Here is a 72,089-nt window from a genome sequence, read left to right on the forward strand (position 1 = left end):
CTCCGGATAGGTGGCGACATACACCGGTCATCTAGATGATACAACTTTCATGTACTTCATATGCAATAAGCGAATGAGAAAAGCACACATCAGTATATAACGTTTATTCTCATGTTCACATAGAGTTCATGGTTTCATATCATCACTTACACACTTGTAACACAATGCAAATATTCCTAACTCTTTTCTAGACTTCCTATAGCTCAATTGGACACGTGTGTAGGTAAATTAACTTGTGCTCTGATACCATTTTGTCACGCCCCAAATTCACCCCTATAGGTTTAGCATCGTAACCGGCCAGTAATCCGAGATTACCAAAGGCCTTCATGTACAAATCAAAATAATTGGGGCGAGCGGAAGCTTATAACATAAAGACAACAAATAGTCCATTGAGCTGTGTTTGATGAGAAATTGTATGTGAATTAGAAGGATTTGACTTTATATCTGTTGATTGTAGACCTGTTGAAATTACAACTTCAAACAAGAAATTTAAGGTCATAGAGACACCAGGATCCAAAATCGATTAAATAATTGTGATCAGTATGATTTTTATTGGAGCCTAATATGAAGTTTATAAAAATTCGATTCAGAATGAATTAATGGGATTTAATTTATATTTATTATATATATACATACAAATGAGCTTTAGTTAAGTCATAGGCTCAACAAAATATCTTCTGAGAGAGAGATAATGAATTAAGGTGAACCATCCAACCCAGCACTATGAGTAGCATTACTGTAAAGATATGTTCTTATGAATTATATTTGAAATCCTATTTGATAAGTTATGTTTTCCTGAAATGGTATTTTGTGAATGTGCATTAATATCTTGTTTTGAATTTATTATGGCATCCAAAGATTGGTCCCAAGTCATGGGGGACAACATATTAATGCGGGTCCATGACATATATGTGATTACAAGATCTCGTTAACCACGTGATAATGTGGTGATGTGTTTAATCTGAATCCGGAATCAATTACTCTAGTCGAAAGAAAATATGTTTTGGTCTGTTGGATGTACCACTATTATGTTTTGATATGAGAACGATTCTAATATGATTTATGTTATGTTTAAGAAATGTTTGGAATTCGTTCACTAACCCCTTTACTTTAATGTTATTCACGTGGCTATGGCTCACTGTTTGTATCTATATATGTATAGGTGAGTGTCCTGGAGATCAAGCCTAAAAGGGTTCTGTTAGCTGAGCCACCTGTGAAAGCCCTACCGAGTTTTGGTGCCTCTATTAGTTGAGGCTAGGTCAAGAAGACCGTTGTATAGTTTGTGATCATATTGTCAGCTTTTGCTATACGTGTATGTATACATATTATTTATGTATTGCTCAGTGGGTACATTAAAGTTTATATACGTCTGAATCTGTGCATATAGATACACAGCTCAATGGACTATTTGTTGTCTTTATGTTATAAGCTTCCACTAGCCCCAGTTATTTTGATTTGTACAGGAAGGCCTTTGGTAATCTCGAATTACTGGCCAGTTACGACGCTAAACCTATACGAGTGGGTTTGGGTTGTGACAACCTTACATTAATTGTCATTTTTTAGGGGCTACAATTTTCCTCATTACTATTGAATATATATGCTGCACAACCTTACATTGATTGTCATTTTTTAGATGCCAATGGACATTTACTCTTGTACACTTTGTGTTATTTAGGTTCCTAACATTTCAATAATGTTAATTTCATTTTCAAAATATTATGATTGAGGGATGAAACTACACCTCAACCAAAAAATAAAAGTAAAAAACGAAAAAAAAATCCTTTTACAGATCTAATAACTTTTTTTTGAGTAGTCTTATTTTCAAATGCTATATAGAGCTAATAGGTGTAATTTTTGTTTTGTATATGACTTTTGGCATAGACATGTGGATCTTCCATTTTTGTGCACGGAGGATAATTTACACTTTTGAACAGCCCCGTTTTTTTGTCGTCCTCTACTTTTTGAGTGGAATTTGGATAAATAGTACATATGACTTTTGGCGGGGTATAGAATACTTTTGACATGGAACTTGTATTTCTTGCCATGGTATATAGATTACCTTTTGTCATGGTACAAATTACCGTAATTTGTACTTGCCAAATGGTCATTTCGCATAGTAGTAAATATATTTTTGTGTACGGCGGGCATTGTTCTAGTACGCTTATTTGTTATGTATGAAGTTATTATTTCCAATTGGAATATATACTTGGTTTGTATAGAAGTTGACATTATAAGTTATTCTTTTTTGTTTGATGGTTGTAAGTGAAATATGCGTTATGGAATGGGTGATAATATATACATATTGTTTTGTTTTTATATGTGTTACAGGTTGCGATGGGTACATAGAGGTTGTGGACAAATTAATTAAAATTAAAAAAAAAACATAAAATGATATTTTTGGCGACTAAACAATTGGTAGCCAAAAATGGAGTTAAATATTTTTAGCGACTAAATAGTTAGTAGCTAAAAAAGAATTAAATCTTTTGCCGACTAAATATTTAGTAGCCATTTAAAAACACTTTATGTGACTAATTATTTAGTAGCCAAAAAAAGTAAAAACACTTTTGGCGACTAAATATTTAGTTGCCAAAACATAAAAATTATAGTATAGGCGACTAAAACTTTAGTAGCTAAAAAATATTAGACTTCAGGCGACTAAACTTTTTAGTAGCTAAACAACAAATGAGACTTTAGGCGACTAAACATTTTAGTATCTAAAAAAAGTTAGATGAACAAAAAAATATATATATATAGATATATTCGCGACTAAAACTTTGGTCGCCCTAGATACTTCAAGTTTTGGCGACAAAAATTCTAGTAGCTGAAAATGAGATTTAAATTAAATTAGTAGATTTTGGCGACTAACAGATTAGTTGTCAATGTAGCCTCATCAGCGACTAAAGATTATTTTTCTTGCCAATACCTTTACTTTTGGCAACTAAAAAATTAGTCGCCATTTATAGGACTTCTAGTGACTAAATATTTTTTAGTCGCCAATACCTTTCCCGACAATCTTCCCATGACAAATCTGGCAACCAAAATATTTAGTTGAAAAATGTTTCGACGACTAAAATCTTACTTTTGGCGACTAAAACTTTAGTCACCGAACGTGCAATTTCTTGTAATGCATGTACTATGCGCTTGTTCAAACAAATAGATTGTCCCTAGAAGCCCTACTCCCGGTAGACTCACCACTCTATGGTTTCCATTCAAGCCTAATTTTTCCCTTGGGAAAAATCCTTTTACCGGTGAAAGCCGAAGCAACAGTTGAACACGTTGAATTTCAAGTGGTAAACATGCCCTTCCTCTATAATGCCACAATGGGACGAACATGGCTTTACCAAATAGGGGCAGTTCCATTCACATTCCATCAGATTGTACACTTCCCCGAGGGAAATGGTATAAGGGAAATAAGGGGAGATCAGATGATGGCAAAACAATGCATGGTTGTGTCTATTGCGAAACAAGTAATCCAAGAAGTTTGAACACGAGGATCCGAGGCCGAAGAAGAGAAGGACGGTGCCCAACTCAGAGATAAACGTGTCGAAGAACTTGAGAAGATACTAATTGATCCCACTGATGAAGAGAGGTTCTTCCTCATAGTAAAGGGTCTCTCCTTAGAAGAAAAAGAACAACTAGTTCACTTCTTGCTTTGTTACAATGACATTTTTGCATGGACCATATATGAAATGAAGGGAAAAGACCCATGTGTGGCATGCCACATGCTCAATGTAAGTCAAGACTCGATGCTAGTGGTGCAGCGAAGTAGAAGGTCAACACCACAACATGCAGAGGCCTTAAAGGAGGAAGTTGCGAGGTTACTCGAAGCTTTCGCGAAGTACAATACCCGGAGTGGTTGTCCAACACTGTTGTTGTTAGGAAGAAAAATGGAAAATGGAGAGTCTGTGTAGACTTCACTAATTTGAACAAGGCCTGGCCCCAAAGACAACTTTCTGTTACCCAACATCGAAAAGCTGGTACATGCAACATTCAAGCATGAGAGGATGACTTTCCTAGATGCATATAGGGGTTACCATTAGATAGTTATGCATCCAGACGATCAGGAAAAACCATCCTTCAACACTTCCCTAGGACTGTTATGCTACAAGGTAATGTCATTCAAATTGAAAAATGCAAGGGCTAAATATCAATGGTTGGTTACAAGGATGTTCGACAAGCAGATCAGATGCAACCTCAAAGTCTATATCGATGATATGGTGATCAAGTCGTAGGATGCCAAAGATCACCCAGCCGATCTCCAAGAAGCATTTGGGGTGCTTTGAAAACACAAAATGAAGCTCATTGCAGCAAAATGTGCCTTTGGGGTTTGATATAGGAAATTTCTCGGGCATATTGTTACTCATCGAGGAATTGAAGCCAACCCCGACCAAATCCAAGCACTATTTGATTTATCTCCCCCCACATCCGTAAAAGAGATCTAGGCACTCACCGGGATGGTAACAACACTTAATAGATTCATCAGCTAACCATCAGATAGGTGCCAACCATGCTTCTAATTAATAAGGCAAAAATCTCGGTTTGAAAGGACTACAGAATGCAATCTCGCACTATAAGAGTTAAAAGTCTATCTAGCCAAATCACCTCTGCTCACAAGCCACGAGGTTGGAGAAATGCTATGTGTATACCTAGCTGTATCCGACCATGCTATAAGTTCAGCACTCGTCAAGGAATCAACAAATAGGCAATTACCAATCTTTTACATAAGCAACACATTGCTCGATGCAGAAACCAAGTATTTGCCTTTAGAAAAACTCCTTGTAGCGCTTGTTGTGACATCCAAGAAACTGATACATTACTTAATCCCATCGTCATTTATTCCGAACATCTACTTAAACGAATCCTTTACAAGCCAAATTCATCGGGAAGAATTTCCAAATGGGTTGTCGAACTCAGGCAATACGACATCCACTTCAAACCATGAACTGCAATCAAGGGATAAGTTCTTGTAGATCTCATGGCATAACTCTCCTTAAAATAAGGAGCCAGAAAGGGAAACGGGGACTCGCTGGGTAAAACATGGACCATGCACTGCAATGGGGCCTCCAACAACAAAAGGGAAGGAATAGGGTTTGTGCTAACCACACTCGACAAAGAGGCAATAGAATTCTCTGGTTGGCTAGACTTCTCGGCCACCAACAATGAATGTGAATATCAGGCCCTCATTAATAGGCTCACAACCGCCAAATTGCTTGGAGCAGATTCTATTAGCGTTCAATGCAATTCACAGTTGGTCACAAAGCAGATGAACGGGGAATATGCAGCATGCCACGAAAGAATGACTAAATATCAGGCTATGACCAAGAGTACAGCAGAGCAGTTTTCTTCCCTTGAGATTCAGTAAATAGGACGAGATCAAAATAGCCATACAGATGTATTGACTAGCCTAGCCACGACAATTGACCAAACGAATACCCGAACAATTGAGGTTGGAACCATTATTTCTTCTAGCATTGCAGAAGTAGGATCTGTGTGGCACATCCAGTAGGTTGAAAGTTGGATGACTCCGCTCATCTGGTATTTGTCTGAAAGAATATTACCAACCGATAAAAAGGAGGCACATCGAATTAGGCTCCAGGCTACGTGCTTTTGGATGAATGGCTCGAGCCAGCTGTTCAAAAAATCATATCCAGTCCCTTACCTAAGGTGCATTAGCCCAAGTGAAGTAGCAAGCATTCTGGAGGATGCTCGTAGAGGGTCGTGTAGAGCTCACACCGGAGGTAGATCTCTAGCACATTGGGCCCTTACCCAGGGGTATTGGTGGCCCTATTTACAGAAAGATCCCCAACAATTCATGTAGCGATGCTCAACGTCCCAAAGGTATGCACCGATTGTTTGGCAACCATCTGAGGAGCCCAATCCAGTTGCCAGTCCTCGACCATTTGCTTAATGGAGACTAGATCTGGTCGAATCGATGCCATGAGCCCCAGGAAATCTAAAATGGTTAGTTGTGGCCACAGATTACTTCACGAAATGGATAGAGGCCGAGTCGCTGGCCAATATCAGAGATGTGGATACTAGGCGATTCCTTTGGCACAACATAATCGCCAAGTTTGGAATTCCAAGGGAACTCATATCTAACAATGGCACGCAATTTGACTATAGATTATACAATGAATTGTGTGACCAATATGGGATTAAAGCTTACTACTCAACACCAGCTTATCTTTAGAGTGATGGGCAAGCAGAGGTTTTGAACAAAACCATCTTAAATAGGATCAAGAAACGATTAGAAACATCCAAGGGAAGATGGACTGAACAACTCCCGATGGTCATCGAGGCATACCGAACTACTCCTCGATGCACAACTGGAGAAACACCGTTCTCACTCATATTTGGAATGGAGGTTGTCATTCCATTGGAAATTAATTTTTCGACAGGAAGAGCTAACTTGGTAGAAAACTACACAAATGAAAATCTGATTTTAATGGACCTTGATATGACTGAGGAGAAATGCAAAAGGGCGTCACTTCGGCTTACAAGATATCAACAAGAAATAGCTTAAGCATACAACAAGAGCGTAAAACATCGATGGTATAAAATTGGCGAACTAGTCCTAAAGAAAGTCCTCCTGAGCGACCGCAAGGCGGCCAAAGGCAAATTAGGGCCGAATTGGGATGAACCAAACCAAGTCACGGATTTGGCAGGAGAAGGGCATATGTGTAGCACGCGCCCGCGAGGGACCCTCGCTATAGTTTGGACTCGATTGTCACGGTTCTTAATCTGAACCAAAGAGTCCAAATCTGGCAAATTGTTTTGAGAAAACAGATTTTTAGAAAAAGAAGTGCCAAACATGGACTGCTTTGCCAGATACAGAGTCGCCACCTAAATATTTTATTTTGGGGAATTTAGGAAACCCTGACTCGATGCCAAAGGCCACGTGTCCGTCATCACCAAAGTTGCCTCGGCTCGGGAACTTGGGTACGATTGGGGAAGGTCAGCTATAAGCACCCCCTCTCGCCCGATCCGAAGATCGGCCTCTACTAACCATGATATCCGATTTTGAAAACGTTATGTGTTCTTAACCCGGTTATTAGCCTAGAATTACTATGTTATGCGCACAGCACAAAAGTATAGACTAGATATCCTAATTTGGGAATAAGCATTGCATATCCGTTTGTTTTGAAAAAATATTTTGGAATTTGCTACTCGCAAGTAGGCTAAAACACGGATTTCAATGAGCTATTCCAACTCAGACAATCCGACCTTCACCCACAGGCATTCAAGCAGTAATATCATGTAAGCAGCTAGCCTCATGGTAATCATGCTGTCATGTTAACATTCACACTCATGCGAGATGCTAAAGCATAAACACTTACATCGTACTCCGTGCCAAAACAAAGAACTTGTTAGCAATCAATGCATGATCCAAGTCCATGTTTAAATGCCTAATGCAACGCATACGGAATGTTACTAGAGTAGGCTCGGCTAGTCTATGAATTACATGTGAAAATGCACAAGTAGCATCTATTCAAGTTGGATTTGAAGTACTAATGCAGTTAGCATGATGCGCCGAGCCCGGTGCATGCAATACTGATGAATGATGCACGCATGCATAGCATAAGGTATGCTAAATTAAACATGACCTATTACTAACCATCAAAGCAGGTAAGTAAAAGGAAGAAAGAAGTGGGGGTTGGAAGACATGCACACACTCACCCACACTTATTACAAATTCGCCCTCGCTCGGAGGGATTGAAAGAATAATACAAATTAACTAACTCGCAAGCTAATTAATTATTACAAATCACCTAATTAATTAACAAATTAACTAAGCTTAGAAAAGCAAGAAAATGGGGCCTCGGGAAGAGGGTCCGATGCGCGCGTGCTCGGGTCTTGCTTGGAAGTGCACTGCCATGCATAGGCCGCCTCTATTTTCCCTGCTCTGCCTCTTTGAAGACTGCCAAAGTCTCAGAATTGCTTCCTTGGACATTGGGAGACACCACCGGCTGAGTAGAATAGCCACCGACAATGGTATGTGATCATCGGCTGTTGGTGAAGCTATCGGCCACCAATGGACTTCCGGTCGGCACTAAACACTACCGGTCGGCAAAGAATGTCTGCAGAACCTGCAAATGACAGCAGTAGAGGGCAAGGCATAGCATGGCGATACAATTCAAGCAATGTATGCACCAATCCTATCCCTTATCATGTGTTTGACTCAAAGGGACATGATCCTTGGTTCTCGGACCATCAAGCACGCATTTTAATGCGTGATGGCCCAAGAGACCAAGTTGTGCACTTTCATGTCAAATGAAATGCAAACCAAACAAGCACATAAAGGCCCAACCTCTATCACTTGATTTCAAGAGGCAAGGCATACATGTTCAATGCGATGCAACTTAAGCATGTTAGCTAATATGCAACATGGCATAAAAGAGAGCATACAAACATGCAATGCACATTAGGTACACAACCTAAGCAACAAAGCAAACAAGCATGCCACAATTATGCAAACCACTAGAGCATGCAAGATGTAATCCAATCACGCAACATGCTAGCAACTTGACCAATGGAATGCAAGGCGAATGCAAGTGATTTCAAGCATGTAACATGTGCAACCAAAGCATGCAAACATGGGATGATGTAACAACACTTGAATGACATGCAAGGGATGGACTTACACTAATTGGACATCTCTAAGTTAGGTCCAAAACAGTGGCCAAAAGCTTAAGAAAATGGGACCAAACACACATACACACATGCACATGTTAAGGCCTAACGCTTAAGCATCAAAGGACAACTTTTAACCACACTTAAAAGGGAATAATCATGGACATATGGCATGCATTATAAGCCTTGAAAATCATGCTATAAGAGGTGCCAAACCAACTTAAACAAGACAAACATTAGCATGCAAATGGTCCAAGCATTTAAAGCAAGTCAAAGGGGACTTAAACCATGGCTAAGCCAACCAAGCCTCACAAGGCCAAGAAGGCTTAAAACAGGTCCAAGGCAGACCTAGACCATGCAAAGGGACCCCCTAGATGGCATCTAAGTGGCTCAAATTCAAAAGTATGCACAAAGGCCAAAACATGGAGCATACAACATAAGCTTTCAAAGCATTAAAGAGGTGTCCAAGGCAAGCATACAAGCATATCAAAGGGACTGAAATATCATGAAAAATGATCCCAACCCACTAAATCGAAGCAAGTGATGCATGCAACACACTCATACACTTAAGGCCAACAAACCAAAAATGCAAAGGGGCTATATAATGCATGCCATGGTCGACAAAAATGGCTAAGGACAGACCTTAAACATGGCAAAATAAGCATGAAAGCTTCACAAAGCTAAGCCTAAAACATGCTAGAATAATGGTTTACAACCCAAGGCATGTTAAGGCAACAAAATGGCATTACAAGGCATGTATGCTAAGCAAGCATGGTGTACCAAAACTGACTAAAAATAGAGGCATATTATGATATAATAAGCACAAAAATCAGCTAAGGCATGGTCAACAAGAGCCTAAGCTAGATGCTCCCTCAAGAGGCAAAAATGGTCCTTTTCAAGGACAACAAGGAGAGGGGGTGGCCCTCTCCTTCTTGGGACCTCAAGGCACCATCCTCACCTCTGAAATCCCTCAAGATTTCAGTGGTGAGGAGGCCCAAACACCAAGGTCTCGGAGCTTACACAAAATCTCACAAAATGGAGCCTTACAAGGCTTAAGAGGGGTCAAACAACCTCAAACCACAAAACACTCTAAACAAACTATTTAGAGGGCCTAAAAACAGAACTTTTTTATGTTATATAATAAACACAAAAACAATTGTAAGGTAGGCAAAAATACAATGCAAGAAAGGGGTAAAAAGGAGCAAAAAGGAGCAAGCTTCTTACCCTTGAAGACCTTCTTCAACAATGGAGCTCCAGCAGCTTCTTTAGGTTGAAACCAGCTCCAAAACCTCCAAAAAAACCCTCAAGAGGCCTCAGCTCCAAAGGATGGTGTAATGGTGGGTGCTTGTGAGCAAAAGTAAGACAAAACGCACACACTAAGCTCAAGAGAGAGAGAGAGATATATATAGGATAGATACAAATTCCTAACCCTAATATCAAAACTCTCTAAAATGTTGTCTAACCCCAATGCCAAGAGAGGAGGCTCTCTCTTATAGAGCTCTCTCTTGTAAAGCTTGTCAAATAAGCTTGTCAAGAGAGAAATCCCTCCATACACGTGTATGGAGGGGAGCAGAGTGGGTGCCAGCTATCACAGCTGGCACGAAATATCTACCAAAAGTAGATGAACAGTGATCGGCCATTCAAAATTGCCATTTTGGCAAAATAAATGGCCAACCGGCAACAAAGAGTGCCGACCGGCAATATACATTGCCGATGGAACAAAATCACTGGCCGGTGGCCTCAAGCCATGGCCGGTGATGTGTGGGGATGCCTCACAAGGCATTCCCTGCCCCTCCAAGGCAAAACACAAGTGTTTGGTGCAAAACCAGACACAACACGGTCGAGTCGAGAGATACTGAGGCAAGGCGCGCAACCGAGACCTCCGGGAACTCAAGACGAACACAAACAAGGGTAATCACCAAGTGTTCCAATGGTGACGTCCAAGTCTTGAGGACGGTCAAAAATGGGGTGTCTACAATATGAAATAGCTGATCAACGAGGAAACATTCTCCCTAGGCCTTGGAATCCAATGCATTTGAAAAAGTACTATCATTAACCTTGTAGCTGTTATGTAATAATGCTTGGACATAAAGCATAATGATTAAATACAAGGTACTTTACATATTTATAAAGATGGTGACTGTTTCATTTATTAAAAAACAAAAACATTACAATTGAGTACAGACGACATTTTACAATAAGTCTAGTCACCGATCAAAAAATAAATAAAAAAAAAATAATGAAAGAAAACAAACAAACAACGAAGGCTTAACTACAACTTCACAAACTGTCCAATTTGGCAGGAATTAGGATGTCGGAATCCAGGAGGGGTATTTGGGAGTACGATGCAGATGATTCAGCTACCCCCATTTTCTTTATTGTCGCCCTCTATCCTTCTCTAAAGAAAAAGTTCTTCGGTTTCTTCATTTGATCCATATATGCGGCGTTTGCTTCATTCCATGTTGCTTCGGTGTTTGCCTTTAGCTCGACCTCCCGTTCACTTTTCATCGCTTCCATGGCCACTTTTAGTGCCACATGATCCGAACTTAGTTTGTCAAGCTAACAAGTTGTAGCCTCAAAATTCTCTTCGGCCAACAACTAACCAGATTCAGTTACAACCACCCTACTATTGGCCATTGCCAAATCTTCTTGAAAGTGCTCTCTTTCGGCCGCCATTTGTTTTCTCTCTTCAGTAATTAGCCTAACTCCTGCTTTCATAAACTAATGAACCGCCTGCATTACAAAAAATTGGTTATCAAATTACCATTACAACTATGGCTAAAAATCAATAGGAAACCAACTTACCATTACTAGGTTTTAGTTTCCATGACCCAAGATTTGCTGGTTAAACTGCCCTTCCAGCTGACGGATGTCTTCGGGAATCCGCATACCCCGGGCCATGACTAAGGCCACCCCAGCATCTACAAAAATAGAATCTCTGGTGTTGAACGATCAGTCCCCTATCATTGGTTAGAAAATATACTCGATCGGGCCCTCCCCAGCATGTTTCGTTTGCTATTTGCTTGATCATCTACGTCGACAACTTGACGATGGAGTTTCCTCAACTGGACGCTCTGCCGATCAACATCGGCTTTGCATACCCGCTTCCCGATAGGATACTTGCGCAGCTTCTAATAGCCTTGTTAGACAATGCCTTCCAGCCATTTCTAGTGTTGACGAATCTGATGACTCCATTGGCACAAGGATCACTTCTGGTTGCCGATCATTTTTGTTCACGACTTCCAAAAGGAGGGGTAGCAACAGTCCTTCCTCTTAAGGCTCTTCGGACACCTCAACTGCAAGGCTGGGGGTAGGAGGGGGTAGTGGGACAACAGACACTCGAGGTAAGAATTGATCTATCAAGACTTTGGCCGATCGGGAAACCACGACAGTGCACCTCCAAACCGTTTGCAGTGCTAGTAAATTCACCCCCATGACTCATTGTGTCGATCTGTATTTATAGAGCGATGATCTGCAGGCACATTGGTTTTTGGTTAGTACAATATACCTAAGTTTAATTCAGTAAATTGTAAGATTCCTCGATATGATGCTCACTTGTGCCCAATACTCGGGGCACAATAGCAGCCCCGTCGACAAAACAGGGGGGATAAAAATTCCCATCCCCCCGACACCATGAAGACATCTTTCGCTTCCACATCAAAGGTTCTAGGAAGTAGCCGAAGAAGTGACCTATTTAGATCTCAATGCTTCGATGCAAAAAAGAACGCCTCCGAAGGGGCTTGGTAGAGACTATAACAATACTGCAGCTCCTTCAGGCCTAAATATAGGTTTAACATGTTGTTTAGGTGAGCATTCCATTCACAATTTTGAAAAAATTTGTGTTCAATAGAAAAAGGGGAACTCCATAATGTGATAAGATTTCGCAAAGACGGGGATAAAAAGGAAACCTAACCCCATTGTCTACTATGGCCAAAACTAACCATAGAACCTTATCATCACTAGGAAATAAGAAATTATCAGTTGGGCAATAAGGTTCTTTGTTTACACTATTAGGAATATCACAAGTTGTTCGAAAATGAGCCATACCGTCTGGACTACTAAGCAGATACGCATATTTCCCCATCTCTACTCGACTCCATGGAAACCAAACAAGCTAGAGAAAAGAACGAGAACACTTAAGATGACATAGACGATGACCCAATGAAGGTATTTTGGTTGAACGATGGGACTAGAACATGTGTTAACACTAGATGATGTAAGAGGCAAAAATAATGTCGACACAAATATCCCAAATATCAATGCTAATGATTTGTATCTCTATTTGTATAAAGGAAATGTATGAAGGAAGAAGAAATGGCACACCCTTTCGACGAGTATGTCGTTTCGTTCAAATAACGTGCCCTTACATTTAATATCGAGTACTCATGGACGTTTCAAATCACTAACACATTCCTAGGTAACGTAAGCGTATAGGAAACCAGAGCCTCCAAAATCCTAGGAAACCCTAAGAAAATCTATCCTAGGGATAATACATCAACTCAAACGATGCCGATCTCTTGCTTGAAGACAAGGAATGGACCTACAAGGTTTCCTTTCAGAAAACCTATCCTAAGGATAGTACATCGGCTCAAACAATACCAATCACTTGCTTGAGGACAAGAATGGACCTACGAAGGTTCTCCTAAGAAAACCTATCCTAGGGACAGTACATTGGCTCAAATCATGCCGATCTCTTGCTTGGGGACAAGGAATGGACCTATGAAGGTTCTCCTAAGAAAACCTATTCTAGGGATAGTACATCGGCTCAAACGATGCTGATCTCTTGTTTGGGGGCAGGAAATGGACCTATGAGGGTTCCTCTCAGAAAACATATCCTAAGGATAGTACATCGGATCAAACGATGCGAACCTCTTGCTTGGGGGCAAGGAATGGACCCACGATGGTTCTCCTAAAGAAAACATATCCTACATGATAGTACATTGGCTCAAACGACACCAATTTCTTACTTGGAGATAAGGAATGGACCTACAAAGGTTCCTTTCAAAAAACATATCTTACGAGATAGTACATCAGCTCAAACGACGCCAATCTCTTTCTTGGGGGAAGGAATCGACCTATGAAGGTTCTCCTAAGAAGACCTATCACAGGGATAGTACATTGGCTCAAACAATGCCGATCTCTTGCTTAGGGACAAGGAATGGACCCACGATGGTTCTCCTAAAGAAAACCAATCCTATGGGATAGTACATTAGCTCAAACGACGCCGATCACTTGCTTGGGGGCAAGGAATGGACCTATGAAGGTTCTCGTAAGAAGACCTATCTTAAGGATAGTAGATCAGCTAAAAACAGCACCGATCTCTTGTTTAGGAGAAAACGCTAGGCCTTTGAAAATTATGATAAAAAGAACAGATAAACCCTAAAAAAATTCACAAATAACATGAGTAATAATCAAAGCAACAAAAACTCATTAGAATTAACACCCATTCATATAAATCGAAAGTAGTTCGAACAAAAAAAAAAAAAGAAAAAAAAAAGAATGTTGCTTGGTTACATCACTCTGCTCCTGCTCCTTCAGCAGTCTCTCTACTTAGCTTATCCAACGTATCTGGGCAAGGGAGGGGAATGTTCTTCCCAAGCTCGAAATCCTTTGGCACATTAGCAGCTTGAAGTGCAGATGTCTACCTGTCTTCGAATAGCATGTTCTTCAACTTGGGAAACTGCTCTTCATAAACAGCCGTGGCCTCATTGCATCCCTCATCCTTGGCCGCGTTAACAGCGTCTGAAAGACTTGCCTTAGAGGCAGCAAGAGCAGACGCAATTTTCTTTCTCTTCTTTTAGATCATTAATCTCCTACGCCAAAGACTTTAGCACGGAGTCCATCATCTGCAACTTCTGCTTGGCCTCCACCACTTTTCCCTCCGAGGCCACTAACCGTAGCTCCAGTTTCTTCACCTGTTTGCCTTGCCTTTCATTTATCATTTTCAACTTGTCCGCAACCCTAATAATTTTGTCATGGTAAACCATGGCCTCATAAGTGGAGAACAGACCCTGTAACCAAGAAAAAAGAAAGGCAATAAAATAATGTATAAGTGGACATTCCTATAAACACCTCACAAAAAGGGTAATAAAACACTTACCACCAAAGAAAAGTGCAAGGCTTGTGAAAAGATGGCCATGTCTGCCTATTCGGCCAGACGAGCAGCATCGGTAGGGAGAACGGAGCTTCAAACGATCGTAGACGCCACTTCAACATTACCCATGGTGATGTCAGTGTTTGTTACCTGCCGATCCTTTATGGTAGGTATGAGGATGATCGGGGAGCCAGGGGCTTCTGCCTCGGAGGCAGAGGTCGGAGAAGAATAAGCAACAGTAGCCAAAACAAAGCTATCCGACCGTATCTTCTTCCAGACCTTTGTTGACTAGTTGGTGGGATGTTTGCCCGACCTTTGACTTGGTGGTTCAGGGAATGCTCTTAGTAGCACCCACAACATAAAGAGGAGAAGAGTCGTCCACCACTACGATCGGGGATCGTTTGGGCCGATCAAAAGAACCTTGTGAAGCGAAGGCTGACTCACCATCCTTCTGGGACTTTTTGGCAGCTGTTATCTCCAGAAAGTTCTTCGGGGGCATGATGTCTAAAATTGTAGCCTTTGAACTAGAAGATTCTTCTTGTGGCTACTCCTCTTTGGGAGTTACTTTCTTGTTATTCTCCTAAAGATGTGAGAAAATATAAAAATCAAAACCTCCGTCGGCACCAAAATCAATACTATCTATCGGAATCATGGTGTTGTAATAAGGGACGTATGAAAGTAACACATGAGCTACCCGACCTTGGCGTTGTTGTTCTAGTGGCCCTTTGTATGACCAAACTCGTTGCAGAAGAGGAAGGTTCACTTGATCCTCTCACTTGCTGGGATGAGAAACAACTTCAAGCACTGCACAAAGTAATGAAAAAACATTAATAGACAGATAGTGAATACAAAAACGACGTCATAGGAAAATAAAAGAACAGAATATAACCTAGTCGACCAGTGACCTTTGGAATAAGTTGGATCCGATCAGCTCCAGAAGGAAACTCCCAATTTTCCTCTATTATGACAAACATTATTGACACCTTTGCCAGAATCGAGAAGCATCTGAACGAGTTGATGCTTCGCCGATCTGGGCTTGAAGTAAAATTTTGACTTTTCCTTCGTGGTATGAATGAAATTATAGCAATACCTTATCTCAAGGAGTCCTAGGTTAATCCCTAACAGGTCGTTCAAGGCAATTACACCCATAACAATCCTAAAGAAGTTGGAGGGAAAGGAGTACCCCGTAAAAGTAAAATACCTCCCTAAGAAGAAGATGTAGGGGGAAACGAACTCCCCTCCCCCTACCCCCAAACTATGGTTATTAAAGAGAGAGGAATTTGATCCTTTGACCCCTTTGAGATGTTATCATCAGAAGAAGGTAGACGAACGATAACATCATCAAGACTGCTATACAGAGTTCTAAACTTTGCAATGCTTTCCTCAGACTCAAAGAAACTTCTTAAACAATTCATAGTAAAAGTAAATGAAGAACAGTAAAAGGTGAAGAGAAAGGAAATTCAAAATCGAAAGAATCAAACAAAAGGAGAAAACTTACGAGGATTACAGAGTGAGACCTCAAGCAAAGGACTGAATGGAGCGCATATGGGATTCTAAGACTGAAAGGACGATGAGTGAAATGATAAAGGGCAAGAGACAACCCCTCAATTAATGTGTCAGGAGCAAAACGGTGCATTGAAAGATGAAATGGCGGGCATCATCATTAAATTTAAAAGGATAGAAGGGACGCGTGTCACATACAAGGGCAACGATCTAGATTCCAATTAGGTCGGCTATGAATTCTTCGATAGTCTGCCATAAAAGGATTATCGAAAAGGGGCAATTGTGGAGAAATAAAAAATATTGGCCCAAGGGCCAAACATGTTAAGGCCAAGACCTAAAGGTCTAGTCCAGCCCAACAGCCTGAAATCAAAGAAGGCCCAAACCATTAATAGGTCCAACGGAGGAGGGGAAAATATCACGTGACTAAAGCCTGAACAATATTGCCTTCTAGAAGAAGATTTGCAAAATGCAAGATGGCAATTCGATTAATTCACAGCGAATAGTGAAGATCAGAATCGCCAGAGATAGGTGTATAGGCCTAGCCTGTACAAACGAAATGGCCGTCTGATGAGCCTGATTGGATGGTGTAGACATCCCATTTTTGACCGACCTTGAGACTCAGACGTCACCAGTTGAGCACTCAGTGATATTGCATATTGTGCTTGCTCAAGAAGTTTCAGAGTCTCGGCTGCGAGCTTTGCCTCCGGACTTCCGGGCTCTTTTGTGCTTTGCCTCAGTTTGCGAACCAGGCTCCGTTTTCTCCATTTTCTCTTCCTGAAGAGAGGGAGAGGTCTCGTAGATCATCTCTCAGTGGCCGTAGGCTACGTTTCGTGGTCGTAGGCCATTTCGCCCGTTTGGAGCCCAGTTTCTGATTTTTCGGAGCCGTTGGCCGTGTGCCTCGGTTCGGGACCGCTTAACCACCTCCGTTTGCCCCGGTTTTTGGCATACATCTTATTTGCTCCCTTTTGAGGGACACTATGGTCCGAGAGACCAACTTCGTGGTCAAACACCACTCCCGGTGCCTAACGGTCAGTTTTCAGGACCTCGGGCTGCGCGTTTCGGCCCCCAAACCTTCATTTTGCATCGGTTTTGGTTCATTTTTGGCAGGGACCTCTGTTTCATTGCTAGGAAGGTCATAGAAGGATGGGAGGCCAGTAATTGTTCTGTCAGCCAACTTTATCCCTTCATCGCCATCCGTCGCCCGATTTCTCCCACTTCAAAGCCAATGTTGACCACCCTTGGGCCATTTTCTTGCACCCTAAACCCCATATTTGTGATGTACACATCTGGGAGGCCACCAATATTTGGTGGCCGGCCAGTAATTGCTTTTGAACCTTTTGAGCCCCTTTGAAAAGTGGGTTGTTCTCTCTCCTAGTTCACTTTCTCCAGTTTTTTACCACAGGGTTGTGTTGTGCACACATGGGAGGCCCTCTTTCTGTGGTGGCCGGCCACTAATCTTGTTTGACCATTTTGACCCTTGGCCGGCCGGCCATGGGGAAAGCCAGCCGGCCACCTGCAACCTCAATAACCGGCCGGCCAGAATCCTTGCTGCAAGTACATCTCAAATATACATTCTTTTTCCCTCCAGATTCTGTATCCGGGGGGATGCATTTTGGGGGGAAACTTGGATTGTTTTCCCTCCATTTTTCCCCCCTTCCCCCCCCCCTTTTTGTCTATATAACAGTAGCTCCAGCTCTGTTATTAGGGTTACAAAAATTTGCCTCAAAACCTTTCAAGTCCTACACCCCTTTCCACACCACCACCAAGCACCACACCACCCTCATCCATTCCAGCAGCTCCAGGGCCATTTTCAGAGCTAAGGAGCCACCAAACTCAAGCCAAGAGTTGCCAAAAGATTGGTCTTCAAGGGTAAGCTCTATTTCCCTCCTTTTGGTCCATATTTTGCATGCTTTCTAGGCCATACTCTCTTACTGTTTTGGGCTCCGACCCTAACTGAAAGTGGCACTTTTTTGAGCTCCTTTTCACTTTTGTTTAAGGGCCTCTCACTGTTTGAGGCCTCCTTGTTGCACTTGCTTCATTATCTCTTTTGTATGCCTATTTCTTGTGTAGTATTTTTGGCCTATGTATAATTTGTTTTGAGGAATGTAATAAACTGTAAAGTGGCTTATTTTGATCCCTTATTCAATGTTGTTGAAAGGCTCATTGCTTTTTGAGGCTTCTATCTTCCACTTGCCTTTGTATCCCTTTTTTGGCTCCATTTTTGCATGATTTATTAGTCTCTTGTGCTTCTGTTTTTGGACTCTGGTCCGAACTGAAAATGGTATTATTTTGACACCCTCTTCATGTTTCATTAAGGGTATTTTACTGTTTGAGGCTTCCTTTTTGTACTTTGTGTTATAGCTCTCTTTTTGGCCTTGTTTTGCATAGTATTTTGAGCATGCTTGTGTACTGTTTTTGGCTCGGTCATAAACTGTAAAAGGTCATATTTTGGTCTCGTCTTCAACATTGTTGAAGGTCCGTCAGATTTTTGGGGCCAGCAGCTGTGATTTGCTTCATTACCTCTCTTTCGGGGCCATTTTTGCATGCTAGCTTAGCCCCATTTGTGTTCATTTTTTGGCCTTGATTAAAAATCTAAACATGCTTGTTTTGGGTCTTCCTTGAATCTTTCTTCACATGTCATGATCAAATAATGCATGCTTGATGTAGCTACAAGTCATTTCATGTGCTTAATCTTGCATTTCGGGACCATTTCATGCATCGGGTGCCATGTTTTCATGATTCGGGGCTGTTTCGGGTCATATTTTAGCGCCAAAATTTTCATGCTAGCATATCATATTCCATGCCTTGCCATGTCTTGTTAGAGTGGCATTCGGTGCCCTAGGGTCGGTCCTCAGTTTGCGTGCATGCGTGCACGCATCTCGAGTTGTCTCATTTTCATCTAATGGCCTCTTATGTGAGTGTGGCTGAGGTCCAATCATGTTGGTGTAAGTCCATTATGCATTGTGTATGCCATTTCATTTCATAGCATTGTGTATGCTAGGTTGTATGTTAGCGCATTGTGTATGCCATGTTATCTCGTGCATCGTGTATGCCATTTCATAGCATTGTGTATGTTAGGTTGTATCTTAGTTGCATTTCATGCATATCATGCATATTGCATCATGCTTGGGATAGGAGTTAGCCCAAGCACGGGAAACGAGGGACGTTTCGTACTTCGAGTGACGAAACGTGTCTCAATTCCCAGTCACCGACACTCCGAATTATCCATGATGGAGTTTAGGCCCTGTTGTGTTTTTCATGTGCATTCATTCTATATTGAGTTGCACAATTCGAATCCTCGGCCATCATGCATCGAGATGCGTGATTGGTGCCACGAGGATCGAGGCATGCATACATATGTGAAAATATATTGCTATGCCCCTTTCCTGCTCTCTGTTACAGCAAATCAAGAATTAGCAACCTTCCGGAGCTTGGCGCGCTTTCCAAGAATAATTGCAAAACAGAGGCTAATTGGGGCATCCCAGTGGATTTCCGCGCAAGGCAGCCCAAACATACATCATTCATCAGAGTCAAGGCAGTCCCTGGCTTGCATGCCAGTTCATAGCTTTCCTAGATTAATTTGTAAATTAATTAGGATTTTTGTAATTATTTAGACTGTAATATTTATTCGGGACTGTATATTATTTTATTCGGACCCTCTGCGCGAGGGCAATATTGTAATAAGTGTGCGTGTGTGCGATGCATGTCTTCCAACCCCACGTCTTTCTCCCTTTTATTTACCTGCTTATGATGGTTAGATTAGGGCATATTTCAATTAGCATACAGTATGATAGCATGTTTGCATTCATTCATCTGTTTTGCATGCACCGGGCTCGGCGCATCATACTAACTGCATCGTATTTTCAATTCCAAATTGAATACATGTTAGCTGTAGCATTTCATATGCCATGTCTAGAATAGCCGAGCCTGCTATAGTTGCATTTTGCATGTGTTGCATTAGGCATTTCTGTATAGTTAGGATCATGCATGGATTTCTAACCTAGCTTTTGTTTTGGCGTGGAGTACTCGGTAAGTTTTATGCTTTAGCATCCTTGCATGCGTGTGAGTGACTGCCATGAATAGCATGCTTACCATGAGGCTATATGCTTATGTGATATAACTGCCTGAATGCCTCTGGGTGAAGGTTGGGTTATTCGGATTGCAACAAATCATCAACTGTGAGTTTTAAGCCCACTAGATAGTGGCAAAACCATCTTTTCTAAGCCCACCCGAGGGCGGCAAAATCTGCATTTTAAGCCTACTTGCGAGTAGCAAACCATCTTTCAAACAAACAAACATGAAATATTTTGTTCCAATTCAGGCGATCCATCCTATACTTGTATGCTGTGCGCATCACATAGTAAATCTAGGCTAATAACCGAAATAAGGACACACAATATTTTCAAAACTTGATATCATGGTTAGTAGAGGCCGATCTTTGATCGGGGCGAGCGGGGGTGCTCACGAAGTGACCTTCCCCAATCGTACCCAAGTTCCTGAGCCGAGGCAACTTTGGTGATGATGGACACGTGGCCTTAGGCAACGAGTCAGGGTTTCCTAAATTCTCCCAAAATAAAATATTTAGGTGGCGACTCTGTATCTGGCAAAGTAGTCCATGTTTGGCACTTCTTTCAAAATCTGTTTTCTCAAAATGATTTGTCGGATTTGGACTCTTTGGTTCGGATTAAGAATCGTGACAATTTGAGAGTCCTGAACTATAGTGAGCCCAATATCGAACGGAACGGGGGGACTCGTTCCTCCCTGGGGCGTTCTGGGGACGTCTACAGTTTCTGGCGACTCTGTTGGGGATTTAGAGAACTTGACTCGAACTCATGATATTTGGTTTTCACTACACTTGTGTGTTTCTTTGCATTGCATTTGCATTAGTGCACCTAGGACACCGTGTTTGCCATCTGCTATTCCTGAACGGTTTACCGGAGGCTTGTCTTGTCAAGGCATGACCATAAGGCTGACCGGTTGTGGGCTCTGCCAGTATGGGAACACAAACCCCGGTTTTACCGCGGCACCCTTTTTGACCATTCGACCTAGTGCATATTCGGATCCATAGTGACCATTCCAAACTAGGACAGGTTGCTTACCCGATAGGTTGTTTGAAGCCGCTGCGTGCGTAATGGAACCCTAGTTCCAGACAAAATAGGACAGGGAAACCCTACCCCAACATAGGGGTGTTTTGGCTCTCAATTATCTGCTATGTGCTTTAGAGTGCGTCTCTACAGGGAATGCATGTATCAGTGTATGAGTTTGGGCATCAGGCCTGCGGGCATCAGTCAGTATTTGAGAATAAGTTATCTGCGGATATCAGAAATTCAGTTTTGGGGGTAGTGATTCAGGGATAATAATCAGTGATTGAGGACAGTGTGTATTCAGCTTATCGACTGTGGGTTGTTATGCCCGGCTGTGTGTCATGCATTTACTTTAAGCTGTTATGCTGTCCGTTTATCTGTTTATTTATTTCCTTATTGCTTTATTTATCTTTTTGCTAGGAGCAATTTTAGCACAATTGCTTCCAACCCAGTAGATATTCCCCAAGCACTTTGGACACGAGGTCGTCGACTCAATCGATCTGAGGATCTAATTGACGGACAGCCAGTGTTCCATTCTCTACCCCCTGTTGTCAGAAGAAGGCCAAGAAAGCGCAGTGTGTCAGAACAGAGGTTGCCAGAATAGTGGGTTACTCCATCAGAGGGCAATAGGACTGAGGTCTCGATTGTTAATATAGAAATAGACATACCAGTTAGTCGGATGGATCAGCAAAATACATCAGGAATGGAAGCCCTGATGCGCCAAATGCAGGAGAACATGAGACAAATGCAGGAGGATGCCGCCCGTCAAGCGGAGTTCTCCAAACAGCAGGCCGCGATCATGGCCCAGCAAGCCGAGCTAATCACTAGACTGCAACAGCAGAATGCGGCATCTGCTTCACATCAAGTTCCTCCTCCGCCAGGGGCTCCATTACCCGAGCAGGCACCTACTGTCCAGAATGCTCTACCGAACACCCAGAACACCGTGCCAAATGTCCAGAACATGCAAGAGGACACGAATCTTCCAACAGGGCCAGCTCCGCCCCCGCTTCCGCCTTAACTGTCCAAGACCCATACCCTCAACCACCTGGGCTCTCCCTTCGAGTTCGAAATAGACCATACCGCTCTGAAACTGAGCAAGCTTGAGAAGCTCTTCAAGAAATCACAAGGAGTAAAGGCTATTCTGGACATCGAGGACGGATATACCGATGTGGCCGTAACATTGCCAGATAGGTTCAAGATGCCGCAGATTGATCGTTTCGAGGAATCCGGGGATCGCATGGTCCACCTCCGGTTATTCTCAGACATCTTGCGGCCAATAGGCCTAACCCGACCACAAAAGCTTTCACTGTTCGGCTAAACCCTGTCAGGTGTGGCCGCCATCTGGTACGCGAAGTTAGAGGATGAGGTGAAAAGAAGCTGGGATGAAATGGCTGAGGCCTTTGTCGCACAGTACTCGTACAATACGCAGATCGAGGTTACAACTCGTGATCTCGAAACAACGAGGCAGGAGCCTAAAGAGACTTTCTCAGATTTTGTAACTCGATGGAGGGCGAAGGCATCGATGATGACTTTGAGGCCCACTGATAAAGGCCAAATCAGGATGATTGTGCGCAATCTCCAACCGAAATTGATGCAGAAGATGATTGTACTCCCCTTTCCCACCTTCTTAGATTTACACGAGATGGGGGTACAAATTGAAGATGCGATGAAGCAAGGTCTGGTTGACCAGGATAGGGAGCAACCGAGGAGGACTTTCAACCGTAACAACAATGCAGGCCCGAGTGGCGCTACAACGGCAAGAGCTTCAGAGGTGAGCATGGTCACCACTATTCCCCCTCTTTTTCCGAAACCCATGGCAGCCACACACTTCTCCGGTGCATCCAGAAGTAATACCCAAACCACTAAACACCAGCCCAGAGGCCAAAGAACCTTCACCCCACTGTACATGCCTTTGTCCAAGGCTTTGGGGGTCTTAATCAGAAAGGGGCATCTAAAACCGCTAGAGCCGAGGCCATTACCAAATCCACTTCCACCCTCTCACAACCCATCCAAGTACTGTGCATATCACCAGCAGCACGGTCATGATACTGACCAATGTTTCAGGCTGCGTCACGAGATTCAAGACCTCGTTGACAAAAATGTGATTCTACCTCCAGAGAAACCTAACGTCACAACCAACCCACTCCCTACACACAACCAAGCTCCACCGCCCAAAAGAGTCAATCTTATCCAGACCGGGGTCGTGTCCTACGATCCCAGCATCTATATTACTCCTACCCACCTACCTAAGATGGAGGTGCTCCTTCCCGACTGCACTGACTCTTTGTGCATGTTGGACATCTCCACAACCCAACCAGAGCCGACGGTGGTGACCATCGAAGATGGGGTAAGGCAGACTTCAGAAAAGGATGGAATTGTTGAGTCTGGGATTGAACAGAGTTTTGCTGAGGAAGTCTATGATCCGAGTGAGTACATCTTGTCAACAGGTTGGACTGGACTGGGTTTAGAATTGCCGGAAAAGGAAGAGCTATGTGTGATCCAAGGGGGTGGATTTGAGCAAGGGGCAAATGATTTGACGGCAATGGAGGAGGACTTTGCCAACCTATAGTTTTTCGATGACCAAGAATCAAGGGGCGCAGCAGTCAACTGGTTTGATTATGAGGAATCAACAGAGGCCTCTGGATGGCTGGATGATCAGCCAGATGTAGTTGAAGAATCCCAACCAGAATAAGGCCCGGCAGGGGCGAGAGTATCAACTGTGGCCGGAAGGGCCGGAAGTCAGGTTACATTGCCGGAGAGCACCGATACAAAGAATTTCGCTCAGAACAGAAGCATTGTGAATGCGGGAGAAGTTGAGCAACAAACTGCACTGACGTAGGTAGAACAACAGGGTTCTGAGAGAACCGGAAAAGCCAAAATTCATGAGGAGATCGAAAGTGCTGTGAGCACAAGAACAGAGGATGCTGTGAGCATGCAGCCTGAAAGTGCTGTGAGTACAAACATACCCGAGCCAGACAGGTGCCTTTTGAATGCCAACGGAATGTGGTGGGAAGATGATGACTTATGTCTTGCCCACACAGACGAAGACTGGGGAAGTAATCAACCGGACGACACCTGGTACCTCGATGAGGTTGATCACATGATAAGAAGTGGGCGGTACTTCAAGCCCCCACACCTAGACCAACCCGAGACATCTGGGAAAGACAAAAAAGCCGAGAGGCAAAAAGAGAAGCAGATCGAAGAGGAAGCTGTACTGAAACAACTAAAGAAGATACAAGCAGACATCTCCATCTGGGGACTGCTTATGGCATCGCGGGTGCACAGACAGGCTGTCTTATCCGCCATGGACAGGGCCAAACTCTCTATAGATACTACACCAGAACAGCTGGTTGGGCTGGTTTTTCCGGGAGGAGGTTCCCCGACATTGACCTTTTCAGACAAAGAACTACCGCCTGAGGGCACAAATCACAATAAATCCCTCTACGTTTCCATGGAATATAGAGACAAGTGGATACCGGTGGTACTTATTGATACCGGGTCCGCCATCAATGTCTGCCCAGCCAGAACAGCATATGCAATCGGGTTGAAACCCGCAGACTTCGTGCCGACTACTCAGGTGATCAGAGCCTATGATAACACTAGCAGGGAAGTGATGGGGACTATCAAAATTTAGACTCAGGTTGGTCCAGGACAACACAACATTGAATTCCATGTCTTGGACGTTCCCCCAACCTTTAACCTACTTTTGGGGTCGTGGTTGCACCAAGTCAAGGCAGTCTCTTCCACTTTGCATCAGATGCTGAAGTACCCTCACGGGAAGGGGGTAGCAATTATTTTTGGGAATTCATCAATCTATCCGCCGCCAGAAGTGTCCACACCAGTCTTGGAAATCGAGCATGGCACTGAGGATGTGTTCTTATTCGGGTTCACTTTGGCTGAGGCTCGAGTGGTGCAGAATATTATGGCGGTGAATGAGGGGGTGTACGTCAGTGCTCAATCCGTCTACCTCATGAACAAATTGCAACACATCCCCGGGATGGGATTGGAAAGAAACAGCCGGAAGGGCGTCTCAACATTGGCCGAAGTGCCACATAACCCTCATACCTTTGGCTTGGGTTATCTGCCCACCAAAGAGGACTGGGTGAGGAAGGGAAAGGAAATGGTCGCAAGAGCCAGAGCAAAGCAGGCTGGGAAGCCTTTCAAATTAATGCATAGGCCCATTCGAGGTACCCTGAACGGACGCTTCGTCCGCGAGGGGGAGGACTTTCCGTTTTGCGGCTTCCTAGAGCCGCGACTAAACGCGGAGAAGAAGCGCGTCCCAGGTTTTGAGATCTTCTTCGACCCGCAACTACCCAGGGATGACGTTGCCGAAGAGCAGACAGACCCATCAACTGAAGTTGAACAGAGTAAGAAAGTGCAGTCTGAGGACACCGAACTTGAAATGGGGGTAGCGCTGGCAAGTCTACTCTCAGATCCTCCGATCGACCATAAGTGCTTGGGGGATAACTTCTCGGTATGCGTGATCGGGGATAAAACGGCTGCGGGCCTACCAGCAACTATTTTGGATGCATCTATCGCACCCTCTCTCGCTTGGCAGTACGAAGAGGGATTCTTGTCCAGCAGCACCGGGTTTGGTAGTGAGCCGGAATCTGATTCCACCGAGTCCTGTGAGTCGGAATCAAGTTCCAGCTCGACTGAGTCTGAGTCTGGTAATCCTGGTGATGATAACCCGGATGCCACAGTTATGTCCAGGTCGTCTTTTTCTTTCTCGTTTGAGTCTGTTGTAACCGAGAATTCAGACGATTTGGATGAGCTTAATGAGAATCAAGTAACTGTGATTTCTGAGTACTTTTCTGTACCCTTAATTTATTGCATAATCTCAGACTTTCAAAATTTTGATGAAAACAACGAGGAAGAAATTCCTCCGGTTTTGCAACATTTAATTGAGCAGGAGCAGGAGAGATTTGTCAAACCCTTAATGGATGAAATCATTACCGTGAATATTGGTACTGAGGAGGACCCGCGGCTGGTCCAGATCGGGTCCACGTTATCTTCGGAGGAACGCGAGCGCTTAGTCGCTTTATTAAAAGATTTCAAAGATGTTTTCGCGTGGTCCTATGAAGACATGCCTGGGATCGATCCTGAGATTGTACAGCACCGGATCCCCCTTGACCCCGAGGCCCGACCTGTCAAACAGAAACTCCGAAGGATCCGCCCCGACTGGGCTCTCAAGATTAAAGAAGGGGTCACCAAGCAAATCGATGTAGGCTTCCTACTGGTTTCCGAATACCCGACTTGGTTGGCCAACATCGTTCCAGTACCGAAGAAGGATGGCAAGATCCGGGTGTGCATGGATTTCAGGGATTTAAACAGAGCCAGTCCGAAGGACGACTTTCTTTTACCGCATATCGATGAGTTGGTGGATTTCACAGCAGGGCATGCTTTGCTCTCATTCATGGATGGCTTCTCAGGGTACAATCAGATAGTAATGGCACCAGAAGACAGAGAAAAGACTGCCTTCACCACCCTGTGGGGGACTTACTACTACCGAGTAATGCCGTTTGGGTTGAAGAATGCCGGAGCTACTTATCAACGGGCCGCGACCACAATATTGCACGACATGATCCACAAAGAGGTTGAAGTGTATGTGGACGACATGATTGTCAAGTCCAAAGAAAGAGAGGGCCACTACACCGCCTTGCAAAAGTTCTTCCAAAGGATCAGGGAATTCCGGTTGCGGCTGAATCCTCAGAAGTGTACGCTCGGTGTTACAGCGGGAAAAATGCTGGGATTTCTGATTACACAAAGGGGCATTGAGGTCGACCCTTCAAAAATCAAGGCCATCTTAGAAATGCCACCACCAAGGAAAAGGAGGTGCGAGGCTTTCTGGGTAAAGTGCAATTCATAAGACGGTTTATCTCAAAATTAACCTTGACTTGTGAACCACTTTTTGGTCTCCTGAAGAAAGGCAAGAAATTCCAATGGGACAGCCGATGCCAAGCTGCTTTTGAACAGATCAAAGAATACTTGCAGAATCCGCCCGTGTTGTCACCACCAGAGCCGGGGAAACCGTTGATATTGTACCTCTCAGTGACTGAGACCACAATGGGCTGCATGCTCGCACAGGAATCAGAGGATAAGGTGGAGAGGGCCATCTACTATCTGAGCAAGAAGATGCTAGAGTACGAGACTCGCTGCACACCATTAGAGAAGGCTTGCTTAGCTTTGGTATGGGCTACCAGGAAGCTGCGGCACTACCTGTTAGCTCACTCTGTAATGTTGGTTTTACGATTGGATCCCATCAAATACCTTTTCGAGAAACCGGCACTTACGGGTAGGCTAGCTCGTTGGCTGCTGTTGCTCTCCGAATTTGATCTGAAATATGTAACACGCAAGTCAGTCAAGGGAAGAGCAGTGGCAGAGTTCTTAGCCGATCATCCAGTCGAAGGAGGTAAAGCAGTTGAGTACTTATTCCCAGATGAAGCCATTTTGCACATCGACGACGAATATTGGACAATGTACTTTGACGGAGCGTCAAATCAATACGGGTATGGGATAAGAGTACTGCTGATAGCACCCGACAATTCTCGTATCCCTCTAGCCTTCAAACTCCGGTTCAAAGTCTCGAACAACGAAGCTGAATATGAGGCATGTATTACCGGTCTAGAAGCAGCCCTTGAACTAGGGACAAGACGGTTGGATGTTATCGGGGATTCGAACCTTGTTGTGTCTCAAGCAAAAGGAGACTGGAAAGTCAAAGAAAAAAAGATGATGATGTATCACCAGACCTTGGACTTGTTAATTCCTAGGTTCGAGAAGTTAAACTTTGCTCATCTTCCAAGAGAGAACAACAGGTTCGCAGATTCTTTAGCAACTCCATCTTCCATGATAGACATCCCGTTTGGAATCCGGATGCGTCCAGTCGTCATTGACCAGAAATTTGCACCAGCCTACGAGTCGATTGCTGCTATAGATGAGGTTCAGGACGAAAACCCCTGGTATTATGACATTTGGAATTTCTTAGAGAAGGAAGCATACCCTCCAGGGGTAAATGCCAAGGATAAAAGGGCAATCAGAAGAATGGCCGTTCAGTTCATCATCTGTGGGGGTAAGCTGTATAAGAGAGGTCATCTGGGAATACATAAACTGTGTGTCGAAGCTGAGGAATCAGAGCGCCTGATGGAGGCCATCCATGGAGGAGAATGCGGTGCACATATGAACGGAGTAATGCTAGCATGGAAGATCCTCAGATAGGGTTACTACTGGTCCACCATGGAGGAGGATTGTATCGGTTTTGTCCGGCGATGCCACAAGTGTCAAATTCATGCAAATCGCATGAACATCCCGCCGTCGAAGCTGTACAATATGACTTCGCCATGGCCATTTTCAGTTTGGGGAATTGATGTGATCGGGGCTGTCACTCCAAAGGGGTCGAATGGGCATGAGTTCATCCTGGTCGCGATAGATTATTTCAAAAAGTGGGTTGAGGCCCAATCATATGCGGTGTTGAAGGCATCGCACATTGCAAAGTTTATCAGAAACAACATCATCTGTCGCTATGGGGTCCCAAACGAGGTCATTTCAGATAATGGTTCCCACTTCAAGAAGGAAGTGATCGACTTGTTGGAGAAATACAACGTGGCTTTTCATAAGTCATCCACATACCGACCGCAAACCAACGGAGCGGTCGAGGCCGCCAACAAAAATATCAAACACATACTGCAGAAGATGGTGGAAACCTACCGAGATTGGCCAGATAAGTTGCCATTTGCTTTGTGGGGCTATAGGACTTCAATTAGAACTTCTACCGGAGTGACTCCGTATTCATTGGTTTATGGAATGGAGGCCGTTCTACCTATCGAGATTGAGGTTCCGTCATTACGAGTATTGGTTGAGTGTCAAATAGCCGAAGCAGATTGGCAGCAGAGCAGGTTTGAGGAACTCATGATTTTTGATGAGAGGAGACTGAAAGCACTGTACCATGTTCAAGGCTATCAGCGCAGAATTGCCCGGGCTTTCAACAAGAAAGTTAAGTCTAGGAATCTAAAGGAAGGAGATTAGGTGCTCAAGGACAACCGAGCTCCCATCCATGACCCAAGGGGCAAGTTCAAACCTAATTGGACTGGTCCCTATATCATCAAAGCTATCTGGTCAGGTGGAGCTGTGGTTCTGATGGATCTAGATGGCTTGGAGTTCTCACAACCGATCAATATGGACAAGTTGAAGAAATATTACCCTTGAGAGGCTCGCTAGGCCGAAAACCCGAAAGGGCGACCTAGGCAAAAGTTAGAGCACAAAAAATTGGAAAATATAAAAACTGAGCTCGCAAGGCTGAAAACCCGCAAAGGGCGACCTTGGTAAAAGTTAGAGCGTAAAAGGAGAGTTAAAATACCCGAGTGAACCTAAGCCTGAACTATGTAAGGCTTGATTCCTATCTTTGGGATACGTAGGCAGCTTCACCCTGAAGTTCAGCCATAAACTTTTCCCCGATCAACTTTGTCCATTTTGACCATCTCAGTCATCTTTATCCATCCGCATTTATCGCAATCTCCGGTGCAGTGCTATTCCGACTAGGGGCAACTTTCCAGTTGCTACGATCCGGGATTGTGCATCTTAGTGACAGATCTTAGGCGTGCCCAGTTCTGATCCATATCGAAAATGGTTTTGAAAAGTTTTAATAAAAGTTGACTTTGTTCAAATTAATCTCTTTACAACCAAGACCATTTTTGGACCAAAGCGAAAATTTTCAGTACCACAACCTTCAATTTCATTGATTTCAAAACAGAGTTCTCCTGCTCTTGCATACAATCGAAGTTGCTTTTTATTATATTCATAAAGAAAACTTGAAAGTACGAATAAAGCAATAAATCCGGGGCATAGTCAAGTCAAGTATCCCTGCGCCCCCTCCCAGAGCTGGTCGAAGCCTCTGATGCCAAGCTGGGCCCGACCTATGCCTCCTCATTAAGCCAATCCAAGCACTCGTCAGACAAAGCGCAATTGAAAGTGGGAGCAGGGGCCAGGAGCTCTCTAGTCCTCCATGCTGTGGCATATCGGGCAAGCTGTGCACCTCGAACCGGGAAAGCAGCCAGGTACTCAATCCCTCTGGCGGGCAAATCTGATCATGACCGAACTGGCGCAGGAACCGGAACGGAAAATAGAACACACAGTGGGTCAGACCAATCAACTGGATCCCGATCAGTCGGGACATGCTATAGCTCATTGCCGGGAGATTGAGCCAAGGACAGCGCCAAGCAATGCGATCTGCAGGCAAATTGCACATCCAGTCAAACCACCACCCTTCATCAGGGGCATCAACTAGGTGCTGTCGAAAGAAATAGCCTCGAGCTGAATAGGCTGGGCAAAAATCCACAACCTGCAATTTGTCCATCAATCATACCTGGGGGAGGGATAAAAAATGAGAGAATAAAGAATAGAGAGATGTACGAGGAGAGAAAAGTGAGAAAAAGGTTTTTTTGTGAGAAAAGCCGAGCCTGAGGGCCGAGTGATGTGAGCAAATACATATGTAAGATTGGGTGGGAAACATTACCTGCAGCAGAAGTGAACTCCCAGCAAATCTAGTCGTCTCTCGGCGATGGAAAGCATCCAAGCCCATCAGCGTCTCGGCCAAGGTCATGGCGATGTAGCTCTTTCCTTCTTTCAAACCTTGAGCAACTTCAATCAGACATATGCTAGATCTGCCAAAGCCCAGGGAAAGCAGAAAGTGAGACAACAGGCACAAGCAAAGGGCGTGTTGTCGGAGACCTTGCCAACAATGGTTGCTGCGGTCACCAGCGTCAAAAAAGCGATAAATCAGACCGAGGATATCCAGTTCCCCATTACAGATCAGAGACCGAGCGTCGTGTGCGGTGACTCCACACATTCGCCCTAAAGCTTGGGCGTGGCCAAAGCGAAACTGGGGCAAGATCTCTTCATGACCTTCAGATTCCATCAAAACTTGAAAATCTTCAAAAGTCGGACATACCTCTTGCCCGCCAAAGCTAAAGACATGCGTCACCGGGTTCCAAAACCTTGCCGCGGCATAGAGGAAAGGAAGGTGCAGCGGAGTGCGACTCAGAGTGAACAGTGCATTCAAGCCGAAACCCCGGAAGTTCAGCTTTTCCGAACCATCTAGAGAAGTGATCCAAGCTGTGAGATTTTCAACAAGAAAGGCCTCCATTTTTGGTGCAAAACTAAGGTGAATTGAATGAACCACGGAGCTAAGGCTTTTAAAGAGAGAAAGACACTATTCAGGGCACAAGTGTCAAAAATTTGATGGTTCGTGGACTGAGTGGCCGGCCGGCCACCTTTTCTGGCAGGCCGGCCATTTCCTTTTTCAAAAACTGGCCAGTGGCCCCCCCTTGCAATAAATATGGCCGGCCGGCTCCAAAAAGTAGTCGGCCATGCTCCAATGTGTGTCTTCAACCCTGTTTTACCCTCCAAGAGAAAGTTTCAAACATTTCCCTGCAACGGGTGTGTCGAAGGCCTCTATTTCCCTCTGTTTTGGATGCGTTCCGATTGCCCAGATCGTCCGAAGTACACTTTGTGTTGTTAAGTTTTGTTTATTGAGTTGTTGTTTTGTTTATCGAGTTGTCGTTTTGCTTATCGAGTTGTTTGTCGAGCTGTCGTGTTTCGTGTTTTTGAGTTGTTACTCTCTGTTTAAGCAATTTTTGTTTGAGTCTTGTTTATTTGAGTTGTCAACACTATTGTGTTTTGCTTATCGAGTTGTAAACTTGCTAAGGTTTTGTTATGTCTTAGAAAGTTAAGTTGTTGCGTCGGTTCACTACCTGACTGGGCAAAATGCACAATGCACGTTTCCATTCAATCTCATTATGGTGCAAAATGATGCGATATGATGCTAAAAGTTTAAAATACAACACTTCTTTCAAAAGCTGTTTCACTCCATCATGCCTCGCTTGTTACAACATTTTACAGATTAAGGCACAAGTTTTACAAAAATGAAACTGCCCAATAATGTACAAATGTGCTACAACTACTAGCAAAAAGATAAATAAAACAGGAAACAGATGCATCTGTGCTCTCAGGAGCAGGAATAAGAGGCCCTCCTTGTCCTCTTCTGCGGAATAGACTCTCCGCCGCCATCGCCATCATCATCATCTGAATCAGAGTCGTCACCCTCGGGATCCCCCTTAGCCTCGCCTCCACTCCCGGAACCGAGACCGGAGCCGTCCTCTCTGTCGGCTGATGTCTCTGACTGACGATCTGCAGCCTCCTCCTCATCCTCATCGGGCTCCTCCTCTATAATGTGTGCCCTGCACCTACGAGACGGTCCCCGTCTAGCTCCTCGAAAAGGCCTGGATGGCCCAGCTCCTCGAAAAGGCCCGGATGGTCCACCTCCCCGAGAAGGCCCAGGTGGCCCGGCCTGCGGCTGAGCATATACCGGGGGCATCTGAAAATAAAGAGTTCAATTCAAATACATCAGTCCAAATATGTACATCAGATGCAGATGCGAGAAAACTACATGAAGTGGGTACATATAAACACAGTGTATAAATGAGGTGTGTGTCAGATGTGTTCTACACAAGTAGCCTATCAATGCAGTAGAAATCAGCATATCATCAGAAGTATGATAAATGCTAGAAAACTAAAGGGTACCTGAAAGCCCATGACGGACAGCTGCGCCTCTCTCTGCAAGACCATGCCCTCAAGTGAGGCCACCAACCCGATCACCCCCTCCATGTACTCTCTGGGTGGCCGCAAATACGAGCTCATAATCATCAGTGAATAAAGGAATGTCTAAGTGTTTGAATGATAGATGAAAAACAGTGGGGGCATACCGGCGGTGAGTCGGGATCAATGACGTATCGATGGTCAGGCATGGGAGGTTCTATTGGAATCGTGTAGGAGGTCCCGTACCACCATCCTGTCAACTCGGTCGGCATGTCTGGCCATCCAGGATGAGGATAAGTCGGAGGAATCGGGGGAACCAATCCACCCCCACCTCTAGATATACCAGCCCTGCTGGTGGAAGGGGCGTCTGCAGCCCAAGCCCAGGCCTGGCTCGAAGATGGCATGCCAGCAAGCCTCATCGTCGGAGTACGAGCTCCCGTCAATGGAGGCATCAGGTATATGTGGCGGTAAGTAGCGTAGTCCCCCTCCTCCAGATGTAGCAAGGCATCAGTACCCAGCATAACCTTAACAACATCCTGGGAAATGAGCATATCAGCAATCCGCATATCAACTGGGGGTGCTGAGGGAGGGTCCTGAGAAGTGTACCCCCAGACCTGACGCAAGAAGCGCTCTCCCAAAAACCAGGCCCTGCCAACTGGTCCTTCGAACAGGATCCTGTACCGGGAGGCACCCCACCCTCCGGCAAACTGGAATCGGAGGCCCTCACCTAAAGGTGCCCACGGCTGCCATGTAATCTGCGGATAACAAACGCATAAATCAAGCAGAAATCAATAATGTACTAGACAAATCAAAGGTAAAAACAGAAAGGACTGAGAATTCTGAAATACCTCCGACGACCGCACCGTGTCGAAATACTGCCGCAGATAAAGGAGAGACTCCCGAGGTCTTGGCCGGTGCTGGCCTTCAAATACCAGTGAGTATGGGATCACGAGAAGTCCCCCTACCAACATCTCTGGGGCCAATGTCGGGAAATACACATAGACCCACAACTGTGAAAACAGAGCAGAATACGAAGCGCTGAGGGCAAAAGTGCACGATACAGAGTATAAAGTGCGCCGTGTGCAATGTGCAAGTAATGAGGAACAGAAATGTAAATCAAGAGGGAAGAAAGTACCTCCCAGGCTCTCTAGTAGCCGCTAAGTAAGTCCCCCCGTCCGCGGGAAGTCGCGCTCATATAGCAATAAAGGGTAGCCAAGCCGGCACCACCCCAGTCGTATCGTCTGACCTGTGATAGGTCCGCCAAAGCACTCAGCAGATAGAGCCCTACAGTGTTCCCCCTGTAGGCAAACAAAGTGGTCCCGAAGAGGAACATTAGGAAGCCGCGAGCATACTGTACCGCCTCATCAGGAGTCCCGGGCTCCATCTCCGCCCGCCGAAAATGGAAAGAGAACCAGGTGTATCGGACTCTCCCTGAGGCTCTGTCAACAGGCGGGCGAGCCCCCAGCAAATATATCCAGGTAGCCTCCCACTGACCCATGTCCTCATCGTAAGGGATAGGCCAACCTCCCATGTCCAGGCCAGTCAGCACGGCAAAGTCAAAGGGGGTCATAGTCAAGTCCCCCGTAGCGAAAAAATGGAAGGAGTTGGTGGTGTCCCACCATCTCTCCACCAAGGCAGCCATCAGCGTCCTCCTGGCAGGGCAACGGGATAGCCCAGTACGGAAAGGTCCGAAACCCGTCAAGTCAACCAAATCCCGGACGGCCTCCGGGAGCTCGGCATACCAGTCTCTCGCCACAGTAGAGCCATAACCCCGCACATTGCGAGAAGTCACCTGCATTCAGAATGAATAGGTGTTTCAGAATTAAGAATGAGCTGCGTGCAAATGAAATGAATAAGCTGCGTGTTCACAAGTGAAATGTGTGAGCTATGTGTTCAAAGTGTGATGAATAAGCTGCGTGCAAATGAAATGAATAAGCTGCGTGCAAATAAAATGAATAGGCTGCGCGCAAAGTAAAGTAAGTGGGCTGTGTGCTCTGAAAATCAGTGTGGGCTGCGTCTTCACCTTCAATTTGGGCTGTGTGCTCTGAAAATCAGTGTTTGGACTGCGTGTTCAACTCTCAATCAGTGTGGGCTGCGTCTTCACCTTCAATTTGGACTGTGTGTTCAGAAAATCAGTGTTTGGACTGCGTGTTCAACTCTCAATCAGTGTGGGCTGTGTGTTCACCTTCAATTTGGACTGTGTGTTCAGAAAATTAGTGTTTGGGCTGGGTGTTCAACTCTCAATCAGTGTGGGCTGCGTGTTCACCTTCAATTTGGACTGTGTGTTCAGAAAATCAGTGTTTGGACTGCGTGTTCAACTCTCAATTAGTGTGGGCTGCGTGTTCACCTTCAATTTGGGCTGTGTGCTCTTAAAATCAGTGTTTGGACTGCGTGTTCAACTCTCAATCAGTGTGGGCTGCGTGTTCACCTTCAATTTGGGCTGTGTGCTCTGAAAATCAGTGTTTGGACTGCGTGTTCAACTCTCAATCAGTGTGGGCTGCGTGTTCACCTTCAATTTGGACTGTGTGTTCAGAAAATCAGTATTTGGACTGCGTGTTCAACTCTCAATCAGTGTGGGTTGCGTGTTCACCTTCAATTTGGGCTGTGTGCTCTTAAAATCAGTGTTTGGACTGCGTGTTCAACTCTCAATCAGTGTGGGCTGTGTGTTCACCTTCAATTTGGGCTGTGTGCTCTAAAAATCAGTGTTTGGACTGCGTGTTCAACTCTCAATCAGTGTGGGCTGCGTGTTCACCTTCAATTTGGACTGTGTGTTCAGAAAATCAGTGTTTGGACTGCGTGTTCAACTCTCAATCAGTGTGGGCTGCGTGTTCACCTTCAATTTGGCTGTGTGCTCTGAAAGTCAGTGTTTGGACTGCGTGTTCAACTCTCAATCAGTGTGGGCTGCGTGTTCACCTTCAATTTGGGCTGTGTGCTCTGAAAATCAGTGTTTGGACTGCGTGTTTAACTCTCAATCAGTGTGGGCTGCGTGTTCACCTTCAATTTGGACAGTGTGTTCAGAAAATTAGTGTTTGGGCTGCGTGTTCAACTCTCAATCAGTGTGGGCTGCGTGTTCACCTTCAATTTGGGCTGTGTGCTCTGAAAGTCAGTGTTTGGACTCCGTGTTCAACTCTCAATCAGTGTGGGCTGCGTGTTCACCTTCAGTTTGGACTGTGTGTTCAGAAAATTAGTGTTTGGGCTGCGTGTTCAACTCTCAATCAGTGTGGGCTGCGTGTTCACCTTCAATTTGGGATGTGTGCTCTGGAAAATCAGTGTTTGGGCTGCGTGCTGAACTCTCAATCATTGTGGGCTGCGTGTTCACCTTCAATTTGGGCTATGTGCTCAGAAAATCAGTGTTTGGGTTGCGTGCTCAACTCTCAATCAGTGTGGGCTGTGTGTTCACCTTCAATTTGGGATGTGTGCTCTGAAAATCAGTGTTTCGGCTGCGTGTTCAACTCTCAATCAGTATGGGCTGTGCGTTCACCTTCAATTTGGGTTGTGTGCTCAGAAAATCAGTATTTGGGCTATGTGCTCAGAAAATCAGTGTGGGCTGCGTGTTCACCTTCAATTTGGGCTGTGTGCTCAGAAAATCAGTGTGGGCTGCGTGTTCACCTTCAATTTGGGTTGTGTGCTTTAAAAATCAGTGTTTGGGCTGCGTGTTCAACTCTCAATCAGTGTGTGGCCCGTGTTCACCTTCAAATTGGACTGTGTGTTCAGAAAATCAGTGTGTGAGCTACGTGTTCAACCTTCAACCGGTGTGTGCTGTGTGTTCATAATCAATTTATGGGCTGAGTGTTCAGAAATTCAAGTGATTGAACCGTGTGTTCAGAGTGCAAACAGAATACAAGAAAAATTCATAATACATTACAGAAAAGGTAAAAGCGAAGTAAATACCTCTCGTGCCTCATGGGAGAGATGATACTCAGGCTCCCGCAGGAGGAGATCCCCGGGTGCTCGCTCGTCGAACTCAGTGAAATAATGAAAAACAGCCCGCGGAAGGACGTGTACTGGTGGATCATACCTCTCGAGTATGAAGGGGCGAACCCTCGAAGGCAGAGACATGATGTCAGGCTCGCCTTCGGCGCCTGGAGAACCTCCGCCGTGGGGAAATTGACCTGCCATTTCCAAAAAAATCTGCAAAAGGGGCAAAAATGAGCAAAAATGAGCCAAAATTGGAAAAAGTCAACAAAAGTCAACTCTCGGGAAATGAAAAAGTCAACAAAAGTCAACTCCCGAGAAAATCTTCCAAATATTGAGACAAACTCACCTCAAGTGGCGAAAATGAGAAAAGAAGCCCCGAAACAAAAATTTAATCGTTTCAAAGTGCTTAAAACTGAAAGATTTCGCGATAACAACTTGCGTGGGACATTGGAAAACGCGTATAGAGCACAGATCTGAGGGAGAAAATGGTTTGGGAAGCTAGAGAGGAGGATTTCGGAGCTGCACTTATGAGCTCAAAGTGCTTGGATAAGTGTATTTATAGAAAAGAGTCTAAAAGGACAAAATTGCCCCCGGATTTGGCAAAGTAGCCGGCCGGCCACTTTTTCTGGCAGGCCGGCCATTCACTTTTCAAGAAATGGTCGGTGGCCTCCCTCTCCCCATAAAACTGGCCGGTGGTGTTCCCCACATGCCCCCCAAGGTCCCTGCAAATTTTGAGGAGGATTGGAGTCCTCGGGACCTGAAAAAGTACAAGAGAAGTGCACTTCCTGTCGCGAAATCACTCCACCGGGACCTCAGCTTTAACTTCCGATGCGTGTCTCATCATTACTCATCAAAAGTGAGATGTATCCTTTTTGAACATGTTGTAACTTCTCCGGGAGGTGAACCGGAGGTCGCGATCGAATCGCCCTCGCTGAAATGCGCATTTCCTGGCTCTTTGTTTTGTGAAGAACATGCATCCTGGTTGTTCTACATTATCATGCACATAACTTGCATTCTCATGCACATACTTGCATTGTTATGCACGTCTCTTTGACATCACCGAGCCTCCGTGCTTGAACCCGCGTTGTCGCGTGCGTTCCTTCCTGCATTGCGATGCACTTTTCCATCAGCACCGCGATTGTCTACACTCGATATCACGTTGGATATATATTGTTAGATACGCTGTGCTTGTTGAGTTTCTTTCTCTTGCAGGCACGATATTGTATGTACGGTTCATTTGAAGCTGGTGCGACCAGACGAATCGCGCAGGTATCGTATCTTCTTTGTGTGAGACGCGACGAGAATTGAATAATTCTCTGTATTCCTAACTGCATGAAATGTAGTTGTTACTTTGCATTCTTGCTTAAAACTGTTGCATCTATTTGCGAATACTTGCTTCATTACAGCTTGCTGCATTTGCATGATCATGAGTTACCTTCGGCTTCTTACATTGTCGGTTGCATTTTGCCCCTGCCTGCGGGCATGCCTGCGGGCACATCTGTGTTATTTCGTACGTTTGTCTAAGTCTTCGGCCTTGTCAAAAATGGGTTGTCTCTGGGCTTTGATATTCACTCCCGTCACTTATGACTTCCGAGTTTTGTCAAAGAGGGGCAACTGTAGACACCCCATTTTTGACCGACCTTGAGACTCAGACGTCACCAGTTGAGCACTCGGTGATATTGCATATTGTGCTTGCTCAAGAAGTTTCAGAGTCTCGGCTGCGAGCTTTGCCTCCGGACTTCCGGGCTCTTTTGTGCTTTGCCTCGGTTTGCAAACCAGGCTCCGTTTTCTCCGTTTTCTCTTCCCGAAGGGAGGGAGAGGTCTCGTAGATCATCTCTCAGTGGCCGTAGGCTATGTTTCGTGGTCGTAGGCCATTTTGCCCGTTTGGAGCCCAGTTTTCGATTTTTCGGAGCCGTTGGCCGTGTGCCTCGGTTCGAGACCGCTTAACCACCTCCGTTTGCCCCGGTTTTTGGCATACATCTTATTTGCTCCCTTTTGAGGGACACTGTGGTCCGAGAGACCAACTTCGTGGTCGAACACCACTCCTAGTGCCTAACGGTCAGTTTTCGGGGCCTCGGGCTGCGCATTTCGGCCCCCGAACCTTCATTTTGCATCGGTTTTAGTTCATTTTTGGCAGGGACCTCTGTTTCATTGCTAGGAAGGTCATAGAAGGATGGAAGGCCAGTAATTGTTCTGTCAGCCAACTTTATCCCTTCATCGCCCTCCGTCGCCCGATTTCTCCCACTTCAAAGCCAATGTTGACCACCCTTAGGCCATTTTCTTGCACCCTAAACCCCGTATTTGTGATGTACACATCTGGGAGGCCACCAATATTTGGTGGCCGGCCAGTAATTTCTTTTGAACCTTTTGAACCCCTTTGAAAGGTGGGTTGTTCTCTCTCCTGGTTCACTTTCTCCAGTTTTTGACCACAGGGTTGTGTTGTGCACACATGAGAGGCCCTCTTTCTGTGGTGGCCGGCCACTAATCTTGTTTGACCGTTTTGACCCTTGGCCGGCCGGCCATGGGGAAAGCCGGCCGGTCACCTGCAACCTCAATAACCGGCCGGTCAGAATCCTTACTGCAAGTACATCTCAAATATACATTCTTTTTCCCCCCAGATTCTGTATCCGGGGGGCTGCATTTTGAGGGGAAACTTGGATTGTTTTCCCTCCATTTTCCCCCCCTTTTTTGTCTATATAACAGCAGCTCCAGCTCTGTTATTAGGGTTACAAAAATTTTCCTAAAGCCTTTTGCATTATATCTCTCTCCCTCTCTATTCCAAGCTCAAAACCTTTCAAGTCCTACACCCCTTTCCACACCACCACCAAGCACCACACCACCATCATCCATTCCAGAAGCTCTAGGGCCATTTTCAGAGCTAAGGAGCCACCAAACTCAAGTAAAGAGTTGCCAAAAGATTGGTCTTCAAGGGTAAGCTCTATTTCCCTCCTTTTTGGTCCATATTTTGCATGCTTTCTAGGCCATACTCTCTTACTGTTTTGGGATCTAACCCTAATTGAAAGTGGCACTTTTTTGAGCTCCTTTTCACTTTTTTTTAAGGGCCTCTCACTGTTTGAGGCCTCCTTGTTGCACTTGCTTCATTATCTCTTTTGTATGCCTATTTCTTGTGTAGTATTTTTGGCCTATGTATAATTTGTTTTGAGGCATGTCATAAACTGTAAAGTGGCTTATTTTGATCCCTTATTAAATGTTGTTGAAGGGCTCATTACTTTTTGAGGCTTCTATCTTCCACTTGCCTTTGTATCCCTTTTTTGGCTCCATTTTTGCATGATTTATTATCCTCTTGTGCTTCTGTTTTTGGACTCTGGTCCAAACTGAAAATGGTCTTATTTTGACCCCCTATTCATGTTTCATTAAGGGTATTTTACTGTTTGAGGCTTCCTTTTTGTACTTTGTGTTATAGCTCTCTTTTTGGCCTTGTTTTGCATAGTATTTTGAGCATGCTTGTGTACTGTTTTTGGTTCGGTCATAAACTGTAAAAGGTCATATTTTGGTCTCCTCTTCAACATTGTTGAAGGGCCCTCAGCTGTTTAGGGCCAGAAGCTGTGACTTGCTTCATTACCTCTCTTTCGGGGCCATTTTTGCATGCTAGCTTAGCCCCATTTGTGTTCATTTTTTGGCCTTGCTTAAAAATGTAAACATGCTTTTTTCGGGGCTGCCTTGAATCTTTCTCCACATGTCATGATCAAATAATGCATGCTTGATGTAGCTACAAGTCATTTCATGTGCTTAATCTTGCATTTCGGGACCATTTCATGCATCGGGTGCCATGTTTTCATGATTCGGGGCTGTTTCGGGTCATATTTTAGCGCTGAAATTTTCATGCTAGCATATCATATCCATGCCTTGCCATGTCTTGTTAGAGTGGCATTCGGTGCCCTAGGGTCGGTCCTCGGTTTGCGTGCATGCGTGCACGCATCTCGAGTTGTCTCATTTTCATCTAATGGCCTCTTATGTGAGTGTGGCTGAGGTTCAATCATGTTGGTGTAAGTCCATTATGCATTGTGTATGCCATTTCATTTCATAGCATTGCGTATGCTAGGTTGTATGTTAGCGCATTGTGTATGCCATGTTATCTCGTGCATCGTGTATGCCATTTCATAGTATTGTGTATGTTAGGTTGTATCTTAGTTGTATTTCATGCATATCATGCATATTGCATCGTGCTTGGGATAGGAGTTAGCCCAAGCACGGGAAACGAGGGACGTTTCGTACTTCGAGTGACGAAACGTGTCTCAATTCCCAATCATCGACACTCCGGATTATCCATGATGGAGTTTAGGCCCTGTTGTGTTTTTCATGTGCATTCATTCTATATTGAGTTGCACAATTCGACTCCTCGGCCATCATGCATCGAGATGCGTGATTGGTGGCACGAGGATCGAGGCATGCATACATATGTGAAATTACATTGCTATGCCCCTTTCCTGCTCTCTGTTGCAGCAAATCAAGAATTAGCAACCTTCCGGAGCTTGGCGCGCTTTCCAAGAATAATTGCAAAACAGAGGCTAATTGGGGCATCCCAGTGGATTTCCGCGCAAGGCAGCCCAAACATACATCATTCATCAGAGTCAAGGAAGTCCCTGGCTTGCATGCCAGTTCATAGCTTTCCTAGATTAATTTGTAAATTAATTAGGATTTTTGTAATTATTTAGACTGTAATATTTATTCGGGGCTGTATATTATTTTATTCGGACCCTCTGCGCGAGGGTAATATTATAATAAGTATGCGTGTGTGCGATGCATGTCTTCCAACCCCACGTCTTTCTCCCTTTTATTTACCTGCTTATGATGGTTAGATTAGGGCATATTTCAATTAGCATACAGTATGATAGCATGTTTGCATTCATTCATCTATTTTGCATGCACCGGGCTCGGCGCATCATACTAACTGCATCGTATTTTCAATTCCAAATTGAATATATGTTAGCTGTAGCATTTCATATGCCATGTCTAGAATAGCTGAGCCTGCTATAGTTGCATTTTGCATGTGTTGCATTAAGCATTTCTGTATAGTTAGGATCATGCATGGATTTATAACCTAGCTTTTGTTTTGGCGTGGAGTACTCGGTAAGTTTTATGCTTTAGCATCCTTGCATGCGTGTGAGTGACTGCCATGAATAGCATGCTTTCCATGAGGCTATATGCTTATGTGATATAACTGCCTGAATGCCTCTGGGTGAAGGTTGGGTTATTCGGATTGGAACAAATCATCAACTGTGAGTTTTAAGCCCACTAGATAGTGGCAAAACCATCTTTTCTAAGCCCACCCGAGGGTGCCAAAATCTGCATTTTAAGCCTACTTGCGAGTAGCAAACCATCTTTCAAACAAACAAACATGAAATGTTTTGTTCCAATTCAGGTGATCCAGTCTATACTTGTATGGTGTGCGCATCACATAGTAAATCTAGGCTAATAACCAGAATAAGGACACACAATGTTTTCAAAACTTGATATCATGGTTAGTAGAGACCGATCTTTGATCGGGCGAGCGGGGGTGCTCACGAAGTGACCTTCCCCAATCGTACCCAAGTTCCCGAGCCGAGGCAACTTTGGTGATGACGGACACGTGGCCTTAGGCAACGAGTCAGGGTTTCCTAAATTCCCCCAAAATAAAATATTTAGGTGGCGACTCTGTATCTGGCAAAGCAGTCCATGTTTGGCACTTCTTTCAAAATCTGTTTTCTCAAAACGATTTGCCGGATTTGGACTCTTTGGTTCAGATTAAGAACCGTGACAATTTGAGAGTCCTGAACTGTAGTGAGCCCAATATCGAATGGAACGGGGGGACTCGTTCCTCCCCGGGGCGTTCGGGGGACATCTACAGACGGATAAGGCAATTGGGAGGCTATCCCTAAGAGGCCTGACATAGTCTGAGCCGCACATAGCAAGGCAATCCAATGGCAAAGGATCAAAGCAACCTGGCCACTTGCCCGACCAAAGTCTGGAGATAACCAGAACCCTTAGATGAGGATGCCAATCCAACGATCAAGGCCAGGACCATAACACTATAAAATGAGAAGTAAGAAAAAGCAAATGGTAAGCAAAAATAGAGATGTATAAAACCAGTCTCCATAAAAGAAATATTATATGGCCGATCTTACATCTAACTTGATCGTCGGAGGGCCTCCCAACCAAATCTGGTCGGGAGAGATCACTGGCCAATTGGTTTCTCTCTGTAGTGTACAAGAAGGATCATCTTGTCTCATATTCCCTGTACCTTCACAGTATACGAACAAAATTTTCGTACAAAAAATTTATTCTGAAAAACATGTGAGTGGTTTTTATTATTATTATTTTGTTTTGAAATTATGGAATCATGATTAACCATATCATTCTATGTCAAAAAAAGGATACATATTTCTTTTGGAAAAATTATTAAAGATTCCCAGAGTATCAATGTGACATTATTTACGTGGTACTCTTAGACAATAAGAAACCACAAAGCACTCGAAGACTGTCTTTGGATCATGTCTTTGGATAAGAATTTGAAAAGGAAAAGCAAAAGGCGATGGAAATGTCAATTTATATTTAATTCACATTTCACTTGTCTTTTCCTTTCCTTTTCCAAATCTATGATCCAAACAAATCATAAGTAGGTCATCATTTGTCTCTAAGTAGCTGACAAATATGGGAACATATTCTACCCATAAAATTTTTTTCTACCCATAAATTTTTTAACTATATATAACTGGTTTTGGAGTATTATGTAAGTAAAGTCTCATGGTGCTCCGAGACTATTGAATAATTACTCATTGTATTTGTAACATTATTGACATGCAAGAGTTGGCAAGCAAGCTAAAATTAATGATATAGACAGTTAATAAAGGAGGAATTTTATTTACATAAAACATTTGAAACCAAGTCTGAGCATCCACAAAAACAACAGTTACATGTGATGACAAAGACATTTTTTTTTAATAAAAAAAATCACTACAAAAAATTAAGATTTTAAAGATTAAAATTTAGGGATAAAATTATTTTTTAGGGATCAAATATTTTTGTTACGAAATGTGTCGTCAGTATATTTTTAGCAACAAAAAATGAAAATTAGTGATGAATTATTATCTTTTTAGGACCAAATTTCTTTTCTAAAAAAATAAACCTTTTTTAGACGAAATTATTTTGTCCTTAAAAATGTGTTTATTAGTGACATTTTCAAAATTGTCACTAAAAGTCTTAAAAGTTTTATTTTTGACTTTTGGGACTACCTTTCAGCGACTATCTTCATGACGATTGAAATTGGTCTCTAAATGTCTTTTGCAACAAGATTTTCACTTTTAGGGACCAAAAAATTTAGTCCCTAAAACTCTTATATGTTATAGTAAATGCAAAGAAAAGAACAATAGATACAACACACAGCAAGTACATTCCAATCATAACTAGCCATCTATTACTTATTGCAAGATACTAGAGAACATAGTGATTGTATGAAGGTGAGTCCAAGGAGAATAGCAGCCACAGTAATAGATAAGACCGGCCAGGGAGTATTGCAATAGTCCTGCCTCAAGGTTGCTTTCCACTTGTGGCTACGCATTTCGCAGTAGTCGTTTAACTCTTCATGAAGTTTAATCCATAATCACGGCATAATAAGCAAAATACTCAACATCATAATGACATTGCTCGTAGGCAATAATGTTTCGCAGAAAATGTTTTGTCCAATCATATCTTTTTGTATGTGGGATTTCCAAAACATTGCCTCTGAATTTTATGTCAAACAAGTTTTTGCTTGAACTAAAGTCAAACTGCACTCCGGCCTCGTGAAGCTCTGTTGCACTTGGTATGAAACTTCTTAGGAAAGCAATGAACTGTTTTACTTTTGAAGAATTTTTCTTCTCTAGAGGCTGTGAACTTTGCTTTGGTATGAGACAAATTCTTAGAAAATCAAGGATTTGTTTTATTTCTGAAGGGTTAATATGCTCTAGAACTGGAAGTTCTTGTATTTCCAGGTAAGACATAAACCAATTAAGGGTGAGATAAATGAAGGGGTTGAGTAAGGTTTCATTTCGGCTAAATTGAAAGGCCATCTGTATGTTGGTCATTTTGAAAAGATCTTGGAGAACAAATAATGGAAGTTGATTTTCAAGCAGTAACAAGTCATGCCTTATATCACGAATCGTCCATGGTTTCCTAAATAAACGATCATTTGGAGTCCTTAGATGATGAAACCAGTACCTTAACATGTGCAAATTTATTTTTCCTTTTTCTCTATAATCATGACCAATTCCTCCAAACTCTTTCCACTTCGCTGCATAAAATCATTGAAGTACCTCAACTTGTGCTCTTCCATGTCTTCTAGGCCTTCTTTGCCATGGTGAAGAGGCCCAATTGAGACTCTGAGAGTAGTATAAGCCTCTTCATTGATTTTTTTAAGTGTCTTGGGAACTTTACATATACAACATTAAAGTGATGGACAAGATAACTTATCTAACTTCTCCCTAATAGATTTCACTAGTCCCTCCATATCAATTAAAGCATCGCCATTTCCACTACTAGTTCCCTGTCTTGATGTGCCAACAACTTCCATTCTGGTGATTTAAATTTATGGGTTTGTGCGGTTATCTGGCAACAAGATAGACATCCTTTTGGATTTAGCACCAAATTATAAATGTAGAAAACTATTTTAACTATTATTATATCAAATCTATTATCCTCTAAAGTGCAAAATGTCTTTTTAAGCTCACTGTCACTTTAGGATTGGAGCAATGATCAAGATCAATTGTACCCCGTAATTCATGAGAAATTATTTAATGGTCTTAGGCTTCGTTTGTTTCATGGGATTGAGGTGTGTGATTGGATTTCATATCCAATAATTTACTAATCCATTGTTTGGTTAGTTTAGTGACAATCAGACTAATAGTCAAATATACATAATTTCTAATTAAATAGTTAAGAGACTATTTATTTAGGACTAATGGTCCATTATGTCGTGCCATTTTCGTGTCATGTCATATCAAGTTTGTATTCAAAAAAAAATCTAATACTAACACGACTCATTTAATTAAACATGTCAATTATCTTGACACAGACCTGACCTATTTATAATCGTGTTAACCTTAACACGACATGCTTAATATGATTACCAAAAGTTCATGTTTCAGATTATAAGCAAATTGTACCACTAATTTAAAAATAAAAAATAAAAATAAACTTATTTCACATCACATGCATAAGAATAACTTATTTAAATGTTGACACACAATGATAATATATATGCCAATATCTATGAAAAACTAAATCAAACAGAGTGAATAATGTAACGCCCCAAAAATATACAATAAATACAACCTAACAGTAAATTTAAATGACAACATGAATCAGAGTAAAATGTTCTTTCATTTCTTAGAGTTAATGGTACATAAGAGTATAACATGAATAAATACCCTATAAGCTTACATCTTTCCAAGTCTTAGCTTGGTTAAAACAAAAGTGAGACTAGCTCATACAAATAAAGCCCTTGGTTGCACAAAAGTGATACAAAATAAAGAAGCTCTTTCTTTCGAAGGTCCCTCCACGCTATTGCCTTGGTGGAGGCAAGTCATCAATACCTGAAAATGTTTTTCCCAAGTAGAGTGAGCCACAACCCAGTAGGAATAATCTAACGCAATATATGAGATTTAACGAAGATATGAGTACAGTGTGCATATATAATGCCAGGGATAAAACATTCATATTTTTATGTAATCATAGAATACCAAATCCATATTTCATCTCACTTTCCTTCAATTCATTTCAATACATAAGTCAATTTCGTTATTTTTCAATAACCCAAATGAGACTACAACTCCATGGTTCTACAATCACGCTATTAACACAAACACTTCAATTTGTCATTTTACGAAAATTTCGTCTGCGGGATCGACACCCATGTATAATTTCAATCTGCCATTTTACGGATATTTCGTTCGCGGGATCGGCACCCATGTATAATTTTGAGACTTTCACCCAGGACACTCCGGCCAACTTAATTTCAATGGAGTCCACCCCCTTTCTCCTTCCAAACAAACATACATATACAATGTATTTAAAACATGATCATATTCAATGATAACCAACAATGGATTAGTTTTAATTTACCTAATCCTTATATAATTTCTACAACAATCATAATTATCCTCCACCAATAGCCCAAAACAACTATTTCTAAATAGATATTCAATCTCAAGATAGATAGTTTATTCAAAAATTCCAAAGTTGTGAGATAATACATATCCAATTCCACCATTCATATCAATAACCCTCCAATTTTTCATTTTCAATGTCAATTTCAATTATTTATACAAAATAACCATTTGATCCAACTAGGGCAAAACTCCCATTTTCCCAAATATTAACCCAAATGGCCCAAATCAAGTATTTGGCCACAATACAATCTCACATTCAATCCAATAACCATTTATTTCACATTCACTTAGAAATCACTATTTTTATTTCAGACCCAAACCCTAGGTTTGCTCAAACTACTCCCAAACCCCACCATTGTTACACAATGACAAATAACTAAGCTAAAAACCATATGTAAGTGTAGAAAATCTCTACCTCAAAGAGAGAAGACGAACCAAGCGAGAGTGAAACTTCAAAGACGTCTAAACCCAACTCTATTCGGTTCAAAATGTAGATCTTGAGATGGTCCATCTTTTTAACAAAGGGATTAGGGTAAAGAAATCACTAAAACTAGATGAAAATGTAGAGAGAGAGAGAGAGAGAGGGTCTCACTTTAGGGTTTTTGGAAGAAAAGATCTGAAAATGTGATTTAAAAAGTAATTTTCGCTATCTGACATACGTACAGTCTGCTCAAGTGCAAGACTTGATGCTCGAGCGTCAGACACAAAAATGTTGTTCCGCTCGAGTGCCAAGACACAACGAACATCACCGCTCGAGCACAATTATTCGCCGCTCGAGTGTAGAAAACACACATCCAAAAGTTTTGCATATGACAGACCAACGCTCGAACACAAGAAGGGTCGTTCGAGCGCCCACCTGCTCGAGCATAGGAAACGCCGCTCGAGTGTAGAAACCACTCTCACAATAGTTTTGCAGACCTGCAAAGTACTAAGAATTCACAAAGCCCGCTCGAGCGCGACAAGTGCCGCTCGAGCGGAGGAGCAAAGTTTGCAAAGCCCGCTCGAGCGCGAGAATGGCCGCTTGATCGAAGGAGCAAAAATCTGGACGACAAAGGTTTGGAAAAATAAGCAACCAACCTATTCCAAACGCACAACTACAATCCAATAACCAAAATAGAGGGGAAACAAGGAAAATAAGATATGAATCACCGTTCAAAGCCATACAAACCTGAGTCCGGAATACAACAAGTGACGGGTCAAAACCGGAATCACTATAAAAAATAACTATAATACAAAAATATTAATAAACTAATTAAATCAAACAAAGGTAACAAAAATTGTAACACAAAAAGTATTAATAAACTAACAATATATATTATAGTTGTCAATCACGTTGACTCACCATTGCGAGTTGTAACTTGCATGCCAAGAAAAATAAAAAAAAGTTTTATGGCTTTACTTGATTGAAAAGTTTTTCAAGATTTTCAGAGAAGCAAACAATTTATCAAATCACAGCCGATAGTCGTCATTAATTTAGGGTTGCATTTGATTAGGTATATATATATTATATGAAAATTTAAGTTTTAATCTAATCGAGGAGAATGAATTACTCAAGATCTTATGATTCTTAAATTTAGGTTGTATTCGAGTTACATGCGAGTCAATAGTGAGTTCGTGTTAACGTGTCGATACGAATTTTTAAGCCAGTCAAATGTGTTCATTTTGATTTCACGTATTCAACCTAAACATGACCCATTTAATTTTTTTTTTAAATTTTCGAGTCATGTAATATTTAGGTTTGAGTCAAAAAAATGATTAACTATAACTCTCTAATTACGTGTACGATTCGAGCCATTAATAAGTTATATGCCAAATTACCACCCCTAGAGTATTGTCTAACACTTCTGAATGTCACATGTTTACACAGGACTGGTCCCCAAATGTAAGAAATTACATAATGGTGTGACTTTGACGGTATTGGACAATGTCCCAATACGATCACCAAATAATTTTTGATAAGTCATAGGCCTTGAAAGTGTTAACGAACTAACTTGATTTCATGAGTTGATGCAATTTTTATAATTATAAAAATAAGGAAATTGGAGTTGATGTGAGTATACATCAATGCTACATTCACATAATTTTATCCCCTGAATCTCTTCAAATGGAATTCTTACCGGTAAGAATTTACAATAAGTGTATAATGAAAATTTGATTAATGCCTAATCAAATTTAATTGGAATAGGAAAAATAAAAAGATCGATAAGTGTATAATGAAAAATAGGGGTGGCTATTTATTCATACTAACCACATTATGACACTAAACGAGTCAGACTACTGTCAAATTCGTATAACTTGAAATTAATATGAATAAAATATTTAATAAAATACTAATTACACATTTTAATATTATTTAACGTTTTTAAATCCTATATGCAACCCTACATCTAGTTGAAATATATATATATATATATATGTAAATAAGAATCTAATTCATTTCAGATAATATGATATTTTAATTTGTTATTTTGGAATCAATGTAGTAAACAAAAAATAAATAAATAATTGAGTTTTAGTTTTTTGAAATTGGATAAATAAAATTGAGTCAAAACTAAACACTTTTATGAATGACTAAGATTAATTTCATGAAATTTAATTATGAGAAAAACAAACGTTAATGCACTTTATATTTTTTGACTAACGGTTTAAATTTTGACATGACGCATTAACATAATACGAATCCAAAATGAAACAACATGGGTTGAATTAGTATTGAGAGAAATTTGAGATAACATCACACCAACACATTTAACACGATATAATTCACATCTGTAATAAAAAGGTAAGAAAAGTCATTAATCATGATGCTTAGAAGATTCTATTTCTTGCGAAATAGTTGCTGAAGGAAGCCTTGCAATTACTATCTTTGGTGACATGAGCATGAGTCACAAAAATAGTTTCTCTTAGAATTTAGGTAAGACTCCTTCTGAAACCCTACTTTAATGGGAGTTTTGTGCATAGAACTACCTTTTAATCACTGAAGCATGGAAAAGAAATTTGGTACATAGGTGCAACTATATGTTTGGTGTCTCTTGAGACAATAAAGCTAAGGCCATCTAAACCATTAATCAACCTTAATCCCAAAGGCCTTGTGTTCATCTCCAGTAAACAACAATTTACTTTGCACAATTTTGGCATGTTTTGGCAACTCGGCTAAAAGTTGTTTTTTTTACTTTTTGACTTTTTGACTTTTTTTAATCTACTTAAAATAACTCATCATTTCACTTCGTTTGAGAAATCTGATTTGATATGACCACATTGTGTTGCACAAACAGGAAAGAAGGGATTGGTTGTAACGCCCTCAAAATAACAACATTAAACACATCAATAAAGACATGCATTGGTATGTAAAGTTCCATATTCTACCATTTATAAGAGTTTCATTACAAAAAGTATTACATGTTAACAACAAAAGCAAATACCCTAAGGGCTTACAGCTTTCCAAGTTAACACTTGGTTACAACAAAAGAGTACTAACTCATACACATTAAGCCCTTGGCCTGAATTTACATGTAATACATCAAAAAGCAAAACGACAAAAGTATGTCCGCCTCAAGCCTCCCAAGCTATGTCCTTGGAGGTGGCATGCTACCTGTACCTGAAAATGATATTCCCATATAGGGTGAGCCACAGCCCAGTAGAAATATACTAAACCAACCATGAACAATGCCTAAAAGATTAGCAATTGAGAGATGGCCAACACTGATACATTCACATAAATCACATATTTATGTCATACGACTTATGAGTCCAAGTTACCTTTCATTTTCCCTTTTTCAACGGATAGGCATATAAGCACTACCCACATTCTCAACAGATATGTATAACAACAATATCCACAGATAAGCATATAAGCTATATCCACACTTCACAAAGATAAGCATATGAGCTCTATCTTCACTTCTCTAGACAAGCATATGAGCTATATCTACGGAGTTCATCCCCTATCTTCTCCCAACACTATCCGGTTTAGAGGTACATCCCCTATCTTCCCCTAAACCGCGGAGTACATCCCCCATCTCCTCCTCTACACGTAACGTATACAAACACATGGGTTCTATATACATTCACTCAATACATGTAGTTAATGTATTCTATCAACCGTCAAGTTCCATGACACATTCCATTGATTAGTTTTCGTTTGCCTAATCATCATGCATTGTCTACAACAATCACGACTATCCTCCACCGATTGCCCAAAGCAGTTATTTCTATACAGAAAATAAATGCACAATGGATATTCAATCAACATTTCATTTCCTCATTCCTTACAATTAATTATCCCAATTAATTAAACAATGTAATTATGTCATTATCCATAATTACCATTTCAACCCTTAGGTCCCATTTTCATCAATGATTCAACATTTGTTCCATTTCTCTATGCCAAACATGCATCTAGGTTTATTATGAATAAAACCTCAACTTTTGTAAAATAACACAAAAGCCCCAAACTTTCACCAAATTACCAAACCAACCCCAACATCTCAAAATACTAAAATTTAAAGACAAAATCCATAGAGAGGAGTAGGATATCCCTACCTCGAAGTTTAAGCCAAAAAGGAGATGAAGACTCAAAGATCAACGTGCTCCAAATCCAAGCTTTTTCAGATTAAATCAAAGCTCTCAACGCCCTCTATCTTTTCAACAAAGGCCCTAGGCTAGATTCACACCCTAGGAGGATCAAATCTTAGAGAGAGTGTAAATTTAGAGAGAGAGAGTCTCGGATCTAGGGTTTGATCAAAAAAGAAAGTGAAAAAATGATGTTCAAAAACGCTGCTGTCCGCTGATATAAAACACGCTCGCTCGAGCGAAGCCTTTGTCGCTCGAGCGACCAGACACAGAAAACTCTCGCTCGAGCCAAGAAGTTCTCGCTCGAGCCAAAAACTCAAAAGTGCGCTCGAGCGAAAGAATGCTCGCTCGATCCAACAACTCAAACCCTCAGGTCTGCAACCAGAAGCACGCTCGAGCGACAGACCTCTCGCTCGAGCGAAGAACAAACCAGACCGCTCGAGCCAAGAAAAGCTCGCTCGAGCCAAGAAATACAACTCTCAGGTCCAGAACCAGACGCCATCGCTCGCTCGAGCGAAGCCACTCTGGCTCGACCCACCAGACACGAACTCAACTCTCGCTCGAGCGACCAACTCCTCGCTCGAGCGAAGGTCCAAAAATCTGGGCAGCAACACTAGGCTCCCAAACACAACCAACCTGGAACAAACCTGCCCAACACATCCTATAACTCAATATACCAGTAAAGAGGATGCAAACAAGATAATAAACAACCACCAACATCCACGGACACATGTCTGGATCACTGTACAACAAGGGTAAACTCGGGATCGCTATAACGGTGGTCCGAGAACAATATGAAATTAGATGGAGCTATGGGGTTGGATAAAAAATTCCCATCAAGTCGGATCACTTTGAGGTATAGTTACTTTAAACTCAATTATTGTAAGGTAAACCCTACATATATGTCCGTAGGTGCAACTATATGTCGTACATATACCTGCAATTATTCCTAGTCACGACCCCAACTTACATTATATTAAAACATATCACATTTACGAACATATTTAACTACACGAGCTAGCAAATGACTCTTTCATTTTTATTTTTTTTCTTTAAAAAAAAACATATATAAAGACTCAAAAACAAAAACAAAATGAGAAAGAAATGGAGATACTATAAAGAAGCCCAATAAAATTAAATGCTAAATGATTTAGTTTATAACGACTCCTAAAAGAAGAACTTAGACCATATTTAGCTAATTGAAGTGGATAAATGTCTTTGATCTTTCCACATTTTTCAAAAGAGCATTTTATTCAAGTCTAAAAGTTAGAATATTTAAAACAACTTTCTCTCTCATAGTTTCTCTAATTATTATTTACTTATATATCATTTTCCTTTTTGAAAACTAGATTTTAGTCCCTAAACTGCCAAGTAATTTCTTTCTTTCTTTCTTTCTTCTTCTTCTCTCTAGACATTGATCAAGATCATTGCCAAATTTGTAACCATATTCATTGTTTTTGTGGCAAATGAACATTTGTTGTTTTTATAAATTTCTAAAGCACACTACTTTTTAGTGACCATATTTTGAAATAAATTTGGATGACCACATTTTTATTGTGGTAGATGGAGATAGCTGAAAGGAGGATGTTATTTATTTATTTATTTTAAAGTAAATTACACTTACTTCTTCTGAGGTTTGAGAAAATTATAAATAGTATTTTTTATTTTATTGTGTTTGTCACTAAAAAAAATGAATAATTTATTTTCAAATTCAATCTTGTCTAATTTTTAGGAAACGAATGTTATAAAATAAAAATATTACAAGTATTTGACTGACCCAATCATAATATTATGTGATCGTGCTTCGAGAATACTTAATAATTACATTGAGAATCCTCGAAAATAAACTATTCGAAACGGAACTCATGATGGGCTCCACGGTCCCCTCAAATTTTCTCAAGTTTATATTTAAACTATTTTTTTGATTGGTAAAAGAAAATTGATTGACGTAAAATAAAGTACCAAGGAGTACAAATAAATTACATCAATAAAAAGTGGACAAGAAAATAGCATCAAAGCATTAGAAACATATATCAAGAAGTTGACGCATGTACTACCAAGCTTATCATGAACTATACTAAAGCCTAACACTTGACAGAACAATAAAATATGACAACCTAGCCACAAACAATCAAAATGAAAGTCACCTAAAAGAAACAAAACCAATAACGAGCAATGAACTGAAAGCCACGCCAAAAGGAATTACAAAGCAAAAAGCCACTATCAGAAATCCCATATCAAATGCAATTTCAAACGAACTGCAATTCCAGAGCATCCTGCGATGAACATACTAAACACATACCAAAGCAACCTGCAAGTACAATTTGACCCTCAAAGGAAAAATAAATAAATAAATAAACATGAGGGTGGGTTGAGCATAAAATATAAATAATAAAACTACCCCTCTTTTTAACAACTAAAACATTTAGAGGAATTGGCATAAAAAATTCAACAAGAATTAGAGGATAGTGTGATGAAAACATACATGATATGCAGTGATTCAATATGTTGACTTCCGGAAGACCTCTCCTCTGTATCCTTCTTCTTCAACAGAGACTTTCTAAAAGAAACAAATCTGTTTACTATTATTTAATAGCTCACTTATTTGTAATAAGGACTAATTTCATTGTGCTATACCATCTGTGCTTATGCATATCTCAATTTATATAGAATAAATAATTGGGCAAATTACACTAACAGTCCCTATAGTTTGATACTCGTGTCACTTTGGTTCCTGACTTTTCAATTGTGACACATTTAACCTTAAATTTTAAATTTTGTTCCAAATAAGGACAATTTAAAACATAATTACTTAATTTCAGGGGCAAAATTGTTAATTTGATAAAAATACCTTAATTTGACAAAATCAATGTCAAAAAAATATTTATAAATTTTTAAAAATTATTTCTACCCACCAAAAAGATAAAATTATGCAAAATTGATAAATCTTTTAGACATTTTTTTTTACCAAATTAATTTTTATTATGTGTTTGGATGACAATCATATAATGGGTGCTTGTTAGAATTTTAATGTGTAATTAATATATTTAATATATGAAATGTTTTTAATTTTGGATTTTTTGATTTAATGGATTTGTTTAGTAAGGATATCAAAGTTGTTGCCATATTTGTTTTACCCACTGAAGATAAAATTATGAAAAATTGATAATCCTTTAGACATTTATTTATTTACTTTTTTATCAAATTAATTTTTATTGTGTTTGGATGATGATCATGTAATTGGTGGTTGTTAGGATTTTAATGTGTAATCGATATATTTAATATATAAAATATTTTTAGTTTTGGATTTTTTTAATGTGTAATCGATATATTCACCAGCATCTAGTTCACCCAGACCAACAATGGCACAGAATACAGCACAGAATGCGGAGGAATTTGCTACCATGATGGCAGCTATCCAGAGAACCATGGACACTGTGAACCCGAGGATGGCTGTACATGATGAAATTATTGTTGATCTACGGCGTACATCTGGGGCATCAGCATCAACCGTGCATCCGATCCCGACTGCTCAGCCAAACCCAGATCTACCCCTACCAATTGAAAATTTGCCAGTCCCGGATCCTCAGGACATGTTTTCCCCAGCTCCAACTTATCAACCTCAAGTTCAATCTCCCGCAGGAATCTTCCCTTTTGATATCAATGAAATTGATCCAGCTTTGGTCAAGATTGCTAGATTGAAGAAAGCATTGAAGAAATCCCAGGGCTTCAACTCCATTCCAGATATCGAAGACGAGTACACTGAGGCTTCAGTCAGGTTACCGGAGAAATTTAAGATGCCCCACATCGACAAATTTGATGGAAGTAGAGATCCGATTATGCATGTCCGGTTGTTTTCAGATGTATTGAGGCCCATGGGTTTGTCTAGGGCACAAAAGCTTTCCTTGTTCAGGAGAACCCTGCCTGATGTGGCGGCTATCTGGTACGCTAAATTGGAGGACTCGACAAAGCGGAATTGAGAGAACTATCTGAGGCGTTTGTTAATCAGTATTTGTATAACACCTAGATAGAGGAAACCATTAGTGAGCTGGAGGCTACTACCCAGAACCCTAAAGAGCCATTCATTGACTTAGTCATCCGATAGAGAGCCAAGGCAGCCCGAATGACAAATAGGCCTGCCGAAAGAGAGCAAGTCAGGCTAGTGATCCAAAACCTTGAACCAGATATGTTGCAGAGGATGCTAGTAGCACCGTTATCCACCTTTGCTTCCTTACATGAGCTGGGGGACTAGATTGAGAGTGCATTCAAAAAGGGTATCACCCACAGAACAAGCGAACCCGCAAGAAGGCCATTTTCTCGGAATACCAATGCTAGCAGTAACACTATTCCACGGCCTACAGATGTCAGTACTGTTGTTTCAACAGCTAAGATAGCTGATCCTTTTGCTACTGCCACAACCTCACAACCTTCACAAAATACCGGTCCACCCCAAAGCCGAAGAGTTTTTACTCCCCTCCATATGAGCCCAACCCATGCCCTCAAACTATTAATGCAAAAGGGACATCTCAAGCCTCTCGATCCTCGTCCACTTCTAGACCCATTGCCACCCAAACAAGACCTTACCCCGTATTGTATCTTCTACCAACAACATGGCCATCCCATGGACATGTGCTACCGTTTACATCATGAGATCTAGGATCTCATTAACAATAAAGTCATCACCCCACCCGCTAAACCGAACGTAACAACCAACCCACTTCCTGCACATAACCAAATTCTCCAGCCCAGAAACATTAACCACATCCACACACTACTATCCACCTTCAACCCTAGCACATACATTACCTCATCCCACCTACCAAAATCGGAGGTGGTTATTCTAGAAGGCATAGACATGTGCATGATGAAACTAACACCACGAACCCAACCCAAGCCAATGACAATAGAAATAGAGAAAGATAAGAATGCAATGAGGACAGGATCACTTGATACCCGTGTCATAGAGAAGGAGGTCTCGCTCGCAGAGGAGTATGATCCTAGTTTATACATTGTGGCCACCAATCAGCTGAAGCCAGTAGTCATATTGCTAGACATCCTCAGCATCAACGTTATCGGGGAAGGCCAGTTAAGGAAACATCAGAATGATCGGCCTGAACAAGGCCTAAATGAATTGGCTAACCTAGAAGAGGATTTGGCTGATCTGGAGGAGGATCTAGAGGACTTGTACTTCTTCGAAGAGGAGGATACGAGTAGTGTTCAACTGGGATGGTGGGACCCGAGCCAGCCAGAAACAAGTAATGGATAGTTGAGTGAGGAAGAGTCAAATGTGGAGGAACAAATAAGAGAGACTGGAAAAGAAGAGAAAATTACTGCTAGTGGTAAAGCTGAGGTTAAACCCCTGACTGAGAAGGAACAGGCACTGGAACAATTTCAAAGAGAAAGGATAAAGGAGATCCAGACGAAGATAGCTCTAGAATAGGGCAAAGGAAAACGGAAAGAAGAACCCGAGACAACAGAGAATGATGCCCAAACTACTAAAAAAGTCGAATGGAATGCCAGCGACCGGAAAAGGATGTTAAGGAAGCTCAGAAAATATCAGGATTCAGAAACCCAAGATTATGGTGGAGGGAGAATGATATGATGTTGGGGCAAGTGATGTTAACATGCTCAAGATAGGACCTGATGCTTGCCCGGCCATGGTTGTGGGAGAGTGGTGGGAAGAAAGCGACCTAAGTCATGCATACACTGACGAAGGTTGGAAAGTTGATACCCCGGATGACACCTGGTATACTGACGAGATCAATCATATGACTCGGAGTGGTCGGTACTTCAAACCTACAGTATTAGACCAGCCAAAGACCTCTAGAAAAGAGGCCGAGAGATCAAAAGAGAAAGATGTTAAAGAAAACCTAGTCTTGAAACAGCTCAAGATGATCTAGGCTGACATATCAATCTGGGGATTGAAAATGGCATCCCGGGAGCATAAGCAAGCATTGCTGGAGGCAATGAATCGGACCACACTGCCTATTGATACCACTACTGACCAACTGGTATCATTGGTAACATCTGGGGACGTTACGCCGGTGATATCCTTTACAGATAAGGAGTTACCACCTAAGGGTGCTAACCATAACCGTCCATTATATGTAACCTTGGAAAGTCAGAAAAAATGGATTCCAGTAGTGTTGGTAGATACCGGATCGGCGATCAATGTATGTCCAGTGAGGACTGCCGATGCCATCGGTTTAAGGCCGATTAACTTTACATCCACGACCCAAGTTGTCCAGGCTTATGACAATACAAGCCAAGATATCATGGGAACGTTCAAGAGGCATATCCTAATGAGCCGGTCCGAACATGAGGTGCAATTCCATCTCATGGACATTTCGGCCACTTTTAATCTACTGTTGGGAAGACACTGGCTACATCAGATGAGGGCTGTGTCATCAACAGCCCATCAGCTAGTAAAATACCCTTTCAAAGACGGGATTGCCACTATGTACGGCAATTTTGCGATCCATTCTCCCCAAGGAACCACTATGGGGAGGAAGACGTGTTCTTTTTTGACTTCTCTCTAGCAGAAGCCTGGTTAGTCCAACCGTCATGGCTGTGGGCGATGGAGACTACGTCAGTGTGCAATCTATTTACATAATGAACACACAAGGGCATATGCCCGGATCGGGATTAAGCCGAAGTGGCAGGTAGGGAGGTACTGTTGCTAAGGAAATGAGTCATAACCCCCATGCCTTTGAGCTAGAATACAAACCTACTGCTACAAATTGGCAAAGAAAAATGGAGGAGCTGAAAGAAAGGCCGAGAGCAAAAAGGACTGGAAAGCAGTATGAGTTAGTCCACAAACCAATTCAGGAAACCTTGAACACACGTTTTGTCGGCTAAGGAGAAGACTTCCCCTTTTGTGGATTTCCAGAGCCCTGGTATGATTAGGAAACAAAAACAATGTATCTGGGATTCGAGATCTTTTTCGAACACCAGCTACCAGAAAAGGAGGATAAACAAGTAGACCTGGGCCCTAACATAGATCAAAGTGGGACTGCAAACCTGGACATCGAAGAGGAGGAGCTGTTGGGAAAAGTGCTGGCTGACTTACTGACAAGTTCTACTGCTGAAGCTGAGACCACCAACTTGGGGGATAGTTTCACTATCTCAATGATCAGGGATAGCCCGCAGCAGATTTCTCCAATCTTATCATGGATGCATCTGAGGCTCCACGCCTAATTTGAAAGTTTGAGCAAGGCGTCATCGATAGCTCTAGATCGGATAGTGAGTATGGATCTGATTCCACTAAGTTTGTGGAATTGGACTCAGATTCGAGTTCCTCTGAGTCTGGTACTTCTAGGAGTGGTAACCCAGATACCAAAGTCCTGTCCAGGTCGTCTTTTAGCTTGTCTTTCAAGTTACTATAACCGAAGATCCAGACTTTTTGAATGGGAATGTTGTGAATGTTGCCCACTTCTCTGTGCCTTTGGTTTGTTGTATTGATCTTAATTTTCAAAATTTTGACATAAATGAAGAGGAAGAAATTCCTCGGGTTTTGAAAAATTTGGTTGACCATGAGGAAAAGAGGCGTGTTAAGCCCTGTACAGATGAAATCGTACCAATTAACGTGGGTACTGAGGAGGATCCTCGCTTGGTCCAAAGTGGGTCCACGCTGTCTTCGGAGGAACGCGAGCATTTAATTGCTGTATTAAAAAATTTCAAAAATGTTTTCGTGTGGTCCTACGAAGACATGCCTGGAATCGATCCTAAGATTTACAGCACCAGATCCCTCTTGACCCTAAGGCCCTGCCAGTTAAGCAGAAGTTGTGCAGAGTCCACCCAGATTGGGCTTTGAAGATCAAGGAAAAAGTTACCAAACAGATTGAGGCAGGGTTCTTTCTTATATCTGAGTATCCGATGTGGTTGACCAATATTGTTCCAATTCCAAAGAAGGATGGCAGAATTAGAGTCTATGTTAACTTCAGGGATCTGAATAAGGCTAGTCCGAAGAATGATTTTTCACTACCGCATATTGATAAGTTGGCAGACTTCACCGCGAGCCATGCATTGCTCTCGTTCATGGACAGATTTTTCGGGTATAACCAGATTCTGATGGCACCTGAGGATAGGGAGAAAACCGTTTTCACTACTCCGTGGGGTACCTACTGTAACGCCCTCAAAAAAAGTACAAGACAACCATTCACAAATTGTCATAAACATAGGGGAAACATCATGTCTTCATTTATCAGAGTTTCCTTTACAAAAGATATTATATGCATTACATTTTCATAAACATTCATCTTGAAACTATAGCATGTAACTCTAACTTCTAAACAACAAAAATAAGTGCCCAAAGGGCTTACAGCTTTCCAAGTTAACACTTGATTACAATAAAAGAAGAGTTCTAACTCGTTACATATAAAGCCCTTGGCTTGAAATTTTACATTTAACACGAAACAAAATGTGTAAAATGGAGTCTTCCACCCCTAAACCTCTCAAGCTATGTCCTTGGATGTGGCATGTCCTCTATACCTAAAAAATGGTGTCTCAAGTAGGGTGAGCCAAAGCCCAGTAGAGATATGCTAAACAGTATATGAGAATTAACTAAAACATTAGCATCCAATAAATGTTTAACACTTGAAAACCAACTAACACCTTTTTCATAACCAATCAACATTGATATCCATACTTCCATTCACTTACATTTACTTATCCAAATTGATTCATGGACATAGGTCATCATCATCTAAACAATTCAAAATGAGACTACAACTCATTTATCAAATACTTCAATAATAAACATTTATTCATACACTTTCATTTCTTGCCATTTTACGGAACTACGTCCGAGTGAACCGACACCCAAATATATATAAGATTTCGAGACTTTCACCCTGGACACTCCGGCCAACTTAATTATCAATGGAGTCCATCCCCTATCTCCTCCCAAACAAAGAAACATATACAATGTATTTAAACATGTTGTCATATACAATGACCAATTAAATCACATATTCAATGTTTTAATCCAACCATCATATTCAATGACATAACCCAATTGATTAGTTTCAATTCACCTAATCATCATGCAATTCTTACAACAATCACGGCTATCCTCCACCGATAGTCCAAAGCAGATATTTCTAAACAGATAAACAAATCTATCAACAGATAATTTATCAACTTTTCCCATAAGTGAGTGATTTATTAATCCAACTACACCATTTAATCGCATGTTCCTTCAATTCCATAATTTCCAAGTCAATCTCGTTATTTATACAAAATAACTCATTTAATTAAAATTAGGGAAAATCTCCCCCATTATCAAATATTATACCTAAGACCAAATTTCATCAATTCTTCTCAAGCCATAACATGTTCAAGACCTCTCATGCCCATAAGGAACCCAAATAGAAAACCCCTCTTTTATATATATAGAAACCAACCAAAAATCTTTCCAAATCAAACCGTTTATACAAGATGACAATATCTATGTTAAAACCCATATAGGAGAGTAGAATATCCCTACCTCAAGCTTAGAAGAGGAAGAAGGAAGAAAAATCCAAAAGTCGACGGAGGAGAAACGACGTTTTGCTCCGATCAAAATGAAGCCCTCGACAAGCTCTACAATGTAACTCAAAGGAGCAAGGTGAGAAGATCACTCTGGGTGAGTAGATCTAGAGATTTAAGTGAAAAATTTGAGTTTTAGAGAGAGAAAAGAGAGATCACGGTTTGAGAGGAAAAAGGGAAAGAAAATCATGAGGGAAGAAATGGTTTGGGCCTATTTATAGTAGTGAGGAAAAGCCCTAAGGTCAAATAAAATAATAGGCCTAAAACCCCCCTTAGATAGGGCCCATTCAAACCTCAAAAATCTAAAAAAACACGCAGGGGTTGACCCTTAGACAGGAGGGGGTCAACCATATCTTCCAGCAACCAACACATAGACATAAGAGGGTCGACCCTCTTCCAATTTGGTGTCTACCCTATCTTCCAGCCACTAACACATAGACATAAGAGGGTCGACCCTCTCATAGTCTAGTGTCTTCCCTATCTTCCAGCAACACTTCCAGAAACAGGTAAGGGTTGACCCTTAAGAAGGCTGGTGTCGACCCTAGAATGGAATTTCTAAGTCTCCAAAGAACTTTTGACCAGAATAAGTGCGAACAACCGAACCCAACAAGTTTAAATCGGATTGTACTCCTCCAAAACCAACCCATAACAACACCAAAGATTCCCAAAATAGAATAAAGGGTTCAAATACACTTACCAAAAGCTTTAAAGGACACAAGTGCTACACCTACTGCTATCGAGTCATGCCGTTTAGGTTGAAGAATGCTGGAGCTACTTATCAAAGGGCCATAACCACCATTCTGTACGACATGATCCACAAGGAGGTTGAGGTGTATGTGGACGATATGGTTGTCAAGTCCAAAGATCGAAAGGGCCACTACACCGCCTTGGAGAAATTCTTTCAGCAGATTAGAGAGTATAGATTGAGGTTGAACCCGCAAAAATGTACCTTCGGTGTAACAACAGGGAAAATACTGGGATTCCTGATTACACAGAGAGGAATTGAGGTAGATCTTTCCAAATCAAGACCATCTTAGAAAAGCCACTACCAAGAACTGAAAAGGAGGTAAGAGGCTTTCTGGGTATAGTGCAATTCATAAGACGGTTTATTTCCAAATTATTCTTGACTTGTGAACCACTATTTGGTCTCCTGAAGAAAGGGAAGAAATTAAAATGGGACGATCGCTGTTAGTTCGCTTTTGAATAGGCTAAGTAGTACCTATAGAATCTGCCTGTGTTATCACTGCCAGAATCGGAAAAATCGTTGATTTTGTACCTGTCAATGACGAAATCAACCATGGGATATATGTTAGCTCAGGAGTCCGAGGTTAAGGTGGAGAAAGCCATTTACTACTTGAGCAAGAAAATGCTGGATTACTAGACCCGTTACACTCCCCTCGAGAAATCTTGTCTAGCCTTGGAATGGGCTACCCGGAAGTTGAGGCATTACTTCTTAGCTCACTCTATAATCTTAGTTTCGAGATTAGATCCTATCAAATATCTCTTTGAGAAACCAGCACTTACGGGTAGGCTAGCTCGTTGGTTTCTTTTTCTTTCCGAATTTGATTTTACGTATGTTACGCGCAAGTCGGTTAAAGGGAGAGCTGTAGCGGAATTCCTGGAAGATCACCTAGTAAAGGGGGATGAAGCAGTGGAGTACTTTTTCCCAGATGAAGATATTCTGCAAATAAAGGAGAAAATATGGATGATGTACTTTGTTGGAGCAGCCAATCAATACGGTTATGGGATCGGTGTATTGCTGATAGCACCCAATGACTCCTATATACCCTTGGCCTTCAAACTCTGGTTCAATGTATCCAACAACGAAGCATAGTATGAGGCGTGCATTGCTGGTTTAGAAGCCGCCCTAGAACTAGGGGCAAAAAGGTTAGACGTCATCGGGGATTCGAACTTGGTTGTGTCTTAAGCCAACGGAGATTGGTTTGTTAAAGAGGAGAAAATAAAGGTTTACCATCAGGCCTTGGATATGTTAATTCCGATGTTTGAAAAGCTAACGTTTACCCATCTGCTAAGGGAGAACAACCAATTCATTGATGCACTAGCAACTCTATCTTCTATGGTAGACATTCCATTGGGAGTCAGGATACGTCCGATCATTATTGAACAGAAGTACACGCTGGCCTATGAAACCATTGCCGCGATAGATGAGGCTTCATACAAGAACCCCTGGTACTAAGATATTTGGAATTTCCTGGAAAATGAGGCGTATCCACCAAGAGCAAATGCCAAGGACAAAAGGAGGATACGGCGTCTAGCCGTCCAATTTATCATCTACAGAGGCAAGCTGTACAAAAGAGGTCACTTGGAAATACACAAGCTATATGTTGAGGAAGAGGAATCAAAGCGCCTTATGGAGGCCATTCACGGAGGAGAGTGCAGAGCCCACTTGAACGGTGATGCTTGCCTGAAAAATCCTTATACAAGGCTACTACTAGTCAACCATGGAAGAAGATTGTATTGGTTTTGTTCGGCGATGCCACAAGTGTCAGATTCATGCCAATTGCATGAACATTCTGCCATTGAAGCTCTACAATATGACTTCACCATGGCCATTCTCTGTTTGGGGAATAGATGTTATCGACGCAGTTATGCCAAAGGGGTCAAATGGACATGAATTCATTCTAGTAGCAATCGACTACCTCATGAAATGGGTGGAGGCCTAGTCCTATCCTGTGCTAAAAGCGTCGCATGTGGCTAAATTCATCAAAAACAATATCATCTGCTGGTATGGAGTTTCGAATGAGATTATCTCTAATAATGGGTTGCACTTCAAGAAAAAGGTGATAGACTTGTTTGAGAAATATAGTGTGGCTTTCTATAAATCATCAACCTACAGGCCATAAACCAACGGAGCTGTTGAGGCCGCCAATAAAAATATCAAAAGAATTCTGTAGAAGATAGTGGAAACCTACAAGGATTGGCCAGATAAATTGTCATTTGCGCTCTGGGGCTATAGGGCCTCAAACCGAACATCTACAGGGGCAACTCCCTATTCCCTCATCTATGGGATGGAGGTTGTTTTGTCGATTGAAATTGAAGTATCGTCACTGCGAGTTATGGCTGAGTGTTGGATAACAAAAGCAGATTGGCAACAGAGCAGATTTGATGAGTTGATGTTGTTTGATGAGAGAAGACTAAGAGCATTGTATCATGTCTAGGGCTACCAACATCGAATTGCTAGGGCCTTTAACAAGAAAGTTAAGTCCATAAATCTCAAAGAAGGGGACATGGTGGTGAAAGACAACCGGGGTCCCATTCATGACCCTAGGGGCAAGTTCAAGCCCAATTGGACTGGTCCTTACATTATCAAATCAATCTGGTTTGGAGGGGCAGTTACTCTTATGGACTTAGATGGCCTGGCGTTTTCACAGCTGATCAATATGGACAAGTTGAAGAAATGTTACCCTTGAGAGGCTCGTTAGACCGAAAATCGGAAACAGCGATCTAGGCAAAAGTTAGAGCATGAAAAAGTATAAATAAAGAAAAACTGAGCTCGTAAGGTTAAAAACCCTAAAGAGCGACTTTGGCAAATTAGCACACAAAAGGAGAGAGTTAATACCCGAGTGAACTAGAACTGAACTACGTAAGGGTTGATTCCCATCTTTGGGATATGTAGGCAACTTCACCCTGAAGTTCGGCTGTAACTATCTCCGATTCAACTGTCCTATCCATTTTCTTGGTCAGGACATCTTTGTTCATCATTTATTAGTTCGGTTGTGCTTTTTATTTTGAGAAGAAAAGCTGATTACAGTGCAGAGCAATAGTGATATGCAGTCAGAGGCAGTTATGATTTCTTTTGATTCGAGACTGTACATCTTAAGAATCAACTCTGTGCATGTTAGGTGGTGATCGTTTCCGAAAATTATTTTGAAAAGTTTTAATAAAAGTTGATTTTGTTCAAAATTTTACCCTTTTACAACTTGGACCCTTTTTGGGACCGAAAGGGAAATTTTCAGTACTCGCAACTTTAATTTTATTGATTTAAACACAAGTACATTCTTCCTCTTTGATTTAGATCAAAATTGCTTTTACATCTTAAAAACTTAAAAAGAAAAGATCAAAGCAGTAAAACTAGGGGCACAGCTAAGGCAGGTAGCTCTATGCCAAAGACGACTCAACCCCTGCCTCCTCTTCAAGCCAAGCCAAACACTCCTTAGACAAGGTGTAGCTGAAACTAATGGCAGGGACCAGAATCTCTCTTGTCATCCAGGCCGCAAGATACTAGGGCAAGTGCGAGGCATGAACTGGAAATGAAGCTGTGTATTCCACTCCCTCATCTGGATGTATCTTATCATGCCCAAACTGGCATCTAAACCGGAGAGGAAAATAGACTATGCAATGTGTGAGGCCAATCAACTCTACACCCGACTGTTGGGACATGCTATAGCTTATCTCAGCTAAATTAAGCCAAGGGCAATGCCAAGTTATACCAGCTGTAGATTTGTTGCACATCTAATCACCCCATAACCCCTCTGAGGGGAAATCGCCTAGTCATTGGCAAAAGAAGTAAGCTCAGGCTGAGTACTCAGGGCAAAGGTCTACTACTTGCAGTTTATCCATCAACCATACCTGAGGCGTGTAGACGCGCCCGTGGGCCTCATGCTACAGTTCGGGCTCGATTTGTGTCACGGTTCTTAATCTGAACCAAAGAGTCCAAATCTGGCAAATCGTTTTGAGAAACAGATCTTTGAAAAAGTAGTGCCAAACATGGACTGCTTTGCCAGATACAGAGTCGCCACCTAAATATTTTTAAAATAGGAAATGTAGGAAACCCTGACTCGGTGCCGAAGGCCACATGTCCGTCATCACCGGAGTTGTCTCGGCTCGGGAGCTTGGGTACGATCGGGGAAGGTCAGCTGTGAGCACCCCCTTTCGCCCGATCCGAAGACCGACCTCTACTAACCATGATATCCGTATTTGAAAACTTTATGTGTTCTTATTCCATTTATTAGCTTAGAATTACTATGTTATGCGCGCAGCAAACAAGTATAGACTAGATTGCCTAATTTGGAAACAAGCATTGCATATCCGTTTGTTTTGGAAAATGCTTTGGAATTTGCTACTCGCAAGTAGGGTAAAACACGGATTTTAATGAGTTTTTCCAACTCAAACAATCCAACCTTCACCCACAGGCATTTCAAACAGTTTAACACATAAGCATTTAGCCGCATGGCAAGCATACTGTCATGTTAACATTCACACACATGCGAGATGCTAAAGCATAAATACTTATATCGTACTCCGTGCCAAAACAGTAAACTAGTTAGCAAAACATGCGTGTCCTAGTTCATGCTAAATTGTCTAATGCAACATATACAGGATGCAATTAGATGGGCTCGGCTAATCTTAAACATGGCATGTGAAATGCAATCAACTATCACATAGTCAATTTTTGAATTGAAGTACAAATGCAGTTAGCGTGATGTACCGAGCCCAATGCATGCAATACAAATGCACGGATGCACACATGCATAGCATAAGGTATGCTAAAATAAATGTGCCCTAATCTACCATCATAAGCAGGTAAATAAAAGGGAAGAAAGAAGTGGGGATTGGAAGACATACACACCACCCACGCACACTTATTACAGATTCGCCCTCGCTCGGAGAGGGGAGGGAATAAATATTACAAATTAATTAACTACGCAAGCTAATTAATATTACAAATTAATTAATTTAATTAACAAATTAAATAAATTAATTAAAATAGGAGAATCGCCTCGAGAAACGTGCTGCCATGCATAGGCTGCCTCTGTTTTCCTTCCTTCACTCCTCTAGAGGCTGTCAAAACCTCATATCTGCATCCCTGGACACTGGGGAATACCACCGGCTGAGTGGGATTACCACCGGCAGTGGTATGTGACCATCGGCACAAAATGGAGTTGTCGGCAGAGAAAAGATTGCCGGCCGGCACCTTACACTGCCGGTCGGCAAAGAAAGCCTGCAGAACCTGCAACTCACAGCAACAGAGGGCAAGACAAAGCATAGCAGCACAATTCAAGGCATATATGCACCAACCATGTCCCTTATCATGATAATGACTCAAAAGGGCGTGTGCCTCGATTCTTGGACCACCAATCACGCATTTCCATGCATGATGGCCCAAGGGATCAAGTATGCAATTTCCATGTTAAATGAAATGCAAATCAATCAAACAAAACTCCCAATCCCTATCACCCGAATCAAGGGACAAGGAATGCATGCAAGATGCAATGCAACCTAGGCATACAAGCTAAGGATGCAACATGGCATGACAAGGCACTTATGCAAGCACACAAGCAAACATATGGCAATGCGAACTAATGGAAAGATGGACTTATACATGGATTAGGCAGCTCTAATAAGGCCCAAAACAGTAGCCATTAATGCCCAAAATGGATGCTAAGCACACATGCACACATACACATGTTAAGACCCAACACTTAGGCACAAAGCAAGCAACATTCAAGCACACTTGAAAGAGACATTCATGGACTAAAAGCATGCAATATAAGCTCTGAAAATCATGCTAATACATGGTACCAAACCAAGCAATAAGTCAAGCTAAACATGCAACAAATAGTCTAAGTGTTCAAAGCAAATCCAAGGAGCATTGAAATACACTTACAAGACTAAACATGGTATGAGCTTATCAACCAAAAACAGAGTTTTGGGGCATCAATACAAGGCCTAAGGACCACTTAGATGGCATCTAAATGACCCAAAAACAAAAGCATGCACAAACACCAAAACATAGAGCATTACTACACAAGCTTCCAAAGCATTAAAGAGGCATGCAAGGCAATCAAGCAAGCATGAAAATGGGACTGAAATAGCATGTAGGGTGGCCCCAAATCACTAAAAAAATGCAAAGGTGCCATGCTATACATGCACATGCTCAAAGCCAACAAGCCCAAATACAAAGGAGCTATATGATGCATGCCAAATTCGACCCAAGCAACCTAGGACAGACCTAGAACATGGCAAAATAAGCACATAATCTTCACAAGACTAAGCCTAAAACATGCTCCAACAAAGGCTAACAACCTAAGACACGTTAAGGCATAACAAGGCATTACAAGGCAACTATGCTAAACATGCATGGAGTACCAAAACCAACTTAAAGTCATGTTATATTAAGGATATATAAGCATGAAAAACAGCCCAAACATGCTCAACACACACTCAAGCATAATGCTCTCTCAAGAGGCCAAAATATGCCCTTTTCAAGGACAACAAGGAGAGGGGGTGGCCCTCTCCTTCTTGGGACTTCAAAGCATCATTCTCACCACTGAAATCCCTCAAGATTTCAGTGGTGAAGAGATCTCAACACCAAAATCCCGGAGCTAACACAAAATGGCTCAAAATGAGGCCTTTCAAGGCCTAAGGGTGGTCAACTACCCTCAAACAACAAAACACTCTTAATAAACAACAAAGAGGGTCTAAAAAAAGAACTTTTTTATGTTATACAATAAGCACAAAAACAGCTCTAAGATAGGTATAAAATCAATGCAAAAATGGGGGAAAATGGGACTAGATTCTCACCCTTGAAGCCTTCTTCACAAATGATGCTCCAATGGCCTCCTTTAGCTTGGATCCTACACCAAAACTTCAAAACCAGTCCTTTAGAACCTCAAGAGCCAAAGGAAGGTGAAACACTAGGTGTTTGTGTGCAATAGTAAGACACAAAACACCTAGTGCACAAATGAGAGGGAAAGAGAGATAGAAAATGTATCTAACTCAAACCCTAGAACCAGAGCTTCTCTCTGTGTTTTTCCCTCTCTAAAATGTCTAAAGCCTCTCCCCTTAGCAACAAGAGAGAGCCTCTCTCTATATATCCAACCAAACTTGTAAAACTTACAAGTTAAGCCAAACTAGAGGGCCATCCCTCCATACACGTGTATGGAGGGAAAGTCACTGCAATACAGCTGCCTAAAAATATCTCAAAAAGCAACTGCACAGTAACCGACCGGCCAAAAATACCATCTTGGCCAAAAGGAGTGCCGGCCGGCACTAAAAAGTGCTGACCGGCAACAAACAGTGCCGGCCGGCAATATATATTGCCGGTGGCAAAAAAAGACCAGCCGGTGGCCTCTAGCCACTGCCGGTGATGGGTGGGGATGGTCCACAAGCCCTACCCTGCCCTTCCAAGGCAAAACACAAGTGTTTGGTGCAAAACCAGACACTAAACGGTCGAGTTCGGAGATCCTGAGACAAGGCGCGCGAGCCGAGACCTCCGGGAACTCCAAACGAACACAAACATGGATAATCACCGAGTGTTCAAACGGTGACGTCCAAGTCTTGAGGACGGTCAAAAATGGGGTGTCTACAAGGCGGGATGAAAAATAAGAGATTAAATAATAGAGAGTTGTACGATGAGAAAAAAAGTAAGGAAAGGGTTATGAGAGAAAAACAGAGAATGAGTGTTGAGTGATGTAAGAATCATAAATTAGAAGGGTGAAAAATAATACTTGGAGAAGTAGTGGGCTCCCTGCTAATCAGGTGGTCTCTCCTCAACGGAAAGCATCTAAACCCATCAAGGTTTCAACTAATGCCAAACCCATGCAACTCTTACTCTCTTTCAAGAATTGTGCCACTTCAATCAACCAGATGCTAGCTCTGCCAAAACTAGGGGCAAGGAGGAATTGTGCAAGAAGACATAAACAGACAGCATGTTGCCGGCGGCCTCACCAAAGAATTTCACTCCTATCTCCAATAGTGGAAAATGATGGACTGAACCGGAGGTGTCTAGCTCTCCATCATGTGCCAAGGATCGAACCTCGTATAATGCTAACCCACACAACCGTCCCAAAGCTTGGGCATGGCCAAAACGAGGCTGCGGTATGATTTCTTCATCGCGCCAGGACTACATTAAAGCTTGAAATTCCTTGAGTGTTGGAGACACCTCTTGTGATCCGAATTAAAATACATGAGTGATCGGATTCCAACATCGAACTGCTGCATGAAGAAACAGAAAGAAAAGAAAAGTGCGGCTTAGAGGAAAAAGGGCATTTAGGACAAAACCGAGCCGTCCAAATTGGTTATCCAGTCTCGGAGCCTATTGTTGCATAATGTCTCCATCTTAAGAGCAAAATATCAAAGACTTCCTATTTTACCAGAAAAACAGCATGGGAGCACCATTTATAGAGGATGTGAAGGAGTAGTGCATGACAGCTTGGCAGCACTAACCGACCTCACACTTAGGCCCAGCCGAGTCTAAATGATGGCTCAAATTAGTGCAGTTGCAAGAAAAGCGGGCCATTGTCTTGATGTGCCGTGGTTGTGTTTTTAGTCTTGTTTTGTTTGTACCAAGTGTTTTTTAGCATTTTCAAGTTGTTTTCATTTTGTTTTCTTGCTATCGAGTTGTATTTTAGATTTTGACTGATTATAAGTCATTATCCAATTTATGAATCAATTCAAGAACAAGCATTCAAAATTCTGAAGATTATCATGCAAGTGTTATTCATTCGTCATATGCGAATATGCAAAAGGAAATGTGCAAGGAGATCATTCAGAAAACTTGTCTTTTTTAAGCTAATGGGTCCAACCCAGTCATTATTTTACAAAGCAACAAAATAAAAGAAAATCCTTCAAAATAAAAACAAAAGGGTCTATTTTAAGCTAGTCTTTAACTACAATGCAAAAACAAAAGAAAAACAAAAACAAAATCGTCATCCTCATCAGTAACCCATCCTCGCTCTCTTCCTCCTCGGCTGCGGAAGAGGTGTATCACTTCTATCGTTGGGGATTCTGGACTGCAAGTCAACCTCCTCTCCCTTGTCCTTGGGGGTTGTAGACCCGTCAAAAGATTCCTCAGAAGGTGTGCGCTGCCTCGCTCGGCCTCTTCCTTCATCGACTCCCCATCAGCCCCTCACTGGGCCCCGTCTCTGTCTACTAGCTGGAGAAGGTCCTGCAAGCACTGTTGGCGTTGGCTTAAGCTGAAAAGAGTACAGGAATTAGAATGGGCTAACAGGAGAATAAACAGTTTAGGAACAACAGTGAACTATAGACAGGGTATACCTTAATCCCATGAGTGACTAAAGCGGTCTGTCTACTCTGCACCATAAGGAGCAGACGGTCGACCGTCTGGAGGAGGTCATCACCGTACGCCTGGGGTATCTGCAAAAGGAATATAATTTGAGAAAGGTGGGCAAATGTAATAGAGAACAATGAACAGAAATAGTAGAAAACAAAACAAGATAAAGTGCAGTGACTAAAAGCATAAAGAAATGTGTACCTGCTCGATGCTAGGAGCGAACACTAGCCTGCGGTCCCTCTCCTCGATATACTCGAGAGGGATCTGCTTGATCACTCTATCTAGGCGCATGTACATAATCTCAGTGGGAATCACAGAAAACCCAGGAATGGGAACAACGACAGGGGCTCCTCTAGCAGGGGCATCACTGGTAGTAGCAGCAGCAGCAACCTCTAGAATAGCACAGGCCATGCTCGGGGCAAGAGGCGCCATCACCCGAGTATGTAAGAAGATGGCGAAGTCGCCGGGCACATGATGTCGGTCACCATCCTCTCCCAACATCAAGAGGTCGATCTAATGACCTTCTTGAAGCTCATCAACTGCCTTCATGACTGGAAGAGAAGGATATGGAATGTCGGGTTCAGTAACACCTCGTGTCTGGCAGATTAACCTCTTCCCCAGGTAGTAAGCCCGGCCAAAGGGACCCTCAAATAGGATCCGCATAGTGAAGGCATGCCATACAGCGACATAGGTCGTCCTCAACTCCTGGGGGATGCCCGCCCAAGGATGCCAGTTAACCTGTGGAAACAAACGTCAGATGTCAGAGATCTAAGTAGTATGAGAATGACAGTGCAGTGTAAGGATGACAGTACATTATAGAAGTAACAATATGAGAATGACCGTGTAGTATGGGAAATAGTGTAGTATGCTTACAGTATTGTAAAAGTTAAAGGTTGTTATTTGTTACCTGATCTGTCGTGATGGTGTCAAAGAAATGGTGAAAGTAAGGGAAGTCTCGATCTACGAGGTGACGTTGCTCAAATCGGGAG

The 72,089-nt window shown here is 42.2% G+C and overlaps 1 pseudogene; it reads right to left on the minus strand.

Moving 5' to 3' along the window:
• Positions 1-14,444: 14,444 nt before the first annotated feature.
• On the minus strand, positions 14,445-45,523 carry LOC145802737 (putative UPF0481 protein At3g02645; annotated as a pseudogene).
• Positions 45,524-72,089: the final 26,566 nt, after the last annotated feature.

This window comes from Camellia sinensis, chromosome 11, assembly GCF_055761805.1.
Source record: "Camellia sinensis isolate YWXY chromosome 11, ASM5576180v1, whole genome shotgun sequence".
Taxonomy (NCBI): domain Eukaryota; kingdom Viridiplantae; phylum Streptophyta; class Magnoliopsida; order Ericales; family Theaceae; genus Camellia; species Camellia sinensis.